This window comes from Halichoeres trimaculatus, unplaced genomic scaffold (genome assembly GCF_033239565.1).
Source record: "Halichoeres trimaculatus isolate MK-OKI-2021-1 unplaced genomic scaffold, fHalTri1.1 fHalTri1_scaffold_17, whole genome shotgun sequence".
In the NCBI taxonomy this organism is placed as follows: domain Eukaryota; kingdom Metazoa; phylum Chordata; class Actinopteri; order Labriformes; family Labridae; genus Halichoeres; species Halichoeres trimaculatus.
The window spans coordinates 10962767-11034855 of NW_027437195.1; the positions used below are offsets into that span (position 1 = coordinate 10962767).

Consider the following 72089-nt stretch of genomic DNA (forward strand, 5'->3'; position numbering starts at 1 on the left):
CGTTGCTTTGGGCTGCTTGCTTGTATTTTGTTTTCCTCCTTCCTCAGTTTTCTAAAGACAGTGATGCGAGTGGCCTTGCCCCCACTCTTTCTAATAATCAGTTCAAAGTAATAAATGTGGTATATTCAGCAGAACTGGTGTGCATTCCCCTTGTTTGACTGTAAATGCATATGTTGCGCAGTGTCTGTAGACTCTTTTCATCAGTTTGTCCTGTCCATCACAGGGTTTATAAACAACCATTTTAATGCTTTCCTTCATGTTAAGTCCATTCACCCTCAGTCCTCACTCCTAACTACACCGCTGTACCCTGCTTTTTTTATTTTTCATCTCCACTTTCAATCCTGATCACATCTTCTGCACTTCATGTCTCATCTCTGACTGCTCAGCCAACTTTACATATAATATCACAATCAGCTTCCATCATTTTCAGAATGTTAATGTTGGTGAGTTAAAATAAAATAAAAAGGAAAAAAATACGCAAGGTCCTCTTTCAGAAACTACTGGCTTTTATTTGTGGCATAATAAAGATGCTCCACAAACCGGTGTATGGGGTTTCCTCCTTTTTTGAAAGTCAAGATTTGCTGATTGTACCTTTTTACTTGTGTTGCATCTGCTGTGTATAGGATCCTACCCGACTGGATGTCTAGATGGGTAATCTGTATTTTCTTGTTGAAAATATGTTCCCTGTAGTATTTGGGCTTTAACTTGTAGAGGAGCTTTATTCTTTAGCGGTACAAAAGAAATAGTTTTTATTGTTTCTTGCCTACCTGCGCTGGAAAATATCTGCAATCCGCCATTTTCTCTCCTTGTCAGTACAGTTGTAATGCACGTCGCGGCCACAAGAGGGAGACACTGCCTCACTGCTGCACACGTTCCATCCTGTACAGAGAACGGGCTCGCTTCCTTCGGGGGTCCCAACAACAAGTAAGGCCTAACGGTTAATCTAACAATTAGTTTCGACTTTTGTGATTCAGGTGCTCATTACTGATGTCTTTTACACGACAGCTGAAAAAAATCATTTTAAGGGTTTGTAATGTCTTATATATTTTAGACATATATAATGTCTTACGTTTACGTTGGTCGTGTTCTTGTGTACTTTGCTATTTTGCTAAGAAAAAAAAACTCCTCTAGCATCAGGGGAAAGACCAAAATTACCAAATTTGAGAATAGCAAGGGCAATGAGACTTAAAACCACAATTAATTATACCAACAATTTACAAAAACATGCTTAAAAAATAATGTATAAACTTTTTTTTTTTCGATTTTTTTTTATTTTTAAAACAGGAACCGGAATGACCAAAGATGAAGACTCGTCTTGCAGCAGGTGAGTTGTCTTGATGTGTCAGTCAACATTAAAAATGGACCAAACAAAGACTATGGCAATTAATTTCAAAATAGAATAAAATAAAACCTTAAAAAAAAAGATCCATGTCATTGGTGTAAATTTTTGATAAATTTTCCCACAATGGCAGGAATTTGGGGTTCCGTTTATAAATTTCAAAAGCGTATTTTTCAGGTAGGTAGTTGTGTTTCACTGCATTTTGCGTTCAATTCGTGATTTTAATAATAATTCACAAAACATTGAATTGAAGAATGCTAGTTTTCAATATATTGTCATATTATGTCACTACGTTACATCAAATTAATACATCAACAGTTTTCTTAGCAAAATCATTATAAAAATGTTAAGCTGCAAAAATGTAGCTGCTTCCCAACATTTAAGTTAAAATTTGTGGCTTCTTTCAGTTTTTTAGAGGGGTTGAATTCCAGGTCTCGGTTAGAGAAGAAATGCGTGTTTGTGTGTGTTTCGAGAAAGGGAGGGGGGGTCAACGGCACGTGTCGTGTCTGCGTTGAGGGTGCGTGGCAAACACGCTGCCTCGAGGGAATCTCCCGTGACCCTTATCAGCGCGTCTCTGGGGACTGCCTTTCAGCCACTCCTGGGATGCAAATGAACGTCCATAAAAGAGAGGGAGACAGAGACGGCAACCGAGACGATGGAGGAGAAGAAAGGGAAATGGGACCATGGGGAGAAAGTGACGGGAAGGAGGGGGGAGGGTGACGAAGAAGAAAAGCAGAGGGGAGGAGGTCAGCACTTATATTTTAGAGCAGAGATCAAGCTTAATGCATGGAAGAGATGGAGGGACAAAATGAGTTGGCCTGCTGTGGCAAAAAGAGTTCTTCAGCATGTATGTGTGAGCATTTTGATTCATCTGCTGACTGTAATACAGGGTGTAATTATAACAAAATCAATCAATGAAAAAGTTACATTTTACTGTCTATTTCATTCTCAGTCTGACTCATTTTACAAAATATGCCAACCTTGTTTAACACTTCTTCACGACTCTTACACTTTTCATTTATTTGCTTTGTTTTCTAACACTTGTCTCTTATAATTTGCACTATATTAGATATTGTATAGTCAGAGCTTCACATTATCCGCATGGTGTCGGTGGGTTCATAATGCACGGCAAGGTCGTGGTTCTGCTTTATTTTCCCCTCATTAACATAAGGCATCCATCTCTTTCTTCCATTAGTGACGCTTCACCATGTCGCCAACCTGACCTCTATTTACATGACTAAATTAGATTTCTTCTCCCTTTTCATGCGTTTTGTTTCGCTGAGCCTGCCTCTGATAATCATAAGGGGGGAAATAGATAAAGATATGAAAACACAGTAATATGGGAAATTTGTGCTTCTTTATATTACAGATCTAGTCTTTAAATCCTACTTATTATATTTTTGGAATTAGAGTTTTCCTTTTTTTTATATATATATATATAAATCAATAGTCGTCGCATTTTTTTTCTACCATGTCTGTATTTCCCTGTGTTGTTTCACAAGCATTATTTTCTTCATATCGAACAGCAGTAGGAGAAACATTTAAGTATACATTCATGTTTGCTATTTAGGAATATGTCATCTTGATGGATGTTTTTAGCACTTGAGGGAGGGGACCCTACACACGGTCACCTGCTCTCCATCACCAGGGGTCCGGCACTGTTTACATATTGAGTGTTACCCCCTCATTTCTCCTAGTGCCCCAATTCTATTGAGAGTTTTTGAAGAGGCATAATGTGCAGACAGGGGAAGGGGCCCATACACAGTTGATGACCTCTGTCTCAACATATGTGGCACACTTGCCCTCTACACGCTCTTATTGTCTGGAGATGACACAGAATTAAAAAAAAGTGTCATCCATAGAGAGGCATGTCGGCTCAATATAGATGCAGGATAGATTCTTGAACAATGCCTCCTGCATTTGTCTTTAAACCTCCCCAGCCTAAATGTTGCTTTTTGAAAATGGTGTATTTGTTATGTGTTGCTTTGATCAATATTTCCTGTGTTGAACACATCTCGAGTTCCAGCTTAGAGAAACTACCTTATATGAAAGCAGCAGCAGACAGAGAAATAGATCAAAATGAATCTAGACAAAAATCCACGATTTCATTTTTTTTCTTTGATATTCCGCCTCCATCATCTGAGATGTAGGTCAACTCATCTCTATCGCCTACAGCGGTTTACAGCTGGGATCATTTGATGCAGCTCTGTGATTATAGGAGTTGAGATGAAGCTCATTATTTAAATGACTTGATGTGCTTTGGGCCTTTTACTTTGAAGACACTTGCTAGATAATACAAATAGAAATGTTGTCCATGGAATGACTTCTTTATTGAGACTTTTTTTTTCAGAAAATGACACAAACAAAGCCATGACATTAAAAACCACAAATAAAAACCCTGCCTTAATGTAGCTTCTAACTGTAAAATAAAGAACACTGTTATATGGATGTAATGATGAAATGTGAATAAAATAAATCAGCATGCATGAGAATGATCTAGAATGCTTTTTTATGTCACAACGTAATGCAATGTTTCTGCTTTTGGCAGCACTGTTCTCACCCTGTTTTTGCATCTTCCTCTCAGATTCAGCAAGTGTACGCTCATGCGTAAACACACAGACCTTTGAAGTGGCCCTCTGTCACCACATGGCAAATCCCCCTGGTGTGATCCCTCTGTCCATTTGGCCACAAGACCCTCACTGGTAGGCTGCCTACGGCTCTGCCTGTTCTGTCACTATTAAAACCAGTATATTTATTCAACTGGTGCCCAGTAATTATGTCTCATTTCCTTCTATATCCTCCAACATGATTCACCCTTACCTGTCCTAGAAGCTTTAGCCCATCTGTTCACCTGTCTTAGGTTGCTGCTGCTCTGTAACCTCTTTACCTAATGCTTCTTCCCCGGCTTCTGTGTGACAATTAACATCGTCTCCTGTTAATCTCATAGGATTGTGGCGAACATCCATCTGTGCAGTCGTCAGAGCAACTCTCCTGCCCTGTGGCGGCTTTACGTTGGTGTCTCAGGTGAGCGAAGACTGTGGCTTTTCTCTTGGCATTCACCGCGTGCCTTAATTGTATTGAAATTAAATCAAGGTCCACTGTGAACACAAAGAGCTCAAACCCAAACTTAGAAAATGTTCCTGCTTCCTTCATTTCCTGTTCTGCTGTGTTACTTACCCTGCGACAGCCACACTTTCCCTCCTTTGAAATCACAGCCTATAACAATTTTCAGCATAAACACTGTTTTCTTAAAGCTGCTACTTTCTGAATCTTCACTGTGAATACTATTGTTTAGTTCTATTTGCACTTTCTCCTTCCCCTCTCCTCACCTGTGATCTCTCCTCCCTGTGGGCTAAAAGGCGGCTATGCAGTCCTTTCACACGTCAAAGTACATTGCATGCTAATCCCACATACACATGCATCCTCTTTTTGCAACAAAAACATGATTTCAACACAAACAAAACAGGAAATAAAACATAAATAATACAAGCCAATGACACTGTAGGTCTTTAAAATGAAGAGCCCGGTGTGTGAATGCATGCATGCGTTTGTGAATGTTTTACAGCAACAAAATGTGAACAAAAAGAAATATTATCAGAGCAGCAGATGCAGCATTTAGGCATTCACATGTACAGATACTACAGCAGAATAAATAAAAAAGCAGCACAGAGAGAGGAGAGCACAGAGAGTGGAGTAGAGCGAATGAGCACAGCTACCTTTGTTGCACCATAAAGAGAGCAGCAGCCCAGCTACCTGACTGCTACCATTCCTGCAGACCATCTTCCCCTCAGAGCAAAACAAAGGATGACGACTAGATATTTAGGAGTACACTCTGCGATGCGTAGCTATGCCTTATCCTTGCCATAGCGCAGCCTCCGCTGGTCCTGGTTAAGAGCTTGGTACGGTTTAATCAGACCAAGCAGTTCTTCATTACAGTTGGTAAAGCTGTGTCGTTATCTCCCCCTTTCCCTCCCTCTCTCCCTCCCTCCTACTCTCCATCTCTTCTCTCTCTCTCATTCTCTGTGCACTCTGCGCATGTAACTATAGCCATGTACAGACTGTGAAACAGGATCTAAATGACAGGCGTCTGCCTCAGATAAATAACAAATAATTCAGCAAAGTTTGAATTCTAAAATCTAGAAAGGTAAAACTTAGGCAGGAATTTGGCTTCTTTGCCGCTGCGCAAGACTCTAGCATCATGAACCTGCAACTGTTACATTTAAAATTCCTCTTTTTAAACTCATAATCACTGCATTCAGCTCCCTTTTACATTTGCAAATAGAGTTCTTCACTAGCACAAGGAAAAAACAAGGTTTCTTTCAATGCAATATATCCTTCCTCTCTAAAGATGAGTAAAAAAAAAAAAAAAAAAAAAACAGCAGAGGAGCTGCAGAGTATTTCCTCCTTTTGGGTCCGCGGTCCTGGATTTGTTATTGTTGTTGCTGAAGTTGTAGCTGTGACAGTGCAGCTCCATCATGTGAAGAAGGTCCTTCTGGGGTTGGAAAGAGCAGGGGTGCACGCACACACAGAGAGGTTTGGTGGGATGGCGGACAAGAGGGGCTGAAGGGACGGGAGGCAGGCAGGTGTCACGCATGCAGTCAAAGGGGGGGAAAAAACTAAATTTACCCAGTCACCACCGTTGAAAAATCCTTTGGATCTGCTCAAGACAAAACCAAAAAGGAAAAGGAAAAAAGCCCAAGATGTAAAATATACATATATAAGCCAGGTCGGTATATATGTATAAGGATCCAAGAGGGGAGAAGGAGGAAGAGGAAGGAGATAAGGGATGGACAGACGAGGAGGAGGAACAGGCAACTGGCTCACACACAGACACACTGCGCCGAGGCGAAGGCACGGGCTTCAATTTATGCTTTCTGGTCGACACCACCCCCCACCTCACACGCAAACACACACACATGCAGACACACACTCACACACACACATAAAGCGTCCCGCCCCTATCTGCCCCTGTCCCTGTCCTGTCCTGTACTGGATGCGTGGCCCAGCTGATCAGTGCAGAGGGATTAGCCAACGGGGCCAGCTGGCAGGGATTACACAGGCAAAGTGGGGGAGGTATATGTGTGTGTGTGGCTGGGGGGGGCAATGGGAGGGGGGATGCGAGGGGTGAGGAGGGTAGTCCTAATACTGGATGGTGGGGGGGAAGGGAGGCACTGTCTTGTCCTGCACACACACACACGCACACACACATGCACACATGTTCACATACACACTTCCTGCACATATGTATCATGCACCAGCGCCTGAATCCAGAATAAAATGCTTACAAATATTTCTTCCTGAATGCACGAGCTGCAGCGGCGCAGACCGCAGCAGTAAGCATCCAGTAATGCAAGTGGTGCATCCTCTACCCGGCGAGTCACGGCGACGCACACTGCTGATTAATGTATGTAAATGTGCAGCAGGCAGTAGGGGGATGGATGGATGCAGGAGGGGGTGGAGTGGAGAGGGGAGAGAGCGCGGGAGGGAACCCCACGGGAGAGCGGGGCCAGGCTGACAATGCAAGGCTTTGACCCTTGACCCCTCTCCGCTCCATCATCCGCGGCCATCAGCTGATCCCGGGAAATGGACAGCCGCAGTAGCACTCCCCTCCCTGTCTCTTTATACCGCTCATACAAACACACACACACACACACTCACACAGTCGTCCACTAGCAGGGCCGACCTCACCTCCTTTTTTTTTCAGCCATCCTTTTCCATCACTGGCTCCCTCCAGCACTCCATCGCTCCTTCTGGTCTCATGGCTCACTTCACCACTTAGCTCATCCCGATATCCCTGCTCCTAACCTTTCTCATTATTTTGAAATGTGTCGACTTCTACATCTGTCATAACTGTGCAGGAGGAAATGCATTCTGTATGAGTAGAGTTTTAGGGGGCTTGTGTTTTGATTTATCCCCCTGAATTGAAGAATGCTTTGCTTTTGGCCTTATTTTTCCTCTTTTTTTAAGATCTGTGAGGACCTGTGTCACAGTGTCTTAATATTACATCTGCAGTCTCACATGTGAGGGTTATAGCAATGACGCTGCACAAATCAAGCCGAAACAATCAACTCAGCTAAATTCCAAATACGTTTATGGGCTTTAAAACGAGCGAAGTGATCATTTCATTCACACTGCTATACAAACAAGCTGTGGAGCTTTTATTTCTTCATGTGAAATTGCCTCTTGTCTGTCTGATCAGATGTTTAACAGGTCCTTTAAGTCATAGTGCATTTTTTTTTTAATTATTATTTTATTCTTTTTTTATTCCATGTCATTCCTTTGGCTTTGCCTGTGTGCTATGCACCAGGTACCACAGAAACACATGCCGACTTAACAGCCGCCTGTCTTTGCACAAGAAACATTTACGCACACACTTACTTCACACCTTTAGAGTTCCTATTTCTACAAAAAAAAAAAACACATATTTTTATTTCATGCAAATTTACACACTGGCATGGGATTAGATAACCCAAAATAGGACTTGTGTTACGTTTCATTGGAAGTGCTGTCGGCTTTTAGTCAGTCGGCAAATCTACAAAAATGCTCATGGTTCAGGAGGAAATTTCAGACATGTTCAAAGTTAGCATTAGCTGCATCAAGTGTTGTTTAATAAGAGGCTAAACGTCAACGTTTTTTCAGGCTGTCATCAACAGTTTGAGCTACAGTGAATGAGACAGAGCTGCGGCTCAGTCCGAAAGGAAACACCACACAAACACAAACTCCTGCATAGACATGCAAACATGCCAGCAACACGCACAATCCCACACACACACACACACACACACACACACACACACACACACACACACACACAGACAGTCACAGAGTGATTTCAGCAAAATCAAAGAGACATTTTTTCGGGCCTCGCAGGCAGAACACAGCAGCAGTGTTTTATACAAAATATATAGAATCAGACATGGTGGATGTGTGACAAATAGGACATTAGTTTGGATCTGTTCACATGAAACGCACAATAACACCGCAGCACAGCTTTTAGTGTGGAACGATGGAGAGAGCGTGGCCTTATATTTCTCAGGAATCGAACGATGGGGTTTTAAAGTAGACGTGTGTCAAGACAGTTTGAAAAGAGCCACGAAAATTTCCCTTTTGCTTTATTTTTTGGGGGGATTACGCATGTCTAAAATTTGCGTCAAATACTTTTAAGAAATTTCCCTGAGAAGAATAGAGCCTTATTATTTATGGGCATAAATTACACGCCATAAATTTCACACATTCTGTACTGTATATGTTTTTGTGTTTAGGTTTTGCATGTTTACCCTTGTGTGCGTTGGCATGAAGTGAAGAAGGAGATTTGAGGCTGCATTTTGATGTCCTGCAATCCCGTTCTCCATTTTAAAAGCTTCAAACGTGTGAGGATGGGAGCGGGGCGAACAGGCATGCAACCCCACAGTACTCACAGACAGTGAGGAAGATCACAGAGAGCAAAGCAAAGGGTTTTTTTTTTATCATGCAGAGAAACACAAGAGCATGCAGTTATACAAAGTGACAAGCTGGGAGAGACAGACAGATAGACAGGCAGAAGAGAGAGACAGGCCGACACACACAGACAGGGCTCGTCCCTAGTTTGGTAATCCGATGGAGAGATTAGCAAGCAGGCAGCATTTGGGTCGGATTATCGAGTCATTAGAAAAGACTGGTGCTCCAGAGCCTCTCTTATGTGTTAATGTGGCTTTACAGATCCTCAGTGCAGTCTGTGCAGATTGTTGAGATTGTGTGGTGAGTTTCTACTGTAGATAGTCTTTCAATATGTAAATAGGGCCACATGAACCCAATGCCCTATGGACTGATTTGTGTGTGTTGTGTGTTTGTGTGTGTGTGTGTGAATGTGTTATTTAGATTTCATATGAAACACAGTGAGCTTTGGGACTTCTGTTTTTTTTTTCTTAAATTACAGAATTTATTCCAAAAATTAATTTGTTTAAAAATAAAGGAAATTTAAAGTAGATATTTCAGTCTCTATTTCATTTATTTTGAATAAAATATTTCTAGACAGTAATTTTGTACAGTTGAAGCTTTTGTCTCTCAGTTTTAAAAATTAGTGAATTTATTAAACCTGTACTTTTTTCTTTTCCTCTCTTTTTTTTTTTTTTTTTTACAAAATCAAAAAACATACTTTTTTTCTTCAAGGCAGGCAAACTCACTTAAAAAATCTTGACTCAAAATCGTCATTTCACAACCATCAGATTTTTATTATTTTTGTTGAATACTCATTTTTGTCCTTAATAATTGTTCAGATTTTTTCCCGTTGATGAGTTATTTACAAAGAGACGAATAAAGGTCTCAAAGCATATGCACCAGCTTTATATCTGTTTAGCTGCAGAGCTATATGAGCTGTAGCATTTAGCGCTGCAGCTCTGTGGGAATACCGAGGTATATAGCTTGCGTACACTTGCAAATCATACAGCTGTGATGTTCAGTGATGACAGGATTTGAACAGGATCAGGAAGAAGCCTGAGAGCTTACGAGTGTAGCTGCCTGTGCACCAGAGCCCACATATGTAAAGTACCTCATGTGGATTTTGTGTATCTACTCTGTAAATATCAGTGGCCATCCACACACCTCAGCTGCTTTTGTGTGAGTGTGTGTGTGTGTGTGTGTGTTGAGTTGTGTCAGGGTTGCGAGTAGCTGAGCAGTTTATCGACAGCTGATCAATGCTGCTGACACACTCTGTGTCAGATGTGCTGATATGGTCCAGTGACCGCAATATCAGTTTCAATATCTCTCAAGTGGGCAGTGGAGCCCCTGATGAAAGTGTGTTGTGTGTAAGTGTGTGTTGTTAAATACTAAAATATGTACAACATCACGTGTCAGCAATTTTTTTTTTCAACTCAACACTGACCAAGCAGTTTTTGAGCGAGCCAAACCAGCTTGTAACTTTACTTCCAGGTCAACCCCACCAACACATACACACCGAAACACACACGATCTGATCTCCGTTCCCAAAAACCTTCCCTTTTGCCGCTGCCTCTGCATACACCATGCCCCAGTTCCCCACCCCCACCCTTTTTTTTGTCAAATAAATTGCTATGTGACCTACTTCCCATTTTGCACCATTTCTGTCATGTTCAGATATTACTGTTTGAACATGAGTGATATGCTTTGGGGCATACAGTATCAAAGGAAACACGGTGTTTATAATAAGGGGCAAACTGTACTGTAAAGTGTACTAAATGAAAATGTTTTTAAAATTGGGGAAACGTTACCAACAGTCTTGACAGTGTATTTTTTTTTTTTTTTCTTTCTCAGATTGTGATTTGGTTTTGTTGCAGCGTGTCGGCTTCTTTTAGTGTGTGGGCAACACGTTTGGAGCGCTTATTTATTTAAGGGCTTTTGTTTTTAAAATTGCCCTGGTATGATTTGTAATTAAAATACATGCCTCACATATTTTTCTGATTAACACATACAATAATACTCATAGCTCTCATAATAACAGGATGTCTTTGTAATGGTCATAGACTGGGGAAATAAGGTAAATCAATTTTGCAGCCTAGTTAAGCAGAAAGCACAGTGGTAATTTCCAGTAATAAGCATGGCTAATTCATTGGACCACATTGCGTTTATAACCCGGTTAAGTCTGCACTAGTTGGCATCCTCTCTTGTGTCTGGACTTAAGGTGTACATTTTTCTTCAAAAAAGCTCCTCGTCCTATAGCGCGAGGAGCCTAAACAACAAGTAGGCCGAGTAGCCACAGCAGTCATGAGAGGGAAAGTAGAATTTGTATTTTGTATTTGTTTTTCGGATGGCATTTTTTGTGTGACACTGGTCTTACAAAGATTTTGCAGATTTAATTTGTGGTGCTTTTTTTTAACTAAATCAAGCAATCAGATTTTAGTCCTACAACTACACAACAGACACAAGATGCTACCTTAAATTTCACAGATTCCTCCTTTAACGTTTCAAGATAGACTTCTCATAACATTTGAATAACCGTGTGTAAAAACGTCCCTTTCCATATCCTTGAGAAAAACTGTGATTTAGTGTCAGATCGAGCTCCCTCCTGCCTTTTTTTCGTGCAGAGATGACACCAGAGACCACACTGACCCTGATTTATTGGGATCAGAATCCACATGACAGCAATTAATTTACATCCATTAACTACATCGCTCGCTCCCTCTTTCTGGCTCTCTGCGGACATTTTGCACTCTTGCACAATCACTTTGAACATTCTCCGTTTCGCCCCTCACTCTTTCCACTTTTTCCTTCCTCAGCATGTTCTGTCGCTCTTTCCCCTTTAATCAGTCACTCTGACTCGACCAGTAGCTCCTGCATCAAGGCACTGGGATTCCATATTCCTAATCCATTTATGAGACCTTCAGCATCCCGTCTTCCTCTGTGCATTAAGGCCTGCTACATAAATGATAATGTCATCAGGTTTGTGCTACGTGTGTGTGTGTGTGTGTGTGTGTGTGTTCTTGTTCATGAGAGGTGTGTGTGTCCTTGTTTCATAAGGAACCTCTGGCTGGCGATGAGCAAACCCTATAAGTAATCATCATGTTCCACGTACTCAGACTTTTTAATAAGCGAATCGACTATCTGTGTAATAGGAACAAATTAAACAGTACTCATCAAACAGGCTGGTTGTGATTACACAAGGAATTTGACATTAAGGTTGGAAGCTCAGCATCTTGTGATCATTTCAGGGATCCTCCATGTCGTTTTCTCATTAGAGGGCTCGACTCGTGCAGGTTCTTGTGCTCAAAGGTCTTTCTCTCTGCCCCTCATGATAAGACACTTTAGTGCGTGGCCTACATCTCTCGCTGCCTCTTTACCTCACGCTTTCTGCCTGCCAAGTGCTTTTTTGCTGGCTTTTCAACTCGCAAAAGGAGACTTTGGCTGCGGGGGGAATTTGCCATTTATTTCTGGAGACAAAAAAATGAAAAGGGGCTTAAGCACTTTGTATCTTCTCTCCTTTTCTTGTCTTCATTCTCTACGCATCTTTGCTCTCCGCACCATTGTGGAGTCTCTTCATCCAACCCAGGCCTCTATGCCTTTTGCTGTGTCCTCAGGGTGAGACGAGCAGGAGAGCTCGACTGGATAAATGCACGGGGGGTTGGGTGGAGGATGAATCCTGTAGACTCTCTAAATGTATATGAATTGAAAGAAACACTCTCGAACAATCCTGGTTAAGCACAAAGGTAGCACGGACGCCATTACGCCATTGCATTAACACCGGGCTGCATGCACACTTGCTAAGTATAGCCATGAGTTACTGCACACTCAGCTGAACACATATCCAAGCGAGCATAGTGCACGTGCCTGATTGCAAATTTATTCCAAAGAGGAAGACAATGCAGAAATCCTTCGCTCACATCTCCTCACCGCCGTAGCTTGGGGACAGGTTCTAGCAGTATCTGTGTTAGGATTGGCTGAGGATGTTATGCAGGAGGAAAAGTTGCAGTTGGCAGCAGACAGAAAGACACAGCAAGGGGAGCGGGGGTTCACAATAAAGGATTTTAAACCAAAGCCTCTTTGGTAAAGAGGAGGGAGGGAGGGAGGAAAGAATGGGGCTGTGGGGGTGGTGGATAGATACAGAATGACACAAGGTCCAGATTAACCCTAATCTCAGGCCTGGTGGTTTAGGTGAGGCTGCGGGACTGGAGGAAGCTATCCCATGCCAGGTGGTCATGAGGAGGTTAAAACTGGGAGAGAGGTGGGGGGGGCACATGGAGGATGAGCATGGGACAGGGTGTTGCTAGGGAAGACAGAGAGAAAGAGGGAGAGGAGGAGAAGATCGTGGAGAATGAAGTATTTCAGTACATCGACTTTTAGCGGATAGAAATGAAACCAAAAATTCAAAATGGCCGACAGAAACAGAGAAGATGTTGAGGATCTGGGTGGAGGTGGGAGTGGGGGGCTGCACAGCTACAGAACAGCAGGCGCTGTGACGGTGGCTGCAGGGTGATTGGGTGGTTGGTGCATGGTGACAGTGGCACATGCCCTGGTGCATGGGATTATAGGGACACTCAGTAATCTGCTGTTTAGGCTGTATGTAGGGCAAGAGTGGCTTAGCCCAGCCACACTTAGCACGGGTGGAGCAGCAGAGCGAGAGGGACAGGAAGTGGACTGCTGTTATATAGCTGCACTCATCCCGCTCCAATCACCCCTGCTTTTCTGGATTTATTTCTTTACTACTTTTTTTGTTCCTCTAATGTGACATTTAAAATGAAATCTATCTGGGCTGTCCTGAAATCTTCAAATGCAACAAATGTGCAAAAGATAAACAATTCAGAATCATTGTTAATCATAACTGGACACAGGTTTTTAATAGTCAATCAGAATTGATTAAGATTTTATCCCTATGCTCAAGATTTTGTTATATATATTTTTTTGTTTCAAAACAGTTTTTAGAGCCATGTTACTTATGAAGCAGCACTTACACGTACCTTAATTTAGGGATCAAATTAATGCAAGTCTTCCACCGTGCAGCCTGGCCTGCAGTCAGTTGTGACCCATTTAGCGAGCGCTGTAGTTAACTTCTATGTAGTTTCATCCACAGATCTGTGGTGATTTGCACGCTACAAAAAACTGCAAGTTGTGATGCATGACAGTCTGATTGGCTGTGTCTGTGTGCTTTAATTGTAGGTGGTAGCTCAGGCTCAGAAAAAACAGGAGTTTTTTGTTTGTTTGTTTGTTTTCTGACTCATCAGCTGAGCTGTCTTAGGATGTTCAAGCAATATCTGTCATTCAAAGGTAAAGTGGTGTCATTTTTTTCCATCAGGGCGGCAGGAAGATGCTGCAGTGGCTTAACTACGGTGTGCCAAAAGGAACAAAATAACATGCAGTTTTTAAAAAAGTATGAATACATTTCAGACCTTTACTGTGTCAATGTTAATGCATTAATGCTAACAGCCCCAAGTTTAACGTCATTCAAATTAGCTATTCAGTTAGCAAGTTCGACCCAAAAATAACAATTTGTCATTTAAAGACATTTTTCCTAAAAATAAACTGAATTCCTACAAGTAGGCAGTGTTGGGAATAACAACGTTTAAAAAATGGTGTTACTAACGCCATTACTTTTTCCAGTAGCAGGTAATCTAATTAATTACTATTAATGTTATAACGTCATTATCGTTACCAGAAGTGAAATGTGGCACGACACTATTTGTCCGATCTGGCTCACTCAGCCAAGCACAAAAAGGAGCTGCTGATAAAATGTTGGGAAAAGCGGGCAGACACACAAGCAAACATGACTATAATCATGTTGACACGTTTTTTAGAAAAGAGCTGATTTTCAAGTGAAGTTTTCAGCAACAAATATCACACAGCCACCTGTGTGCGTCTCTGTGTAACCTGCAGTGGGAGAGAAACTCCTGCACCTGCAGCATCTGTGGATCAAACCAACTAGAGGGAGAGGGGTGGATTTTTTAGAGGTTTGAATGTAAGGCACAGGTAGCCGACTTGTTGTGACTTATATATTAGAGATAATGGGACCATTCTTAAGAATAAGGGGGCATCAGGAGAAATGACAAGTTGGGAATGGATCAAAAGGCAAGGGGAAAAAGCAGGAGAATCCCTCCTAAATGAGGAGTGTTGGCATGTCTATCCCACCTAGCTCGCTCAGCCAGATACAGGACAGAAGCTGCAAATTTGATATGCGCAAGTCCGGAGCGGTCTGTCAGGTTAAAACTGACGTTTTCAGGATGAAAGCACAGGCACTACTTGGCAAGAACATACACGTGAATATTATTGAGCAAAACCTGCTCAAAATGTGATTTTTTTTTTTTTTCAAAATTGAAAGTTTTCTTAAAAAGTAACACAATAACTCACTTTTCCTATTAACTGTTAACTATTACTAATTACTTTTTTGAAGTAATTTGCCCAAAACTGCAAGTAAGTAGCCACTCCTCTGAGTATTTTTCAACAAAAAGACAGCAATTATATATTAAATATTATCCTTATCTACAAGATTTCTATTTTTGTTTTCTTAAAGTACGCTCCTGATAGTGATTATGTTTGTGGAGCTTAAATGTTGAGTCATTTATGGACCGGATTAATCTGAGAATATGCCAACAATGGCCTCATCTGGAGGCTGCTTAAAGTCACTTCCATCTCCATTTGTTGATTCTCAGTGGGTTTTTTAGAGTATAACAACATGATACGTTTGAGTTTTGGACAGTTGAGCCCCTTTTGCACCAAGCAGTCCAGTTTGGATCAGTACAGTTTGGTATGGATTGGATCAGTGAAGCCTGATCCTGTTTGAGTATCCGCTTGAGGCTAGCTCCGGAAGTACTAGGAGTCACATACACACCAAGCCAAAAAAAGCTGTTTTCAAAGCAGAAATTAACCTATTTACAACCTGGTTCAAAAAACGTCTCCTGTCTGAATCACAAATTTTTTTGAACTCGGACGTTCAGAGAATATTAAGATTCCAAGATCGCCTAATTAGAGGCAAAGCTCAGGATCACGTGACAGACAGGTGCCCTATAGCTGTACGCAAAGCCCTTGCCACTACCAATATGTCCGTGATTGCTAATATGCTTCATTTTCCGTTTCAGAAACAGACGAGTGACATCGGGGAGACTACGTCCATGTTTCATACAGTCTATGGTTTCCACGGCCAACTGTGCCCCCCTGGCACAGTGTACCCCACTAACAAGACCAACGAAGAAGAAAAACGCGTCACAGTAAACAAAGAGCACCGTTGAAAGAGATCCAACAATTTGTGATTGGCATGTGGCTCTTTGTTACAAAGCTCTGTTTCAGAGATGGCGCTGTTACACGGTAAGTGACGATTCTTTTGACCTATCAACAGGGTTTCTAGTGCCACCTTCTGGGGTCAGATTGGTATGTCTGGCACCCCAATGTAATGATCCTCAAAAATGGGACCATAGACGTTGGTAATTTGGGGACCTGTCCCGGGGTTAGTCAGTGGAAACACCACAAAATGTGGGCAGTACCAAGACAAACCAAACTAAACCACTTGATGGAAACAGGGCTTTAGTGTGACAGAAAGTGAAAAGAGCCTTCTCTGGACATATTTTTTAAGGATTGTTTGACCGCTTTGCTGATAAATTAGGAAAACAATCTGCAAACCAACAGAAAAGGAAGAAAGGAAGTTGTAAATACTTTTGCTGTGCATCATAACAACTGTTACTGTCTTTGCTCTACATTTCTTGCAGCATGAGACTGACCTGGTCCAACTCACTGAGGCCTGTGCAGAGCGTGGATTTATCTCTGTACATCCTAGAGTCTTCAACTTAGCTATCTTGTCTTTTTGCCATTCAAACACATCTCAGCCTCCTATCCCCTTTTTTCCAATAAGCCAGATGATTTATGTCAAGTGAAGTCAAGCATGGGCCAGGATATGAATCAAAATTTGTCAAGCTGGCTTTTCCCACTCACGTCTATGAAATGATTCTGCTTAGTTTTGAATATGAATCCCGGGAGAGTGCCACGTTGCTTTCAACCAAATGTAGCTTCAGCCGAGCAATCAAAGCCTTTGTTTTTCACACCATCCCACAATCCCACCTGCTTGGGCGAAACGACGGAGGGCCCTTTGAAAACAACGAGGCGGCATGATTTATTATTCTAATTAGGCAAAGTGAGACTTTAGCAAAGCCACAATTACACTAAATGGCCAAAACAGTTTTCTGGTTGGCTGACTCCTGTTCCGTTCAGATGTTAATCAACGGTAGCAATTGAGCCAAGGTGCAAACTGCTTGTGAGTCACTGTATTGCCTGGTAATATCTCCCACAAACATACAAACAATCAAACAAACACTAGAGTCCTGTATTGAATTTAAAAGACATTTTGGCTGATTAAATGAAAGTGTAAAAACATGTAAACACACAGCTTGAATCCCAACAACCTCTCAGTATAACAGGGTTTGATGTGCAGTGATACTCAGGGAAAAAAAAAAGAAAAAATCTGCTGCCGTTTTTTAATTCCAGGTCATTTCATAATCTCTTTGATACTCACTCACATCTGCACATCTCTTCGCTCTCACTCACAATCAAACATCTGCAAGCTGGCACACTCACTAAATCCTCTGCTACAACACACAAGCATCACAATCCAAGCATATTCAGTCACCCAACACGTGCAAATCACACATGTGCACATTAGAGAGCATGCACACATATGCACCCAGGCAAAAACACTTATGCATGCAAGTGTACACACAGATGCACACTTTGACTCAAACTGCTGCTGCACTCAACCAATGATCTGGTTTCATTCACCGTAAATGAAAAGCAATTCTTCCCTCCTTCAGAGACTCAGAAAGAAAACACTTCATTTATTGATCAGTTGTGAAAGAATGCACATATCCACAAATGCAGGAAGCGAACACAATGTGGGCTTTCTCTGTGCATGCATGTACTGTATATGGCGCCAGCGCTGAGCTTCTCATCACCTTTTTGTCCCTCCTCCCCTCTCTTCCTCCTACATCCCCACACACCAACAAAACACCCCAATCATCCTGCATCAACAGGCATGTGAACCCACTGTTCAGTTCATCTCTTCCTTTTCCTCTCTCCCTCTCTCCCCTCTCTCTGCCCGCTCTATTTTCACCTGCGTGCTTCCACTCTCCTAGCTTTCGGGTAATTACCTGGCATTTGCATTGCAAAGTCCCCTGTGCCGCCCTCAGCTCCTCCGCAGGTGATTGAGCTTCATTTCCCCGGCAGATAAGAGAGAGAAAAGAGGAAGAGAGGAAGAGGAGGATTGCAGCAGGGTGTGATGCTATTCTGGCTTGCAGGATGTAGGAACAATGCCCTGGATTCTTTGTTACCGCTAAATTGGCTGGTTCAGAGCAAGCACAAGAAAAGTTCCCACATGTAAATAACTATCCCTGTTACAATCACACTTCAGGTGTGGCTGTGACAAAAAGTAAGAACGCAGCAAAATGGTTCCTGAGAGTGACCCGATGAACAGACAATGCTGTCACATTGTGTGTGTGTGTGTGTATCCTGGACCACTAGGTCAGCTTGATTTCACTCTACTACTCTACAGCTGTGTTTTAGTCAATGGGACAGGTGGGTGCTTTAATTTGTTGATGCTGATCAATTTTTCTTTTTTTTTTCTTTTTTTTTCTAAACTTTTTGGTCCATTGACTTTTCACCTACAACAGAATGTGCAGTTATTGATGCTGGAAACACTTTCGCTCTGCCCAGGTGATTGATGTGAGCCCCACTTGATGACATTTGCATCGCAATTTGCAACTTTCTGGGGGTTTTTGTTTTTGCCCTCATGTCATTGTAAAATCAACTTACAACTTCCAGGGATAATTTTACAATGTTTGATCCAAGGGTCAGAACTGAGATTGGAAAAATGGAAGTTTAAAATTTGCTGCTCAGTTTACTTGGAAGGAGCCACAGAAAGAGCTTAGGATACATAAATGTGTCTCCCTGAGTGTTTTTAAGGTGCTGTTGTACAATCTTGAAAAAACGGACATATGGCTGCAGGTGTTATGGATTTGAAATGCTTTGTGGATGTGTAGTTAGCACTGTCTGTATCAGAAACTTTGTAAATTGTGGCTATCTTGACCTGGATAATCTTGTAAAAGAGTTGTTTAACCTCAACAAGCTTTATTTTCATGGCTATAAATGGTGATTATTATTGGATAGTTTGTTTTAAAAATGGACCATACACATTGATCTTTCTTTCAGTTTCTATAGTCTTAAATCCATCCCTTGGTCAGTATTGAGTGAGCCACAGAAACATCATTACCATGAATGCAGAGCTTAACTCGCGTCGCAGGTTATTAACAATGGACTCTTGAAGTTATAAGGCATCAGGATTAACCCAGAACACGTCTGTAAAATGAACCACAAAGGAAGACCTTCCCATCCATACATCCACACTTCAGCCTGATGTAGCAGAAGCACCTCCCACTAAATGAGAGCGGGTAATTGGGGCGAGCTCATTTGCATGCAGCACGGTGTGGATATTTATTTAAATTTAATTTCGTTCCCGCACGCGGCGCACTGTAGGCTTTTGTGCCAAAGTCATATTAACCCCTTGATTAGTTAATATGCAGTGCACGACGTTGCCCACGCACGATGAATATTCATACTGATGGCGTTTTCGCCGTCGTCTCTCCTCCTCTTCCCTCCCTCCTCCCTCCTTCCGTCGCGCCGGCCCCGCTGTGAAACGTAACGACGTGGTGCTATGGAGGTATCCCGGAAGAAAGTATCACTTTTCCAGGTGTTCTCACAAACACAAACACTACACACCGTTTGGTTTCTGCTCCTGTCTGTGTCGCTCGCTGCTGCTGCTGCTGCTGCTGCTGACTCAATGGCAGATAAATACAAGCTCCCAACCAAAGACCGCGCTCTGAAAGGAAGAGAGGAGAAAATGGTCGTGGCAGGTAAATTACACACCGTGACAGGCTGCATCCACAGCTCAGGGATGGGTGACACTTTGTAAACTGTTCACGTGCTTAAGTTACGTGCTTGAGACGCACGTAAGTGACCTTCAGTCAGTTTAAAGAAGAAAAATAATCAAAGAAAATGCCTCCTGTTGCTATATTGAACAATTAATTGTTGTATCAGGTGATTTACTCCAAGATTTATTTATTTTTATAAAATTAATTAAATGCAATAAAAGTAACATTTAAATGAAAGCCATGTAGAAAATTTGCATCTGACATGTTTGGTATTAAGAAATGTTGAGTTAGAGCAACCCTTCCCTTTTTATGACTGTAGCATGAGTCAGAATTTGTGCAAGAATTTGGAAACACAGTAACACTGCTTTACTCTGCAGAAAAGACGAAAAAGCAGCAATCTTTGTATTCTGGTGTTTGCAGTTATGCAGTTATAATTAGATATAACTGGGTGTCCTTTCATGAGAAAAAATGTTGATCATTAAGTAATGATGGAGAAATTTTCCCACCAGAGGATTTGTTGCTTTCAAGTTATATCTTGCCTGTTGCTTTGAAATGTCATCAAAACAAACTTTTATTTGGCAAGGTAGTAAGTACACCTTTATGTCTTTGTGCACTACGTGGTGATTATTGGTAGAGATTATGCGGCCTTGTCATGGGAAGAAGTTAAGATCTCATACCGTAAATTACGACTGATTCAGGTTGTAGCTTGTCTGTCATTTTTTTAACGATGGGAGAAAAATGACACAATGTGCACATTTTTTTTACGATGTAGTGAATGATTACCTTGGCATGAATTGAACTCTGTGGTATTAATTTCATAGATAAAAAGATAAACAGACGGGGCTTTTTTTGGAAGACTGGCAAATTACCATCACCGCCCTTGCCAGTATTTACTTTTTCATTCAAGTCTTGACCAACAGAATCTGTCAAGCAGATTTGACCTCAGAAAAGAAGTCAGTCAGAAGTACTTTAACTGTTTAACATGCTCTGTGTCTTGTAGATTTAAGTTTTGTTCATGGTTTCATGTTATAATTGAATTCTTAAGTGGCAGTAAAAGTTTGACGGGATGTGTAGTGCCATTGTTGGGAACAGCTTATTGTATGGAATCTGCACCAATTCTGATGATGCTTTCAACAGTTTTAGCTTGTGCACTAGAATTGTGTTTCAGGTACTTTCGTTACTTTCGTAACAGTTTTGGTGCCTTTGATATTTCAACTTACATGACCTCTGTCCACATCAGAATTAAATGCCTCTTTCTGCCTTCTGTTGTCAAACATTGAGTGGGCTCCAAGTGGAAACCCGTCGAACCCGCTCTTCTTATCTTGGCCATTATAATTCTTTGATTAGATATTTATCATAACATTCTTTGGTGACAGAGTCTGTAACCACGAGTCAGTGACCGAGACGACACATTGAAATTTGAACCTGGTCCCTGTCTTCGTGCTCTCAGAGTAAGATCCCACAAAGTGCAATGTAGGAGCAGGGTGTGAGTGCATATGAGGAAGTGGTGCCGCAGCGTCCAGGGGCCCATCTGGGCATTATGCGCATGAAGGCTCCGCCCCGTCGTAAGTTCCTGCTCCGTCTGTCGGAGCAGCTCGGAGACACCGCATGGCAGAAATCTGTTCCACCCCTTTCACCGTGGGGTGCAGCTTAGGTGGGGACAGGGTTGTTCTTGTGTGTGCATGTGTGTGTTTGAATATTGGTGTTTGTCGCTGCGGGCTGGTAAGCATGAGTAATTCAAGGACTGTCTCCACATATTCCCTGTGCAGTCCCAGCCTTGCGTGTGTGTGTGTGTGTGAGTACACACATTTTCCTTCTCCCTGCAATAGAGATCACTAAGTCTGAAAGTTGCATCTTAAAAGAAGCTTCCAGTTCCTTGTTCTGGTGTCCCGGTGTCCTGCGTCCCCTCCCTAGCTTCAGTCTGTATAATGTAACTGTGACCTTGGCGAGAATGATCCAGTGGCAGATTGCTACATGGTAGGGGCACAGTGGCTATTATTTTGAGTCAGTGCAGTATAGACTGCCAATATTTCTTCCAAACAGGATGGGGGAGGTCAGCTGACCAAAATCAATCTCTGTTACATGCTTCACTATAACTCTTCAAAGCAGGTTCACAGCGAAGATATATTTCTGGTATTATTTCTCTGTTGTTTTCCCATCTCTGCCGTCCTAGATGCCCTTGATTTTTTTTTCACTTTTTGCAAATGGTTCAGGGGGGTGAAAAAGAATGAGCAACTAAATGAGAAGACATGCAAATGATGTATGAAGGGGTAGATAAATAAAGGGATTTGCTGTTAGGAAGCACTGTTTTTCACTGATAGAGACTGGTGCTTCAGTGCAGATACATCTTTTTTTCCTGCTCAAGTTTTGCTTGGTATCCTTCAGGTAGTTTGGTCTTAGTGCCACAGTAAGTCATGGGAACTGGAGACCTGTTCACACATGCACTGCAACCTTGAACATTTCTCAACATTGTTCTTGTAGGGTAGTTGTGTGAACAAAAGCATCTCCCCTTGGCCTATAGCATCAATTCTCTGCCAAGACCTGGTACAAAAAGTCAGGATGAACTAACGTGTGGATAAACCAGGTAAAAGTCTGGAGAACACACTGCATGAAAGCAGACAGGGTGATGACTTTCACTTTAATGCTCTCCTCAGATGACCCTAGTCTGTAAACTACTGTTGTGCTTGTGTTGCATAAAAGATATTATAGATTTTGTGGCGATATTAACACAAAAAGTGTCCATTAGAAAGAGACTCCTCCTTGTCCTACGTGCATTACTCTGAACTAAATTGACCGCAGCACTCTTAGCTGTGAGCATGAGTTTGACCCTGATACTCTACACTAGTGTGGTGCATGAAGAGATGGGAAAGTTTTCAAAAATAGAGGTGCATCACAATAAATTAGTGTATTGTGGAAAAGTAAATTTATTAAGTTAAATTCAAAAAGTGACACTCATATTATTCACAGATTTAAAACACTGAGGGTAAAATGTTTCAAGAATTGATTTCCTTTAATCGTGATGATTATGGCTTAAATAGGAAGAGTGGAGAGGAACAGATTCTGAGTTGTTAGAAGTCCAACTGATGTTTTAAAATGACGTGTGATTAGCTGGTGTGGGTCTCCCATGTTTTTCTGAAGTTTGGAGTCAACTCTGTCTTTCAACAGGAAATTTTAGAGCACTTCTTGTGTCCTTCCGCTAACTTTATGTAGATGTTGATTTAATTTGGACTTGGCTCCTGCCCACACTGCCAGAGGGACCAAAGACTGGTTAAAGGACCATGGTGTTACTGTGCTTGACTGGCCAGCAAACTAATTTGTTTAGACCAAGATGAGAGACATCAGACACAGTAATGCAAACAAGCTGAAGGCCGCCATCAAAGCAGCCGGAGCTTTCAGAACACCTCAGCAGTGCCATCAGCTGATCGCCTCCATGCCGTCCTGCATTTATGTAGTAATTCATGCAGAAGGAACTATGAATATGAGTGCATTTAAAGCCAGGCATAATATTTTAAATAATCTGATTCAGCTGTATCTCAAACTGCTAGATCGCTGAGTTCAAAAGTTTGATACCTACGAATCATGTTCTCAAACTATAACACCCAATGCACTGATGCGCCTTCACTGCTCAAACTGTAAGAATATACCACACGTCAGACTCTGTATCGTTCTTCAGTGGTGTTTGGGAGCTGGACTCTAGAATCTGGAACTGTAAATGTGAAAAAGAGGTTGGAGAAGAAGAAGGGGAACCCAGAAGTCGGAGACGCACACCGAAGGCGCTCGACAAAAACAAACGCGCTGCCTGCCTTGGCAATTTGTGCCATTCTGTGCGGAAAGACGACAAGAACAAAAAGAAGATGTGTATGGACAAGGACATGGCTGGGTAGGAGTTGGCAATATGGCTTCTCAATTTTTCAGCAAGAACTGGAGGTAAGCAGCTACAGCTAACAGCTAAATTGCATTTGGCATTTTTTTGTATCTATTTTGACGCCACTTCAGAGATCGCCCATGCTCTGTTCTCTCGCGGCACTGCTTTTAGTGTGCAGTGCCTTCAAGAGGAGCGACCAAGATTAAGAACATGTTTGATTTTCTTGCGATCAACAGATTTGTGATTTGGGACACGTCGTGAGGTATTACTCCCTTCTCATTACCCCACGTATACTACACAAAGCACGACATGTGATTGTGCCAAAATTCGGCCCGATCCATAAATTAGAGGCAAGAGTGGCAAATCATCTCAGAACAAGCCAACTATCTCACAGTGTATGCCTGGCTTAAGTGAAGATACTTTTAAGAAAGCTAAAAATTTTTATTAAATCCTTTCTTCTCGGTGTCTTGCTAAGTTTGTGTAATATTGACTCTGGGTTTTCACTAACTTTGAGCCATAATTGTTACAAGTGAAAGAAAAATGCTTGAAATGTTTCCCTCTGTGTGAACTGAATCTATATAATGGATGCTTTTGACTTTTTTTATTTGAACTACGGAGGTAAATTAACTTTTCCACGATATTCTTATTTATTGAGATGTACCTGTATATGGGGCCAGAATGTTGGAAAATGATAAAGGAAATGCATTAAAAGGAGCTTACGCATGCGAGGACTCAATGAATATTTACTTCAACTGTCTCCAAAACCAAAAGCGCACAAGGTCTACCCCACCCGCTTCTTTCCTCATCCATGTTTGGGTAAAGATATACTGCCAGGCCTCAACAGGATGTGCCTCCATCTTGCTGGATGGAGAATGTGCAGCCAGAGCCAATGTAGGTAGCCTTCCCCATAGCAACTGTTTCCGTTGCTAGGATACAGTATGTATGGAATTCATGGACGCTTCAAAGTTCCTCCCATCAGAGTCCAGACAGTTTTCCCAGCCTAGCCAGAGGCGACGTTAGATAGATTTATAAAGTCACGTTACCAAGTTGGGCTAATTGTTACTCACCTCTTCCTGTTCCTAAAACTCTACCATCACCCTCCAGTCTTGCCTCTTTCCTCCCCTCCCCTCTGTTGCCCCACTCCTTCCTCCCCTACCCATCCTCCCATACAGCAGAGGGTAGTTGGCACCATTATAAAGCGTCAGCCTCCTCCGACGACTCGTGCCTGACTCTCTGCCAACCTGTGTGAAGCTAGAAAGAGGAAAAGGGAGGGAAGAGGAAGATAGAGAGAATGGATTTTTTTGGGAAGGAAATAAACAGAGCAGCCTGGAAATCAACCTTTTCTGTTTCCAGTCTTGGCATCCAGGGATGGTACCTCTCCTGTTCCTCTGCGTGAGGGGGCAGCAGCGCTTGGACTGCAGTTTTACGGGTGAGAAACACGGGACCACAGCTAGAAACGAAGGGTAACAAAGATCAAATACCCACTCAAAACGAGTACAGCTTGATCGCTTAGCAACAGATTGTTGTACCCTTGAATGATAGTAGCCACGATTCAAGCAAGGTGGCAGGGCGCCGGGTCTGGTGTTTTGGTTCTGGTCCAGCCGCCTACAACCATCAAGCTAAAAGCAACAAAAGGTGACCAAAGTTTTCCGCCTCAGCCCCGCTGTACTGTACTGTTCTTTTCAGATATCCTCAAAAACCAAGGTGCACAAAAGAAATTACGCCCATATCTCATCCAAGTTGGTAAAGAATCCTTTTCATGAATCCATCCCCCATATTCAGCCTGTTTTCTTCTTTGTGAGCTCAGTCGGTCACCCGCCCTGCTTGTGTTTTTGCCGTCCTCTGTTCTGTCTTTTGCAGGCGTAGTGAGGCAGAGTAGTGAGAGTATTCAGCCACTTCTTTCTCTCTGCCTGTGTGTGTGTTAAGGTGGGGTAATTCTGGCAGAATGGGGTGTGGGCGCTGGGCTGGCAGGGGGATAGGAGGTGGGGGGTAAGGCACAGTGAAAGGAGCGAGCCTGGCACTACCTGGACCTCTGCCAGCTGCTCCATGGGAGAAATACCCACAGCAGAGGTTGGTGTGAGAGCAATTGTGCAGCTGATTGAGTGCTTGTGTGCGTGCAGGCACGTGCTTGTGTGAGAGGAGCGAGGGATGATGGGAAGGCGGTGTGAGGAGGACGGTAACAAGTAAAGATGGAGGGTGGGGAGGGTTGGCTCACACTTGGTTTCTCTGGACACTGAAGTGTCGTTGTGTTCTTGGCCATCTTCATTTTTACCTCTCTTCTTTTGTTTGTTTATTTGTTTGCATGTTTGTTTTCCCCGTGTCCTCTCTTGGATGAAGTGCCTGGTCGCTTTATATAGAGCCCAAAGGCATGGCGGTCTGAAAGCCAAAAGAATCCTTCACTGCCTTTCTGCTCTCCCTCATCTGTTGCTTCTCACTGGCTATTTACTGCTTTTATTGTTTTGGCAGGCTGATCTCTCCTCCTCCCACTCCTCCTCCTCTATCACACACTTGTCTCCCTTTCCCTCTCTCAATTTCTCTCCCTCATTTGGCAACTTCACTGCTTTTTATCTCTCTGGCCAGAGAGGCAGGACAAGAGGGTTAGAGTGAGCAGATGATGGAGATGGAACAAAACTCACAGAAGAAGAAGAAGGAAGATTTCCTCTCTCTCTCCTGCCACCTTAAGTCACCTCTGTAGAATACTTATCCAGTGCAGTCACTGACACAGATCCACTCTGATTGCAGCTGACTGTGCCGCTGAACATGACCTGGCAGAGCCAAACAACCTGCTGCTAAAAGACAGAACTGTCGCACAACAGGAGGGCAGGAAGGGACTGCCTTAAGGCAGCTGGGCCTCTGTGACATTTTATGGGTCCTTTAATGCTTCTGCAATCTGCGAGTGCAACCTCAGAAGTTTGTCTCATATCAGAAAGTGCCCTTGAGGTGGCAAAGCAAGACAGGCGGTATCAGGTCAAGTGCCTCTTTTGCTTCTTGTGGAGATGCAAGTACAGGTTTTTCCTGTCCAATGCCCGTTGAGATACTGAAAGTGCAGTACCAGCCAATGCTGAGAACCACTGAGCACCAATGCGTAAAGAAAATAATACAAGGTTAATAGAAATCACTAATACCATACGTTTTTCAAGATTTCATATGAAGCTTTCCTGTAAAAATTTGTTGTTGTATTTTTTTAATTTATCTATTTATTTATTTACTTATTTAACTTGAGACCACTTGCTAGTTTTGGTAAGTAATTATTGATATCTAATCAGGAACTATTGATGAGCATTTTCTAACTCTTGGTCTCAGTGATAAATATCAGTTCAGGTATCCAATACTATAACTGCTTCCTGATTCTAATACGGATATTAAATGCATTTAAACCTACCCAATTTTGATACTGACATTAAATTACCAATGCAGATATCCAGTACCAATAGCAGTATCCAGTTCTGATACTGGTACAGGTATCCAAATCAGATGCTTGTATTTCATACCCATATTGTACCACAAATACCTCAATACTGGTGTCCAACACCGATACTTTACCCTATACTAATACTGCTATCCAGTACAGATACTGGTAAGTGATACTCAAACTGGTATCCAGTATTGATAAGGGGAATCTGTGGCCCTATGATATCATTGTTGTCTCGATCAAAAAGTTGGGGGTTTGTATCACATGCCGAAGTGTCCAAGACCCTCAGCTGAGTGTTATTGTGTAAGAATGAGAATAGCTAATACTGACTGTACAGACTCAGTCACACTGGCCACCCATACCATGGTGTACTTGGGTGTGGTTGGCCCCTGCAGCACCATTCCAGTGCTAGCTAGTTCAGCCTGCGGTCACACTCCTCCAATACAAACCAGCCTTAAGGCACGTGCATGGCCCGTATATGGCATCATAACGCATCAGTTTACAAGAAGCATGGTGTCATCAGAGTCAGCACAATGGAGAACACAGAGAAAACTGCTACATTTTTAGTTACTTTTGGGACTATGTTCAATTGTTTTGGTCTGACACAGCCCTCTAACAACGCAACTTTTATTTAAAATGCTTGATGAGAGGAGCGGTCACATGCCTGAAGTGTATTGTACTGAAGCACACCCCCTCAAAAAGTGCCAAAGCCAAGGAACTGTACCATGCCTAAGCAAGGTAAACTTGCAGGCGCACTGGCCGAACGGACTGGACTTTAGGGTTGAACTATGCTTCGGTATGGTATGGATGACCAGTGTGACCATGCCTTAAGTGGCAAACAGCGACAGTAGTGGTGGGAGCTAGTGACATAAACTAATATAAGCATACAGTGACCTGTTCACTGCATTCTAAGCTGATACACCACTGAGCAAGTTTATCAGGCAGATTGGAGCCACTTTTGACTTTGGATCATTGTGTGACATTCGACACAAGTCTCCAGGTACATGCAGAAAAATTTGCTCCCTTTTTGAGTTTCACAGCCCTTTGCATGAATAGGCACTGTGACATTGAGTGGTCAGAAACAACAGACAAGCACCATAAAAGTACCATCTGATACTTGTATTGATATCCATTGCTGGCACAAGTATCTTATTGTGATACTAGTATCCCATACCAATATTGGTACCTTATACTGGTACTTGTATTGTTTTTTTTAACTATAGCTGATCCTAGTATTAGTACTTTCATACCAATGCTGGTGCAAAGAGTGATACTGAAGCCAGTATTGATGTCAGTGCAGCCATAGACTCTTTGCTGGTACAGATCCAGGCAAAGAGCTTTTCCTATAAAATCCTTTTATACTTCAAAAAGTTGCGACTAAATTAACCAACAGTCAGTTCCTGCTTTGAATTTTTTCACACATTTAGGTCAGTGACACACCTTACACCCCTTTTAATGAGCGACCAATCACACATTAAACTTAGAGCAAGCATCCATTAATGGTATGTGCCTAAGCCCTTAGTGTACCCTGTGGCCTGTTTATCTGTAGACTAATATTAGTGGTTGCAGTACAAACCAGCCTTGCTTAGTGGAGATTTGCACGCTAAGTCACCTCAGTCTTCTTAAACCCTAATCCTCCTCACACATCTGTGGGGAGACACACACACACACACACACACACTTCCTTTTTAGCACTCTAATTCCACGCAGCACAGTTGGCAGTAGAGTGCCATCCACACCCCCCACTTCCTCCCCTCCTCCCGTCACCTCTCAGTACTCCAGTTTGTTTTACTTATGAGGTATTTTTACCAAGTAGAAGATTAGGCTTGCTCGTGAGGTTATACAAGTGTGCGCCCCTGAAGTGTCTTCAATTGATCGCATTGTGGACACCCAGTGGTGCCAGGCCTCTCTTTTTTAACACACACATGCGCAGACATGCAATAGGGTAAAAAGAGATTAGAAAATAACTGCATGATTGTGTTTAATTGTGGGTATTGAGAAGAGGACAGCAGGGATTGAATGGCGGTCAAAGCCGTGTAATCTCTTAAATGTCTTCCAGAGATGAAGCCTCCACCTCTGATCCGCTGGTCCGGGTCAAGCTTGTGACGATGCACAGAACTATGAGGCCACTAATGGACCTCTTTGAATGTAATTTGTACTGTTTGAATGCAGTGTTATGATCTTATTTTAACATTTGCACACTGTTCCCTCTCACAGATAAGCATGCAGTCAATGGGAATCCCACTGTGGAGCCTTTTCCAGACGGCACGCAGACCATCATGTTTGGTGAGACTGCACAGTTGCACGTTTTTATAATCAGATTCAGCCCAATATGGAATTTGGTTAACAGTTTGTGGTTGTTGGCACATTTTGGTGAAGTGTTGGCCTCTCTCTGGATGGTAAAATAACACAGAAGCACTAATATGGCATGCATGTGTGTGTGTGTGTGTGTGTGGGTTGTTTTGGGTGTATGTGTTTGCCTGTTTCTGCTGAGTGCAGGTATGGGCTGTTTCTGGGGAGTAGAGAAACTCTTCTGGCGGCTTCCAGGAGTCTTCTCCACACAGGTGGGCTACGCCGGAGGCTTCACACCCAACCCCAGTTACGAAGAGGTCTGCACAGGTAACTCACTCTGCACCAAACTCCTCCGCACTTTGATTCTTTGATTTATATTACCTGACTGTGGCCGTCCCTGTGCGGAGGTGAAGTGGGCTGGCAGGACATTTCTCTGTCAGATCAGTCAGGGTTCAAGAGACCAAAATAAAAGAGCAAAGGAAAGAAGAAAAAGATACAGATTTTTTTGGAAAGGGTGTTTTAAGTACAGCGCTCTCATCCTCTTGCTGCTTCCCTTCATCTGCAGTCAACTACTCAGAATGCACTGCTCCAGATGGGCTGCACCCCCCATCCCCGCCCCCCACATGACCTACTTGTAAGGATTGGGCTCTGTACTGTGCTGTACTGCGGCTTTTTTTTTTTTTTTTTTTTTGCAAACACAGGTTACTGTGTATGGAGCGCCACATATCTGCTGATGATTTGGCGAACCCAATGTTGCCAATACAAGCTTGACTTTGTTGCAAATGCTATTAAAGCCCTATAAAAAATTGCCAATGTTTCTACATCCAAAATAGTTTTTTCATGTTTGCTGCATCAAATATATTCATGTAGGGCACTGATGCATAATTCCACTGAAGCCCTCTAGTTCTGTCTTGTACTCTTCTCTCGGGTTTGAGAGTCGTGAGTTGTTAGTTTTTTTGGCTCCTTTTTTTGGAGGGAGCATCATTACAGGCAGGCGTGGAGTCTAGGTGCAGACACAGCACAGGGGACATGGAGAGGAGGGGAAAAGGGGTTTTGGTTTGGTTGGCAGACTTTCTGAGCAGAGCCCTTAAAGGGATTTTATGTTTTCTATGCATCTCCAAGTCTCTCTTTCTGTCAGCTTCCCAGCAACAAGATGGTCAGCTATAAGAGGAGGATGGAGTTGGAGACAGATGACAGAAAATGAAAGATTGAAAGCTGCAGCAAGGGAGGGGGAAACAGCTAAAATAAACTTTTTCGAAGAGAAAGAAAATTGTAGGGGGGAAAAAAAAGTGTGAGAAAGAACGGTTGCCTGTCCATCGGCTGAGAGAGTGCAGGAGTCGCTCCAATGGCCATGACGGAGCAGAACACTGCGACGGCATGAGACCGAGGAGCTGTCAACACAGCCAGGGCAGGACAGACAGCTGGACGGACAGACAGGCAGACGGACAGGAAGAAGAGGATGATTGAACTGTCAGCAGAGCCAGGAAGGGATGGAAGGACAGGCAGATAGGTGAATGGGCTGACAGACAGAATGGCAGAGGTTGAGGTGCAGTCAAATTAGATGGGGGACGACAGATGACACTGGTAGCAGAGAGATTGATAGAGATGTTATCATTTGGCATATTTTAGCCTGACTAATTTACAGCGTAGAACAATTTGTGGTAGGGATGGGAATTGAAAACCTGTTCCTGTTGAGAATCAATAAGAAATGTTTCAATCCATCAAAATCATTAGCCTTTGTGCTAATTTTCTTATCAATTCTTTACATTAAGCCGGAGCTACCAGACCTTTCATCGATCGTCTGCCGCAGCTATTTTAGCTTAGCAGTTAAATAGCAGTTTCCCAAGAAAACTCTGATTTACGATTTTTAGCTTCAAGTTTTACTAAAAAATTGAACACACAAAGAAATGTACATTACTCTCTTATAGTGCTGCACGATTATCGCAATCGCAATCGCAATGTCAGCACTTGCAATTATGTAATCACAAAAGAGGTGCGATTGTGCAATTATTTTAAAAAAGTGTAAAAAAATGTGCGTATTTGTGTGAGTGATGTGTGTGTGTGTGTCTGTGTGTGTGTGTGTGTGTGTGTGTGTGTGTGTGTGTGTGTGTGTGTGTGTGTGAACTGAGTAAGAGAGCGAGGGTGAGATGACTAATCAGTCACTGTTTCAACTGGTCATGTGACTACCTGCCCCCCTGGTACGGCAGTTTAATCAGACAAGATGGAGCACAAAGAAGTAAGTGATGAGCTCAAGGCTAAAAGAAACTCTACCTCTGTTATTTGGTGTTATTTTGGTTACCGGTTGAATGACACAGCAAAAAGATGTGATTTTCAAAACGTGCAAAGCAAAAGTGGCATAAATGTGCTATTTTGAATACAAACAAAACAGTACTGTTGTGCTGTACATTGTTGTTTGTATACAGTAAGTTTGGATATTTTGAGAATTATTACACAGTTAAAATCCTTGGTAATCCATCTCTGCTTTTTTCTTGATTTTTCTCCATGATAACCAAGCAAGTCTGTAGACTCATGACACAACTTTTTTTATTAAATCACAAGCACAATCGCAATATTGTCCACCTTATCTCTAATTGCACCTTTTCCCCAAATCGTGCAGCACTGCTCTCTTACAACACCGGATTCCCATTCAATACACTCAAGAGGGTATAAATCTCCTTATTTACCAAAAACGATATAAACAAAAAAGCGCTAGCTTGATGCTAATGTATATTAGAAATTGCATTGATATGCTAGCAGTTAGCATAGAGTTACCTTCAGGCTCATGGCTGGCTTCATGACTAAGGCAAGGCTCCAAACATCTCGTAGCTTAGCTATAACTACTTCGAGACACTAGATGGCCTACTTCAGTAAATGACATATTACAAAACGGTATATCAACGTCTCATGACATGCAAATTTTACTTGGTGTTATTTATTACATGCAGAGATATCCAGGCCCTCAATGAAATGTCGACACCGAATATTTGTAAAACTACTTTTTGTACAGGGAAAGTTCACATGAGGAATTGATGAGGGAATTCATAAAGAATCGGATCAATAAGCAGAATAGATAAAAGCGTTGTGGTGCGTTAACTGTACAGAATCGAGAGCTGAGGGTCCTTTTGTGCTGTTGCTCTTGACAGTTTCATGGGACCCATAATCCTCATACCCAGGTGGTCTAAAGTTGTCAGCTTCGGATCCACTCATAGTTGTTCTTCAAAGGATGCCTATCAATGCTTTCTGGACTGCATGATTTAGAAGGCCTCCAGCCTTTTAAGAGAGTGTATCATAACCATACTACTTCTGCCAGAGACTGTTATGACCGCCACAACAGAAATAAAAAATAAATTAAACAAATGAAATAAAAATTCCTAACACAACAACTGCCAGTGCCATTTCCCTGATAAGACCATCTCCAAATGAAGTCAGATTTCACCATATCCACCAGCAGAAAACAGTTAAACATAAAAACAATAAATAAAGGCTTGCCTGTTTTTTGGGAGGTTAAATAATTCCTCCTGCACAAGTGTCCTTCAGCAAAACAAATTCTGGTTGCTCTAGTGATGCTGGTGTACATCACGTTGAAGCCTTTCACCCCCTTCAACTTGTACAAGCGTGCAAATTCATGCAGGTTCACTTTTCTTTGAAATCTCTGTTTGTTATCTGCTTTCTGCCGTCCTTGTTGACTTGTTTTGGCGTGACTGTTAGCCTTCATCCTAACACTGCTGGCTGTGACCAGAGCCAAATGTTTGTGTAAGATGAGATTTTAGGATATGGGATGCCCTGCCTTCTGTCTTGGTGTTATCCTTGCCAAACTTAGATGGGAAAAATTGGTGGACAGTCATCAGGTGATTCAGCCCACCTGATTTTTTTGGCCGTATAAGCTGGCTTTTGCGCATTAAGCAACTCCACAGCACACTCCATCCAACTATGTTTTTAAAATTATGCTTGGTTCAGCTTTACAAAGTTCATTTTTACAATGTACTTTATTACCTCTGCTAAGGAGGTTATGTTTAGGAGAGTTTGTCTGTGAACAACATAACTCAAAAAGTAATGAAAAGATCTTAATGGAATTTTCAGGAAATGTTCAAAATGGGATAAGGAAAAAGTGATTAAATTTTGGAGGTGATCCAGATCACCATCTGGATCCAAGACTTTTTTAAAGGATTCTTTATCATTGTGAGATAGGGCTGTTTTCACCATATGTGTATATAATTCCACGATAAATGGTCGGGTTGCTTTGCAAAACAATACAAGACACGGTCACTATAATTTCTGACAGATGTAAAAGTACGATCCAGATCCTGGCAATTTTCTGGATACTAAGATCTGGAATATGAAATATGTACTGGGTCATCATAATTTTAACACTATCAGGAAACAAATTATGGTACAAACCTGCAACTAACACCAAATTGTATCAGACAGTCTGCTGAAAGGGAGTATAACATTAAAGTAGGACTAAAGTGTTGGTGACAATCACAATATGCTTGGAGGAGGTCTGCTCTCTGAGGGCTTTTCTAGTTAATACTGCCGTCTTGCCATTTTTAAAAGGTATGTAAAAATTTAAAAACAAAATTTGGAGTATACATTGTCAGAATCATGAAAATTTTTTGTGCTGCACTGCTTCAAGTATTTCTCATGTATATCAAGCCAAGTGAAGTCTTCCATGTTCATTTGGCTTGACTGGAATCGCTGGGCTTCACTCAGAGACAGGAAGTGGACTTTCGTCCAGATGCATGAATTTGGCAGCCCTTCTCCTATTGTGTGCATTGCACCTGATGCATCATCTACATGTCTGTATAAACAGAATCTCTGTTTCGGGGAAGACAATCGCTGCTGTTTATACCATTTCAAAATAGCAACACCTCTGTGTTTGAATTCAGCAAAAGAAAATATCTGCAATGAGGCATGTGAGTACACACACACTCTGCTGTGAATGTGTGCGCACGGACTTCCATGTGAGACCTAAAGCATGCCCGACTTTGAGAATGCCTGCAGGCAGCATGTTGAAGCTTTGGGGTCCTGGCAGCTGCAGACAGTAGCAGGTGTCTGTGTGCTTTTGGCAACTTTCACCATAAGCTCCATCCTTTACTGTCCTCTCCCTCTCCCTCTTGCTCTCACACACATTCTCCCATTGTGCCACAAGCAATAACACAGCTCCATGTGGATTCAACCTGAGTGTCTCCCACCCCTGGCACATGAACTCAATGACACATACAACCATCTCACAAGGATGCTATTCATAATTCCTGTTTTCTCTCCATCTTAGCTTCTTGCATTTTTTCCACATTTTGGCTTGACATGCAGGCATTGTGAATTTTAGTCAGCTGTTTCGTCAAATAATTTTTTGTATGGATTTTGAGGAACTCTGAAGCTGAAATGTCACACGACTACCATCTTTCATCCATGCAATTTTGTTTCTTTTTAGGTCTGACTGGTCACACTGAGGTAGTGCGGGTGGTCTTCTCCCCAGAGGTCATCAGCCTTAAGGAGCTGCTGCAAAAATTCTGGGAGAATCACGACCCTACTCAAGGTTAGACTCCAAAATGCACAAACACATGAACCCACACAGAACCCAAAAGTTGCCCTTAAATAAGACCCGTCCCGAGGGGCACAGGGTGTATTAGAGCAGAAGGATGATGCCCAGACGTGTGCCTGTGCCTGTGTGTGTGTGTGAGTTGTAGTAGTGTGTGGGGGGTTAGGTCTCATGGGTGTAAGTCAACGCCAGACAGTGTTAATGTGTCTGAGATCCAGCCATCCATGGAGAAACACACCAGTGTGGTGCATGTTGGAGCCCTAAAACTCTCTTCCTGTTGGAGCATGTGCACAGCATGTTCGCCATCAAATGTTGACCAGGGTTCTGTCATTCACTCTACACACAGGCTTCTGAATGACACAGACATGATCATGAGTTTAGTTTGGGTTTGATGAAGTGTAGTTTCACGATGCAAACTTTACTTTCGGGGTGTCACATTTCCCTGAAAATAATTCAGCAGAGTTTAACTGCACTTACGTTTTTTCCTCCCTCTTATACACGACATACGTCCAACTTCACAGCATTTGAATCCTGCTGCCGTACCTCTCCTCTTCCCCACCCAGCAAGAACCCATCCCCCATAACTCATCACTCCATCTCCTCCAGTCTCTTTTGCTCTCTTGTTCTCTGTGCTCACTGGAGGAGGTGATGTAAGAACATTAATGCACCGGGAGGGCACAAGGAGGCTGTGTGTGTGTGTGTGTGTGTGTGCACGTGTGTGTGTATGTGTGTGTGTGTGTGTGTGTGTGTGTGTGTGTGTGCTTGGGGAGAAAGGACAAGCAAAGAGGTACTCTGCTCACTCATATTGGATAGAGGGAGGGGGGCATGACAAGTTGGGAAGAGATGGATCAAAGATTCATAGGCTTGGACTTCAATCTTAAAACAGTCCCAACAGTCCCAAGAATACACACACACGCACTCACACACACTCAGTGACACCACTTCTTTCACCTCCTCTGCATCCATCTCACCTGTTTTCACATATTTTGACCTAAATATCAACCGTGGTTGTGTGTGTACCAACAAAATCCTGCAAGATTCCTACCCTAGCGTACGGATCGACTTTATATTTCAGGTGCAGAGTCGAACAAAAGCGTCTCTACCGAGGTTCATCCAAGAACCATCGGATGTGACTCTTCTCCTGTTCGCCGTAGCCGAGGGCAGAGACACGTCTTACTACGGGCAAAGGCACAAGCAGAGTCGAGCCGACACGCCACGGGGCAAAGGCACTGAGGCCAAAGGAGTAGTCATGCATTTCCCCTGACTTACCGCCTTGTCTCACCTCATGTTTTATTAATAGCATGCAGCTCATTGACTATGCACTCCGCTACTTGTTTTTTTATTCCTTCTTTTTTTTTTGTCACTGTTAAAACCAGGCAACATATACAGAAATAACCACAATCCCAAACATACGTTTCCCTTTGCTTCCTTGCATGTGACTCGGCTGTGAATCCCTGCGTCTCCCTCCTCCGATCCTCACTTCATGTGTAGCTGAAATTCCTCTGATTTGACAAATGTGGCGTGGAGTGGTGGAAAGGGGCCCGTTGGCTGTGCCTTCACGCATGCTTAAGCTCCAATTTATTCTGTCCACCTTAGAGCTGGGCTTAAAAGAGAATGGAGAAATTAAGTAAGTTTTCTCTCTTTTCCCTTTTAGCTGTGCAGAGTCACCAGAGATCATCGTATATGGAGACGAGCCCAGGAACATTAGGAATTCTGTTTCCTCCTGACACGATACACACTGAGCACAGCCTGGTTTATATACATATGCACTTTATGTTGGAGTGCATGTGGAGCTATCATGTACAGATGCATATTCAGTTTCATGCAATACTTCCTTTTGATACGTGTTTGTGTGTGTGTATCTGCAAGTGTGCATGCACATATGTGTGTGTGTTTTGAGATCTGTGCCTCTCTGCTCTGCCTCAGTTCAAAAGGGTTTAGTCCCGACAACGTGATGTCGGGCTGCGTCAGCTCCACCAATCCTAGCCTGGATAGCAACATTAGCAGCCAATCAGAAACTCCCAGCAGCCTTTGCTGTGTGCCCTCTTTCCATATTCAGCAACACTAGTCTCAATCTGCTGGCTTCCCTGGGATGTTGCATAAAGACCCCCCATTCAACACGCTCCCAAATTATAAGTTTCTTACATCTGTGGTGAAGTAACTCTTTGGTACCCTACCTCCACATGTGTGTGTGTAAGTGTGTGTGTGTAGAAACACTCCAGCACATGAACTTAGCAGCCATAGTGGCATCTGCATGTCAGAGGGCGACAGCAGCTCTGTTTCATCATCAGGGGTTGAAAATGCAATTCACTGTTTTTCGGGGTGACCGCTGTTGATTTGTTAACACATCTCGCTGTTCTTTCACACACTGCAGATCAATTGCGCACACATTTCCATACACAAGCATACTGCTCACCTCACATTATGCACAAGTGCTCATTATGCCTACTCATAGGCTATTTTACTCCATTTGTGCGTACATGCAGATGAGCCGAACACACACGCGTACCATGCATGGAGAGAGTGCACACAGCTGCACCAATGGCACGCCAATGGTTTTCTGGTTACTTCCTTTTTATAGAACATAGGCCCGTCTCTTCCCCTGCATCTCTTGTGGCAAATACCTGTAAACCCATCCATCTTTTTTCTCAAAGTTGTGTTACCCTACAACCCTTTACGCTTCTCGACCAATTTGAGCAAACGTCAACTACTTTTTTGTGATTCCTCCTGTCACCTTTCTCTTTCATCCTTTGCCCCCAGAATCTGCGTTTCCACAACCTTTCCAAGTTTCCTTGTCTCCTCCTATTTAACCCGCCTCTCAACTTCAGCTGTCTCACCTGCAACCCCCACCACTGTACGCTTTGCAGCGAGCGAAGCGACAGAGAAAGCAAGCTAGCTAACAGCCCGGAGCCTGTCAGCACATCCGCAGAGCAGCACAGTGAGTCGACCGCTCCCTGAGGCCATCCGCTCATCACACAAACACACTCGCATCCACTCACTCCACTTTTATCTCTTAGTCACTCTCTCCCTTCCCTGCTCCTCATCCTCCCCACCCTACCCCCATCTCCCTTTCTCCCCTATCTTCCCTGTCTTCCCTTCTTCCTTCCCCCACCCTCCGCCGCCCTTCATCTTTAACAACCAAGGCTTTTCCCCTCCTCTTTGTTTCCACCATCTCTCTTCCTCTCCCCTTCCCTTGTTTCCTGAATCCTTTCTCTTTTGAGGCCATGCAGTTTCCACCGTGTGGGCTGCTGATGCTGCGTCAGTGAACAAGCATCACATGCATACACAGATAGACACAACTGACACAACTCAAGATGGCCGAGGCAGCTGTCCTCATTTGATAGCGTTTGTACGTCCATGTATGCCCTCATAAGACGTGTAGGTGTTCATGTTGATGGGTCACACTGTAAAAAAGGTTTTTTTACAAGTCTTTAAATCAGGAAAAGCCATCAGATGGTGAGTTTCTGTTCAGCTGGTTTTTAAACTCTGTTTTGGAGCTACACTGGAAATATTATTGGCCCAAATAACGTCGCGTTAAATATCTGCTTATCTCACAAACACACATGCATAATAAACAGAGGGTCAGATCAGCAGACAGACATAAATCAATCTGTCTTCCATCTGCCTAGTCATGCTGATAGAAGTTATTTTCTTCAATCAAATTAAGCATGAATATTCCTTTATATAATATCCCCACCCCAGCTGGCTGCGACACACGCCAATTCCCTGTTGGGGTCCCCTCAGGTCCCCCCATGTCACCACATCCCTCAATTTAGGGATGCTAAAGCCAAACCCCACAGGAGGAGACCTTGACCTCTGACCTGTGACCTCTTCAACCCCCCACACTTCTGACTCACCCCTTCTCCCTCCTCTGGTTGGCTGAGTAAGGCTTGCTCATTACCAGGTGTCACTTATTACACCCGTACGCACTCTGACGGCCCTAATTTATGGAGATTGCGGCACGTGTGCTCGCAGTGGGGGTTGAGTTATGTGTGTCAGCTGGATAACATTCAAGTTTTCCATTATATAACTTATAAGTGTTATTTTGCAAGTCTGTTAGCTTTTGTCAGGCACAATTCTCAGCTTTCTGTTTTAGCGCTTTTGAGCTCTTGTTCCGCCTTGCAAGGAAACAGATTCACGAGCAAAAAGAGGAAAGTGAATGACACAGAATCGGAGAAATAGAAGAAAATAGTGAGGCTTTGTATGTGTGTGAGCAAAATCAAAGTTGGTTTAAACATCACAAAATGGAAAATTTAGAGGTCTTGGAACAAGGTTTTTAAGAATCCAAGTTTTTTTTTCTTTTTTTTTTTTTTCTTTTTATTTATTTTAAATATAACAGAGAGAAAACACAGAAATTCACATGAAACCTTAACACATGAAGAGTTCATTTCAGACTATCAGCTTTCCTTTGAGCATTGGAAAGCTCAATTTACACCACAAAAAAGAAGAAAAAACACATATTTATGGAGTTTTGCACTGAAAGAAGATGGAGATCAATTGAAAATTCAGTACTTTCCTGTATTCATATTCAGGGAGCAGCTCAATGTGGTTGCAAAATTTGAAAAATCAGATCATATTTGTGTTGTCTTCAATTTAAAATCATGATATAATATTATACAGAAAAATCTTGGGCAATAGGTGGATGTAGTTTACATTCAAAATTTTTTAAATATATTTGCTGTGATTGGGTCTACTGCTGACGTTTAAACTGAAAAGGCTTGAAATACAGGGAAATTTCAACGCTTCTCATCCGGAGTGACTTAAGTACAACCGTAGAACAAGCTCTTCTTGTTCGGTTCAGACACAGCTAAAAATAAACACAGTAAGGGCCAGAATCCGGGTGATCTGACAACATGCCCAGAACCATGAAGTGATCATGTTAGAGAGCACTGCTCCTGTAGAGAAAATAAAACTGAAGCTTAGCAGAGATAAAGCAGATTTTTTTAAAGAGACAATGATAGTCACTGCAGTTTTCTTCTCCATGTACACCTTACAGTCATACACACTCACACACACGTGCACAACACTGTTGCCAAGGCGCACACAGTTCTGCTGTTGATTTAAGGTTGCCTCCGTATGTGTACTGTCACCATCTGACAGCCAGCGCAGCATCACTTGGTGGTTTTTGCTCTGTATGTTTGCATATGTCACACACTCTCTCCCCTTAGTGCATGTAATCTGTGTATGTGTGTTCATATATGTGTGATGCACGTGCAAGGAGAGTGTATGTGTGTGTGTGTGTGTGTGTGTGTGTGTGTGTTTCTGTCCGCTAGGGATGCTCTCACCATCCCAGCTCCGTACTCTGCCTCTGTCTCCAGCGCGTCAGGAGCGGCTTACATAAGAACAGGGCAAAAATAGCAGCTGAGAGGGGAGAGGAGGAGAGAGAGCTCTGCTGGCACGCACACAGTCGTAACAGGACCGCGGGGCTCGGCACAATCCAGAGTACTATCACGCACACACACACACACACACACACACACACACACACACACACACACACACACACACTCAGAGGAAAGACCGCAGTTATCAGCCATTATAGTTTTTATTTGTTCGTACTTATTTCTGACGAATAAAATAGGGAAATAACTCCTGAATGTCAGACTCCATCGGCATAAAAAACACCAGAACTCCAGACACCAAAAGAGTGAGCAGGTATGAAGTCTTGATGCATACGCAGTTCATGAGGAAGGATAAAGGGATAAAGTCACAGAAAAGAAACTAAATTAAATGCTCTCTCAGTCTAATTGGTACACAGTGCCAAAAGCTATAATCCCAAATTCACTTTCTTTCCCTCCGCTGAGAAAGATGCAAAAAGTCACCAATTATGAAGAGCGAAAAAGTTCCTAATTGTGGACACCAACAATAGCTTGACTTTTGAAATGTTTACTCTTTTCTCTGTGTAATTATAAATCTTCTTCTGTTTTTGACCTCATCTGCAGTCTTTTCTCGTTGTGCATCTATTCTGAGAGCTGAACGCCCTCCTGAAATACAGAGGAGGCTGGAAAAGAAAGAGAGTAAGGAAGGACAGAGGTGAGGCTAATCTCAGCTCTTACAGTCATTAATGGATGTGGGATTGTCGTTTAAAAACAAATCCAGAGAGCAATAAGACAAGAGGAGGCTACTTGTTTGAGTGAGGAGTGAGGAGGGAGGAGAAGGGCATGCTTCAGTTTTGGTGTCCCAGCCTGTGATTTTAACTTTTTATTTTCATATCCTCCCTCTTATTCTGAGTTTTCCACAGCAGCAAAATTTCCCTCCTACTGTTACGTACTTTTTGTGTAACACTGAAATGACAAATACAAGGGGTAAGAAAAAGAAAGGAATTACTAAGAGAGGAATTCAGAGACTGCCAATGACACAAGGTGACTGTGCATGGTTTGCAGAAAGAACAAATGAAGGTGAAGTCTGAAGCAGGAGAACTAGCAGGCTTTTATCCCCAACAGCCAGCAGGGACAAGCTGAGTGGTGCCGTTTTTATTTTTTATTTATTTTTTTTTTGCGTGCGGGGATAAACACTGGAAGAGATTTAACAGACTTGCAGGAAATCTCAACGGGTTTGAACACAACTAGCAGGAAGAAAAAAAAACGCATGTATGTTTGTGTGCACAGGTTTGCAGAGAGTAGCTGGTCCCTCTGAGACTTGACAAACCGAACCACACCTCCCACTTTGTGCGATTGGGCTTGCATTTCATGTTGAAGAGACATCTGTAAAATTTTCTGACTGAAGAGGGGAGCAATTAATTAATATTTTTGGCTTTGTGGGCGTAGGTCAGCGACCCTGAAGAGGCGGCGTGTGTATGTGTGTATGCGTTTCAGACCGGTAGCCCCTCCCCTTCTGTCCACCCCCCATTACCCTCTGCTTTCAGAGGCAAGGCTCTCATGCATAATGCAGAGAGAACGGGGAGGCTCTCATTAATAATTACTGCTGCCTTTGATGGATGGAGAAAATAACGAAGGGGGCTGTTAAAAATGGAGAGAGTAGGAGAGAGACGGCGGAGGCGGGAGGGAGGGGATCGAAGTTTTTTATTTTTTGGGGGGGTGGTATTTGTTGCTGTTGTAGTTCTTTGAGGACCAAAAGCTTGAGGGATGGGTTTGGACTTACTATAGTCAAAAGCTGGGCTGGGGTTTGGCTGATGTTCATTTTTTTGATCTGGGAGTAACAACTCTTCAGATGGTGAAAGGATCTCTGAAGATGTGATGAATCCTAATTTTCTTTGTGTTGGAAGCAGCTACTTCCACTCAAGGGCTCTCGTTGACTTTCTTTTTATGTTTTCTATAATTAAGCTTTCATTTTTTGATTAAGAAAAAGCTTTGTCATCTTCACTCATTTTATGAGATATTAAATGTCTACCTTCTCCTGAAGGCAAAGAATAAATACTTCCTGCTGCTATTATGCTGCTTTTATCAAATTAAAGCAAACAGACCAGAAGATGTGTGATCATAGGATGCTGGAGGTTTTTACCCATATGAACTTGCACATGTATAACCAACGCATGTGTGTGTGTCTGTGCATGTGTGTGTTTGGAATTGTCAGGCCCTCAGGGGTCAGCAAGGAAGGTCAGAGGCGACAGCAAAACCACAAGACCCCCTGACAGCCATCCAATCACAGTAAAGGCTCCGCGAGGCAGCCAATGGCAGAGCGGCTTTGTGGCCTTTGAGGAAGGGGCCACCATTAGCCTCGTCACTGAACAACAGCGCTGGGGGCAAGATGGCCGACATCCAACGCTGCAGAGATGTAGAGGGCGAGGGTAGAGATGGATGCAGAGACAGGAAGGCAGATGAGATGGAGAGTTAAATGACAAAGATTTAGGCTGGTCAGTGACTTAGATCCAGACCATCAACAACTTTGGGATGGACTGTGGTGACACTGAATATACATGTGTATTGTGTCACTAGATGGTTGACATTTTCAGTTTTAAAATGTCTCTACAACTTTATGATGGGTTACCAGGACAGTCATCACCAAAGCATGTGAGCGGCAAGAGTTTATTAGTCCGCTCCTTGCTGCCCGAGGTGCCCACCTCTGCCTGTCCCTGCTTAAAGTCCCACCATGTTGCTCCGCCCATTACCGCTCAGCGCTCAACAGAGATGGCATCTCTGTTCCACTCTTTCTCCGCGCATATTTGCATACATATCTTATTTATCTTTAATTGAAGCGTTAGACCCCAAATAGGTGAGAGGTAATTGAATATTTGTACTTAAATACTGTGCTTAAATAGATTTTGGCATGCATCAGACTCCTGTTGTGAGCAGAAAGCAAAAATTAAGGTGCCCTCCTCCTCCCCATTTATAAAAAAAAAATCCTGCTTTTCACTCTTTTAAAAATTCTATTCTATTCTATTTATTTTTATTTATTTATTACAAGCTTGCTGAAGACCCAACATGCAAAAAAACAAAACCATGACATTTATAAATTTATTTTTCTAACTAATGGAAACTCAACCAGCTTTTTCCATTCTACAGTCTAGAATCTAAACCAAAACATTTAAAAAAAAATAAAAGAGTTATCACTTTTCATAAACTTCACCCAGCCTTGTCCGTCCTTTGCCTTGCATCCTAGCCTCTGACCTTTGGTAGACTCTGGTTAGATCAAATGACTGTGTGGAGCCTTGTTTGGCCATTAGCATGAGCGTAAATCTTGTTTTTATTGTAGGCAAAGATCTGTTCATCATCAGAGGAGGGAATGGGAGTGGAGACTGTGAAAGAGTTCAGTTTGTTCTCTAATAGGAAGATACCCAGCCTCCTTATGTCCAGTAGTCTAATAAAGGCTGCCTGAAAGGAAATATATAAAAGAATGAACAACTGGATTAAATAGACATTGTAAGGGACACGCTCTGTACTAAACAGACTCATAAGCATGTATTCTGTTCAACAGGGTAATCTCCACAGTCTGCTATTTCTAGAATCATATTTGAACAACTCAAGCATTTAATATTGTTGATGAAATTTTCAGTGAAGCAAATTCTCCCAGGCGTTCAGTGTGCACCGGAGAGCGGGCGATGTCTGCTTGTCTGCTCTGATTTGAATGAAGACCAGATGAATACTTACAGCCATTTTATCTGAACAGACTGTGTCACAGATAGGTTGTGACACACCATGATGTAAGGTAGCATCTAATCTAAGGAGAACAAGATATGCAGATCACTGACAGGAGGATGCCAGTGTATTGTGGTCTCAGCTGTATGTATTTATTCAAAAGCAGTTTCTTCCTCAGCGTCAACAGAAAAGTCAGGTATTAGGTTGTGAAACAAACAGGATGTTGTTGGACAATATTCAGAGCTTGGATGGGCAACAGACCTTGGAGGCAGTTACGCTTATACTCCCAATTTGGAACTGTAGACCAACCTGACCAGATCTGATTGGTTCAAAGTGTTTATTATTGTTGTTTCATGGGTCGTTTTTCCAAATTTTCACAGATAGATACAGACTGCTATCTCAAAAAATATTGCTGCATCAGAGGCTCTGTTAAACCTTCTGAAAACTGCACTGATCAAAACTTGATATTTATAGTTTATCAAACAACTATGCATTGTAAAGATGAATTCTAAGCTTTTTTGTTGTCTTTTTTTAAAGTTCTTTTAATATGAGCCACGTTCACCTGACAAGTAAAATAAGTCTTTCATGATATTTAAAAGACAGAAATTACGTCTGAATTGATAAAAATAAGAAGCCAAACAATACATTGTTTAGCCTGTTGGCAGATCTTTTTACCCTACATGCAATTCAGGCCTTTCCATATACTTTGTCTTTCCATATGTTGATGAAAGACATTTTTCTGGGCTTGTGGCTCATATTAAGTTTAACAAGACTTTTTTCTTTTATATTTTTTTGTCATGAGACAAACACTTAGATTCAGTTTTTGCAGGGTCTGTACTCAGTGTTGTAGTCCTCCAGTCAAGGACTCAAACTCATGTCTGACTGTAGACCAGATTGTCAAGAGTCCTGACTGAACTGTGGCTCACAGTTCACACTATTGACTGCATTTTGACTTGTTGGATGGACTTATTTATTTGTAGGCTGCTATTTTTTTTTAACTAATATATTATTCAGTTTGAAGCAAGGCTGGAAGCTGCATGCACACTTTGTGCTGCCTTGTCCACCAACAGGTACTACCTGGATGCCTTGTATGGTGCAAAAAAATTATGAGTTGTGTTATCGACAATTTTTCATTTTGCAAACAAGAGCAAAGCAAGATGTTTAAAGCATGGAAGAACCTTCAAGACATAGACTGAGACAGACTCAGACTCTAATAGATGTCTGTCTAGCATGTACACAGGAAAGTTTCTTTTTTCTTTTACCAGGTTTGCCCCATTGAGATTAAAAATCTCAAATCTCAAACCAACAATCCTCAGATCTCATTCTTAAAGGAGACATGGGCCTTTATGCACATCAGCCATCAGCTGTGAAAAGAGACTGTTTGTACTATCAGTTAGCAGTATGCCAGGTTAGAGCTACAGCTAATCATTAAATTTAATGGAGGTAGACCCCACCATTTCAGGTGCTAACAGCAGGATTACCAAACCTGTTGGCCTGTTTCAAAGATGGTGGACATTGTGCTCATATAGCACTGTTTAAGACCAAATATGCAGATAGAACAGATATTAAAGGATTGAATGAATCCTTTGGAAGCTTATGACGATGTCAAGATATACAGCAAATTTAGTTTTAGGAGACACACCATTTCTCATGTTTATCACTGTTTATGTAGAGTATTTGTTGAATAGGGCTTTTCCAGGAAGTTCCCCGTACTTATGATATTCTGCACCTGCCTCACTCCCATGGTGCAATTGGGTTAGTGGACAATTTTTGGCAGTCGTGCATGAGGCTAATGGTACAGCCAAATGGGCCATTCCATAACGGTATGTTATGACTAATAGACCTGTTTGTGTAATGACTGAACAAGCATAAGGGAAACACACATGACACATGGGAATCAGATTACAGTTTTCAAGACCTGAGATTTTCAGTCTGAGGTTAACGAAAAAGTAACTCGTGTAACCAGGTAAACTAAAAGCAATGACGACACCATCTGCTAGCTGCACGATAATAGTGTTTTTTTCCAACTTTAGGGGACTTGACTTGACTCAGACTCAAGGTTTTCTGACTCGACTGCCTCCGTGTGTTATAAAAAGGCCTGTTTGGCAGTGGTAGATCCTCTGTCATTATTACGTGACTCTTTTAGCTTCTTTACCAATTCTTCCAATACCCTGGCTTTAACATATTTTCATTTTAACCTTTAGGTTCTTTGCCATCATTCCTGTTCCCTTGTTTCTAGTTGCACTGTAAGAAAACACAGAATGGTGAGCATTTTCAGCAAAAGAGAAAAATCACCCTCAAGAGCTGGTGGAGACCAAAATGGAGCCAAATTGAACATAAAGGGCTCAAAATTTTCTGTGTAACATAAATTGCAAATGTCTTTACACAGTTATGTATTCTTTTTTAGTGTAAATAACTGGCTGTTTGATTAAAGAGGGAGATTCACTCCATAAAGTGATGGAGGTGTTATAAACACTGCTTCTTTGAGTGATGCTTTGAAAAACATTGATGATTGGCAGAAGAATGACCAGAAACACTGCAAACAGAACTGTTTAGATGACGTCAAAACAAGCATTCTGCCATCCCCATCTTTCTATTTATCTCCGTTTTGATCCCTGATTATTGTTTTTAGTCTCTTGTTGTCTGTTGCTCAGATAAATTAAGCCACTGTCGCCATCTGCGATCTGGAATGCACAGCTATAAAAGTCTGAAGAGGAGCACACAGATACCATGTGTGCTTCTCACCCAAGCCAACAACTGAAGGCCAGGGATGAAGATTTAGTCAGATAGGTGAGGGGAGGAATGGTACATTTTTAGTAAAGAGGAGAAACAAAGGCTGAGTGGGTGACAGAGTAAGACATAAAGATTAAGAGAAGCCTGACATGTAGCGGTCCATGGATGCCAGAGCCGCTCAGTGTTGTAGCTTCTGAAAAGCTTCAAATGATGGCAGTTGTTTGGCCTCCTCATCAAGGTACACCAGGCCTGGGCCTCTTCCAAACACACTGATGTAAAGCTGATGAAAATTTCGACAGTGCCACACGGATGACAAAGAAGAAGGAGAGAAGGAAATGCGCCCACCTACACGAGCACATACACCTACACACCGCAGGCCTCCCTAATGAAAGCCCAAATCTGCTGTGATCTCCGAATTCATTTGGTTCATGAATTCAAGATGCAGGATGATGACATAATTGTGAAAACCTTTTACATGCAAATTGCATTGTGTCTGTGGTGATTGTGGTACTTGTGTCTGTTTGTGGGGTGTCTCATTTCCACTCTTTGTGTGTTTGATACAGGTATGAAGCAGCACGCTGACCAAGGCACTCAGTATCGTTCTGTCATTTACGCATCCAACCCCGCTCAGCGTGAGCTCGCACTGAAGACCAAAGCAGCCTTTCAGGAGGTATACACACAAACACACACATCAGGAGGTTATATTATGCCTTTATTCAAGCATGCTGTTAGATATAACTCCACCATGTGTGAGGTAAGAAAGTCACAGCAGAGCAGCCTTTGAAGAAGTGCTTGTAATTTTTTTTTCACTGCTCACTCTGGAAGTGTTACGTAAGACAAACTGGCACAACAAAACATAATTTTGTTATCAATTCCAGCAACTTTTTTTGGCCGTTAAGCAAAGCTGAGCTGTGGTTTGGAGTTGTCCCAGGTATTTAAATAACAATCCAAAGCCAGTCTCCGGGGTGGTGACCCCTGAAAGTTTGATGCTGTTTAGTTAAGAAAAACCACCTCTGTGATGCAATCGGTGACTCTCTAGGGGTGAATGGGTCAACAAAACTCATTTCTAAAGCTGTCAATGGCACACGTGCCGTCCTTTTGTTCCTCCTTCCATCCATCTGTCCCTCTGTCCATCCATTAGTCCATCTATCCGTTAGTCTCCTCGGTCCGTTGGCCTCCCCTCTTTCAAAATGGTATTCATGGAGAAGCTAGCAGGAGGTAGAGGGGAGCAAATTATCACTGTCATGGTTACTTAGGGACCCCAGAGGTCAGCAGTCATGGTCCACAGGGGCTTCCAGGTTGCTGTGGCAACAACCTCCCAACCTTGGCCTTGGGCTGGGGTCAGAGTTCAGAGAGGAGTGGCAGCTGGGACCAGGAAGGTAGATGATAGGGGGGAGGAGAGGCAAGCAAGGAGAAAGAGGAGGGCAATCAGATCAGAGGAGCATGACTGACAGGCCCATCAACTGACGGTGACCCCATCACACACCCACAATCACACAAAAACACCACCTAGGTTCAAACGATGTGCACCGTCAGAGCTGCTGTCACAACCTCCCCGTCAGATCAGGACTGGTGTTTAAACAAAGTTGTGTGAATATAAATTCACATTGGCAAACATCTTTCATAGAGTTTTCAGGTCCAGGCAGATCTAGCTAATAAAGTAATCACACCTCTCTGAAAATCAGCTGTAATTTGATAATTTGATACAAAGATATTAGATATATTGGTTGTGACTGATAAGAAGAAGACAGTTAATGGACTTTGCAATCAGGTTTTCAACCAAAAGGGACAAAATAAAGCTCTGAAAACAAGTTGGTTAACTCTTCAAAGAGATTTTTTGTCAAAAGAACATTAAAAAGCTTTGCTGTATGGTTTTGTGAGCCTTAGGCCTGGACCACATGCATATGGATATATTCCTTAACACACATTTTTCTGTCCAATTGGGCCTCTCAACCACACCAACACGGTGATTTCATCCACATAAATTGAGATTTTTGAAAACAGATAAAAAAGTGAAGAAATACAAAAATATCTGTTAAACAGCGCTGATGTTGACACAGTGACCCCAAGCGCCTTGCAACAAGTCACTGTAGCAATGGTTGCCAACAACAACAATGGCCGAAATTTACTGTGCTATTACTGTGTTTCTTTTTGCCCTCATTACAGCTCTACAAATGAATGTAATGTTGTTGATCATGATGTTGTGGATGTTCATGGAGTAACAAGTCCACCTCATCGTCCGTCAGCACAAACGACTCAATTTTATTTGTTTTTTTCACTGCTCCTTACTCCATTGACTGTTTCTTCTTCCTGTTTTTGACTGCGCATGCTCGTAACGTTCTTCTTCTGTTTTTCACATTTTGCTATTTTGAGGCGATCACTTTCAGTTTTACCTTTCGTATGGACAGAGATATTTCTGTGGTGTGGACATAGATTTTTATTTTTAAATGAGGACAACGATATCCAGTCAAAAAAATATCCATATACGTGTGGTCCAGGCCCTAAAGATGCATCGATATCAGCTTCAGTCCATTTTCCTGAAAACTTCCTAATGGACATATGTAAGAAAACCCAAACCCTAGGCTTTAAATGTTAACAGTTGAAGTAAAAGTGGAAGCAAAAAAAAGTGTATATAAGTGTAAATTAATTTGATGCTTATAAATAAATGTATCTGCTCGGAAATGAAGATGTAGGACTTATATTTAGGTTAAAAAAAATGGAAATTGATTTATATATTTTCCAAATAATATAAAAACAGAAATCTTCAGCAAAACCCTGAAAGTGTTGCAATTTGAGGAAATTATTATTTGGAATTTAAAAACCTGTCATTTAATATGTCCTCTGATGGGATTAAAGTGTAGCTTAACGTGTTTTAAAAACAACACGGTATACATGTCATGGCATGCCTGAGAGACATGTAACCACTGTGCCATAATTGCACCAAGATGAAGAAGTGCAAAAACAGCCGAGGGTTACAGCGTGTTTTTTTTCCTGTCACCTCTGTGCCAAGAAAGAGCTGAGAGCCTCGGCGCAGTTTACAGTAGACACCCATAAAAACACATACCCATTTACCAACATCCACAGGAGGAACAGCACTCATTCTCTTCCCTCCTCCACCCCTCCGACTTCGCTGCTGACACCACCGATCTGTCAACCACTTCACTGGCACCCCGGTTTCATCTGAGGGCCACTGGGACACATATCTTCTCAAAGCAGCTGACACGCGCTGAACCAAAATGGCAGCTTCCTGCCCTGAAATGGTTGCCTTTTCCGCATTGATGCTGAGTCTCAAGAACGCCAGACTCGAAAATGGTATCTCAACAGAGGAAGGGCTCGCTGTGTGTGTGTGTCCGTCTGTGTGCGGTTGTGTGTTGGAGAGAGTGCGTTTTTCATCCTAAAAGGCCAACACTCTATATCGGGAGAAGTGGGTGCATGTTCGCCAAAGTGACACGTGAGAGTGGGTGGAGGCGATCTAAGACGATCAGAGATAAGACAGGCATCACAAAATCCAGATTCCACCCCACTGCCAGCACATGACTCACACACACACACACACACACTCTCTCATGTACGTACACACACACACACACACACAGACATACATACATTTGGCACATACACGCCCAGCCCAATGAATAATTAACCCATACGAAGAGTCTCTTCTGCAGGGCTTTCAGTTTCTTAACTTCAGCATTGGGGGTGAGGCGGGGAGGGGAGGGGGTGAGACAGAAAAGCTTGTTTAAGCGCGAGAGCAGAGAGGGGGAGGAGTGAGCAGGGGGAGAGGGGAGAAGGGGGTTCTCTATAATGAAATTTGAAATTTGCAGAACATCAAAGGCTTCTGTAGCCAAGCCGCTGTGGCAGCAGAGCAGAGAGGAGGAGTGCATCTCTTTCTCTCCCTCTGTCTCCCTCCTCTTCTCTCCTCTTCTCTCTCCTTCTCTCCATCCCTCCCTCCCTCCCTGCTCAAAATTTGTCTCCCCAGAGCTGGGTGAGGGGGGTGAGAGCGAAGGGATGGGAAGAGTTGATTAGGAGGAGAGTTCAGGGTGGCAGTGGAGGATGGGTTAGAGATGGGTTAGGGTTTGAAGAGAAAAAATGGAAGAACGGGGGTTCTATATATATAAATGAGCGCGCGCATGTGTGTGTGTGTGTGTGTGACAGAGTGTGTGTGTGTGTGTGTGTGTGTGCATGTATGAACAATAGGTTTTATCAAGCCAGCCTGGAATATTGCGAGTGTACGCGCTTGCATGTGTGTGGGGCCTTGGAGGGGTGAGTGTGCCCTCTGATAAGGCATCCTAACTTAATGAGCTTGAAAGGGGGAAGGGGGGTGCACAGGGGTTCAGATGATGGTTGGAAAAAAGAGGAGGGGGATTGTTTGGGGCTATAAGTCTCGAGGAGAAGCTCAAGGGTTGTTAAAAAAAGGCGAAGCATGACGCACAAACTCGCACTCTCGTTTTGGAAAGTCTTCAAAAGTCAGATTTTTTATACTCAGTCTTATACACGACAGCCTTATAATAATTTTCATTTCTCATCCAGCTACAAGACGGTGTAGGCTGAAATATAACAGACAAGCGGTACATTTTTCATAAATAACCAATTTTAATCACCGGAAAGCAAACATCAACCCCTCAGCGAGGTGTCGACGATCTCAAAAAGCAGTTTAAATGTTTAAAGGTGATCACTTCCGTCGAGAACACCAGGATCATCCTCTGCCTTTTCCATCCTCACCTCTTCAGCTACTTGTTGTCTGCCCTGGAAAGAAAACAACAACAAAAACCAAAGTACAAAGCGTAAAAGCCTGCATCGCCTCATAGCGAGACAGAAGTGTGTGCATCCTCTCCTCTCCTCTCCAAAATGTAGGAGTGTTGACTTCCCCGCTCACAAAATGTAGGAGCGCTCGCTGAAGATTAGAGCCCAGCTAAAATGGATGCCTGACCCCGCGCTGAGAAACAGAGATCAACAGAGCAGGGCAGGGGGTAATAAAAAAAATTCGTAGTCCTCTGTGTGTGGACGGACACACGGAGGGGGCACATTCTTGAGCACACACTCAGATATTTTATGGTTTTAAATGTTTTTTAAAGGAATCCCAAAGACAGAAGAAGCAGCTTTTGTTTCCCATTTCTGTTGTATTTTTGTTCCCCCACCTTTTTTCACTCTCTTGACAGTCTCGCGTGTCTGTGCGCTACCTCTCTGTCTCTTCCTCTCCCCGTCTGCCTTCCTCCTTCGTCCTCCTCTCCATCACTCCCGCTCTGCCGCGCTCTCCCCGAGGTCATCGAGGGCAAGCATGGCGCGGAGGACTCGTCGATAAGTATCATGTCAGGCTATTTCATGTGTTCTCAGCCAGAGTTACGGTCTGTCTGGAAGCGGCACTGTACCACAGAGCAGCTCTGCTTTCTGCAGCACTCAGAGCGTATTTACATTTTGAAGATGTTGAAGAGCGGTTTTTAAAGCTTTTGTGTTCGACTGTGCACCGGCAGTGAACATTACATTAGTTTTACATATTAAAATGAGATCAGGAGTTTGTAATATTGTACAAACCATTTGATGGATTTACATTTTCACATTACAGCAGCAGGAATATTTAGACTTTCAGGGGTTTGGTACATTTAGGCACATATTTAACTTCACTTTATTCAAGCAAAGAATTAGTTTTATTCTTAATTTTATTTTGATTTTAACATCATAATTTGGAAAGACATTAAGAAAGACATTACCATCCTATGTATTTTTGTAGATCATGTGATTAAATTAAATATGCAGCTGTATTATGGATTGAAATACACAATAAATCAAGCAATTAATTCATTATTGTGAATAATGAATAATAAACTTCCATGATCTAAAAATGGAGCACTTTGACAGACGTCTTTTCTCACTTTCTGTTTTTGTTTTGGGTTTTTAAAGTATACAGAGTAAAAATTATTTATACATCCATTCAAATAGAATTAGGAAAATGAGATTTCAGTCTTGTTTAGCAATACTCTAAAATCAAGCATCACAGTCTCTACATTAAAAATCCAAACCCTTCCTCCACCTCCACTGAATTATTAGATTTACACTGTAAATCTTGTAAAACAGGCCGCGTAACTTCTGTATTTAATTATGCTAATGCCTAAAAAGCAAATTTGAATTGAGATCAAGACAGAGATGAGGGCATTAATAAAACAACAGCGCAGTGTAGACAGTGGCGTGGTTCATCGTGGTGACCACACACCAGCACCAGGAGTGGACGGAGGGATGATTACATAAATCACAGAATTGAGGTCATATCCCTCTTCAAATGTCTTCGCCATGAGTCATCGGGTGTCACCAACTCTAAGTCAACGCACATCTCTGCCCCACCACTCCGCAGCCATGGGCCTTCACTGTGAGAGAAAAAAAAACGCAGCGAAAGACAAGACAGTGGGGTTAGGAGAAGAGAAGAGGGTACATTCTCCTCCTCCTCCTCCTCCTCCACCTCCACCTCCACCTCCGCCCTCTCTCAGGGTGTCACGTCCTATTTGTGTCCTGAGGCCGTCTCTCTGGCCATGGCGATGGCAAGAGGGGCTCTCTCTCGCGCTTGGCTGGAGAGCAGGGAGGAATTGGTAGCACGAAGCGGTGCTCTGTGCTCACATGGGAGAGACGGGGAGAAAGAGAAGGAGTCAGGGAGGTAGAGAGATGCACCCGTTCAGCCATGTCTCTGACAGGGGAGTCTTTCCGACAGGCGTGAAGAAAGGAAGGGCTGACTGGGCTGAGTGAGCTCAGCCCTTAACACACACACGCACACACACGCACACATTTTCATTGCTTGAAAGGACATTGCACTGACGAACATTCTCTTGTATTAACTTTACATTAGTCATGATAAGAACATGCGTAACCCTAACGCTCATAATGATCCTAACTGAACTATGAGTCTCAAACGTAGCATCGTGTTAGTTTGCTCTGAAATGACCCGTTTGTCGTCAGATTAAATCACAGTGCGGCTGTCTGATTGGATTTTCCTCCCCGCTGTTTCACCAAAGCAGAACTGTACCCTACCAGGTTCAATACCCATGACCCCACGAGTCAGTCCTCTCACACGTTTACACATATTTTCATCATGGCTGGGATGAAGTCGTTTCCCTCCCTCAGAGGAACCAGCGTCTAACATCAGCTTGTTGACATCCTGATTTCTAGTTTGCTCTTCCCTTCTGAAATGTATCATCCTCCATCATCTGTTTTTACCTTCCCTCCATCGCTGCTGCAGTGAGCCAGAGAGTGCTAGCGTGAAGCCACATAAGGTTATACACAGTGGCGTGACGCCATGCATTCTGATTTATAGATCTAAAATGGCCGCCGTGTTGTGACTGCTGTACAGGGCTGGATGGAGAGCGAGGGACTTGTGCGGTGGAGGGGGGGGCGCATGTTTGCCCAGAATAGCAGACCTTTTCTTGGACATGTTGTTCAGTGCACATGAAGCATCCTCTGCCCTGAAGCGTTAGCTACCACAGTGGTTTGGTGATGATGAGTGATTAATTAGGCCATGATGTCCACAGCTCCACGCTTGTGTCGGCTGGTTTACCACAGTGCTGCTGGATGTAGGAAGGGGGAAAAGACGGGCTCTTCCGTGTCAGAGTACAGGCTTATTTGAAAGGTAAATATTTCCACGCGTGTTGAGGTTGGCGTTTAGCGTTGAGAGCTGTTTGGTTTGTGGATGTTTGGTCGTTCCTGCAGGGAGATTAGAGCCCTCACATTGTAGCAGCAGCCACTGAGGACTTAGAGGTCAGCTGCTGCCTCAGCCTCTCTGTGGGGCGCGGAGCTTTGATTTACTGACTCCACTGCATCACCTCCAGCACACACACACACACACACACACACACACACACACACACACACACACACACACACACACACACACACACATACACACATACACACATGCACACACACACACACACACAGCTGGTACCACACTGCCTCCATGTGGACAAAATTATAATCTACCTTCCTGCCCTTCAGTGACATGAGATTATTATATTTATACAGCCTTGTTTCTGAAGATGATCTCAAATTATCTTTCTTTAACAAAAGAATTGTGCTGTTCAAAATGTATTTCCATGCTCCTACTGGTTTAAATTAAGACACCTTTAAAAGCAAATCTTTCTTTTTAAACTTGTAAAACTGTCAAGTTTAAACGGGCAGTTGCATGAAAATTTATTCCAAACAATTTAAATGCAAAGTGATTTGATACAGTCGTTTATCTACAAGTCAGAAACTTTGTGCTCTCAGCTTTTGAGACTGAAATAACTTTTTCATGCAATTTTAGGGTCCAATTAAAAACAGATCTTAATTAAAATTGAGCAACTCTATAATTTAAGCCTGAAACTGGCTCACCAGTTGTTCTTGGAAGTGCAAAGCAATTCACTTTTATAACCATGGCTACCAGCAGAATTGAAATATAAGTGGTAGTTTTTACTGAAAAAGAAACATGATAGATTCAGATGACTCCATAGAAAATCAATGCGGGTGATTGAATGTTTCAACAGTGTAAGTTATCACTGTCATCAACATACCTACCAACATTAGACCCTGATAAAGCAAGAGAGCCACTTGCATGCTTGTTGCTGCCAAGTTGTGTTGCCAGGTCTGACATCACTGTAACAACGTATCCTACACACAACATATCCTATGAATCAGAATCAGAATTGCCTTAATTCGCTAAGTCTTAAGAGTATTTCACTCCGGTTGACCCCACTCTGTCTGTACAATTATTATAAATACACATAAATATTACAAAAATTGAAAAAACTAGAGCTTAAGTAGTAAGAAAAAAAATAAAAATTAAGATAATTATGATAATAACAAGTTTTGTACAGAAAAGAATTGAAAAATATATACACATTAGTTAAAATAAAATAAAAAAAATAAAATAAAATAGTGCACTGAAAGGGTGTCAAAGAGCTTTGCAATTTGCAAAAGAAAAAATGAACACGAAGAGTTTTTAATTGATATCAACATGATAAATCGGAGGATACCCTGGAGAAATTACAAATTGGGAGTACAGTGGAAGAACGTATAAAAAAAAAGTTTTAATCATTCTGGTCTGGATTTTAGCAAGGACGTGCCACAACTGCACTTAAGGCTCAAGTAGATCTTCTTTAACTCTGTGACACCAAACCTATCATATTTGATACATGACTTTCAAAGGCCTTGTCTCATCAACATGATAAATAGTTTCCTTAAAGACCTGCAAAAAATTTATTTTAGCCTCTTGAGGATTATCATTCCACTACAGGCTGCTGAAGTTGTGTTATGGCCCTTTTCAAAATGGCTGCTCTCATGAAATCATCCTCACCTTTTTTCAGGAAAATCATCGCTAACTTTCAAGGTCAGGTGCAGAAATAATCACATCTAAATTGTAACTTAATTTTTTAAGATAAGTATTTTTGCATTAAAACAAAGCTCATTTACATAAAACAAAATAATTTGGCTATTTTTTGTGGATTTTGTTAAATGAGCAAATAAACATCTGTTCCCCTCAAAAAATGAATTTTCTGTCTATTCTATAATGATGATGGGTCAGGGTTTTGTGGGATTAAACTTAATCAAACATTTCTTTCTGTCTAAATCATACAGTGTTTATAGTGTTGAATTGAATTGTTGGTGTTTATGTTTGTAAAATTTCTGTCAGTCTGTTTATATGTATAGTCACATTTAAACTGAGTAGACCTCAGGAAGAATAGCTGCCGTTAGACAAAGGCTAGTGGGCATCTAAATACACTTAACTAAAAGTTGAAAATAGCATGAACATCACTCTGTGAGTGAGCGTAAATGATAACTGGGCAGAGGCAGTGTATTTGGGGAAAAACAGCGCCAGAACAACATGAAAATACAACCCTGATTTTGTCATACCTCCCTTATGTTAGCTTAGCAGCCTACCTACGGTTAAGCTAGCTGACACCGACTTAAATTTAAGGACTGGGAAAAAAAGTCAGCATAATAAGGGTTTGTTACATCTCATGCAATACCTTTAACATAATGTAAACAAAGACTTTCTTTGAACGTGTGCCTGCTAACAAGCTAACAAGCTAACAATCTGCATTGAAAACATCAAGTTTGAAGTTATTTGAATTAAAGCTAACCAAAGCTCTTGAGGGAGAGGAAACTATAAACTGTGTTTGTTGATAAAGCACTTTGGCCCCGTTAGAACAGTTAAAGAGAAAGGACATACCTAGAAGCTGATATCAAGCCAGGATTGACTGTATTTAGCTTCTGTTTCATGGCACTTGTTGAACTTTGCCAATTGACGCCCCCAGAAGGCACAGCTCTCCATGCTGCACATTGTTTTCAGGTGTTCTGAGCTACATGCGAGCTACTTGTTGCCCACAGACAGTCCCAGAGCTCGACGAACTTGTTGTTTTGTCAGCTCTCAGGAGCACTGATCTAGAGAGGACTGAGTGCTTGTATTATTAGACAGAGAAAACCACTCAGCGCAGCGTGTATTTGATATATTTGTCAAAGGTGTTTAGCGTGTGTGTGTGTGTGTGTGTGTGTGTGTGTGTGTGTGTGTGTGTGTGTGTGTGTGTGTTTGCTTGAACGTGTGTGCTTTTTTTCCCTGTGTCTTTGAAGCCTTTTCTCAAGGTGTTTTAAAAGTGTTAGTATGAAAGTGTCTTAAGGAGTTCTCAAAGAGAGCGGATACCCTTTGATGCTTTGTCCCACAGAGAGAGCCACAGAGGCAAGCTGCACTACAAAAAAGGAAGAGATGCTCCTTTCTTCTGTCACTCAGTCACCCTGCTTTCACGTCGACGAGCAGAAACTCTTTACAGTATTAGTGAGAGGTATCGAAAGTTCACATCCAATACACTGCAGAATAAAACAACCATTTAAGAGGTGTGCTCGCTTTGAGGAAGTTACAGGAGGAGAAAGAAGTGCTGAATGTATGTCATGACTGAACTGGTGGGAACTGGATCTGAGGATAATGTGTTTAAATATCTCTTGCATTATTATGAAGAGGAAATCAGCTGAATTGCTGTGATTGTAGAGATTGTTCTTCAGAAACTGTTATGTGACTGTTCTGGGTTGTGTTTGTGTTTCGTTTCCAGGAGCTCACTAAAAATGGCTACGGCCCCATCACTACAGAGATCCTGGAGGGGCAGCAGTTTTACTACGCAGAGGACTACCACCAGCAGTACCTGAAGAAGGTACCCAAAGGCTACTGTGGCCTCAAAGGCACTGGCGTCACTTGTCCCAGGCCTCCTGCAAAGCAGGAACTCTAAGGGAAAGGTGGGGAGACATTTTAAAGCTTGGATCTGATTTTACCAGGCCTTAATTTTAATATTCAATCAATCACAATTAATTAACTGCACTGTTTAACATATGATTTACCAGTGCATGTATTTAAAATAAAAAAAGATAAAGATATTAATCAACTACATTATAAAACCTGTTTGCACTGAAATAAATTTCCTAAAATCAAAGAAAATTCTTTGAGCTCAGAACAAAACTTAAATTATCAAAAACATTAGCTTGGACAGTTAGCCAAGATCATTTTTAATATTGTGTCAGTTTCTATGGGGATGCAGTGGCATCAAGCCTCCACAGTGGGGCGGTGTTTCTCAAAGAAAACCAATGCAACCCTGCTGTGTTAGTGCACTTCACCTCATTTGGTGAGAAATTTTGAGACCTGGAAGCAATATGGATCTTTGTCCTCCAGATTTGGTAGATTGCAAGAATATAAACCAGCAGATGTATTATCTTTTATGAAATATTTTTATATCCCAACTGATGCTGCACAGCTAATGAACTCAGAAAAATGTTCTTCATGATCAGTAACCGACAAACACTGTGATTTTAGCTTAAATCGATGCAGTTTGATTGTATTCCAGAGGGAATAGTGTTGTTTTCCTCTGCTGCCTTCATTCCGTTACTCACCTGTCTTTGAAAACATTAAAATCAATTTTAAATCTTCTTTGTTTGTTTTTAATATATTTTGTACTTGGATGTAAATTTGCTTTTAATTATATGTCTGTTTGCACACCCACAGACTTCTCTCAAAGATAAGCCTCTGTTGCTGCCCCTTACAGCAAAAAGGGAAACACCATACTACTGCGGGACAGCAGGAATGACTCACTGTGACACACAGACACCCTTTCTAACCACTCATTTATAACAGAATGACACATTAGAGGCACTCATGTATGCAATATGATACACATTTTCTATGAATCCACTCCAGACTGCTCATAGCTGCTGCTGTAAATCATCAAACTTCATATCACAGTAACTCCAAAATGTGCTGCGTGCTCAGGATTATCATTAATGAACACATCAGTGTGAAAGTCTGTGTAAAGTCAAAATCACTCATCTCTCAGCTCCAAAATACGGAGATGATATCAAGAAAAAGCTTTTTGGTCGACCGCAGTTGTGTGATTCACCCCGCTCTCGTTTTCCCCCTCCCTCTCTCCTATCTCTCTCTGTCTGTGTGTGTGTGTGTCACATCCTGACACCTGTGTGTAGGTGTGGACCAGGGCACAGGTGCAGGTGCAACCTCTCAGGGCCTATTTTAGTATTGGGGCAGATATTTTTGCATGTGTCTGCATGCAGCAGCCGAGCGTGTGTGCATGTGTGTGTGTGTGTGAAGCTGTGGCTTGCTTGATTGAACCACGCAGAGAGGTATGTGGTTGGGCCAGCTAGCTGTTCTCCAGTGCCTGCCTTTATTTTTGCATGCTGTTGTGTTTTGTAAAAAAATAAAAATAAACTGTGCGGGAGGAGATAACCTTTTAATAAAGAGATCTTCATCTCATTCTGAAGAGAGGATGTCTTCAAAAGCCTTAATCGCATCATGAAATCAGGTCTTCCGCCATCTGCAATGCTGTCTAGCTTCAATAATAGATGTGTCAGTGAACCAGAGCATGTTTCTGCTTCATTCTGCAGAGACAAACCTATGAATCCTTTAAGTGTAGAAAAAGATGCAGGTTTGGTGCATTAAACCGCCAGGTTTAATGCAGACATATTCAAATGACTGACATTTAGAAGTAGCTGTGTGCGTACATGCATGCGTGACTGAGTGTTTTCAGTGTCTTCCTTTGTAATGGATTAAAATGGGGCATGGAAATGCATGGTACTCTCATATATGCATCCATACACAAACACAGTGAGGCAGGGCAGGACAGGAACCAGGCTGTGTGTGCCCTTCAGACAGAGCCTATTGTCTGCAGATGGGCCTTTAATAGCCCCACAGCTGTCCACAAAGAGCATACCGCTCCAGCTCACTGCCATGCCTCTCTCTGGCCTTTACTCAGTCACCCTGAAGAGAGAAGGACACTCAGACACCCTGTGGATATTCACATATCTTCTACTAATGTACTCTCTTTTGGTAGGATCCTTCAGTGTCGTGCTCCTTCCTACCATGTCAGACTCTTTACACTTCAACACTTATAGAAATCCACTTTTGAAGAACAGATCTGCAAGTGGGCAACACGGTGTGAGGCGCTGCTTGTTTATCATCTGCACCCTTACCCACACATCCCAACCACCACCTCTACCTCCGTCCTGTACCGCCGCCTAATGCAAAGGCAGCGCCCACGCAAAAGAAACAAACACACCAAAAAGACACCTTGCAGAGATGTGCACCCACACAGATTTTTTTTGCACTCTGATATGCTTTCTTTTTTGTCCTCCTTTCACAGCTTTTCATTTATCCTCCCCCCTGACAGCCTTATTAGATCTCACCAGATCCCTCTCTCTATATATACACACACACACACAGCCCTGTGTGTGTATATACATCTTTGATGACTGCATTGTTTGAGTTCTTGTTTAAGTGCATGCTGTTAAATAATTTGTCTCTCCAGACTCCCAACTCGGCATTGTTTGGCGTGCCTCGAAAATAGAACAACAGCAGAGTGGTGTGTTCTGGTGCCATGCTACCAGCTGGAGAATTGTTGTGCCATCTTGTCTTGCTCCTCACATAATTACTTTTCTAGATTGTGGAGGTAGCAGGCACACAATTGTTGCTCGATGTGTGTGTGGGTGTACATATCTCCTGACACCAGATGGGAAACAAAATGCTGTTTTCTATATGCCCTGTGCATTCCTCTCAGAGTTGTGTGTAGGTTTTTTTTTTTTTTTTTTGCAGATGCCAGATGTGTTTGCATCCCCTCCCTTGCTCTCCCTTCCCCTCCCTCTGGTTCCTGCATGGGCGCAGGGTCTCAATCAGAGCATCAGGGCTCCAGGAACCGGAGCACAGCAGTCTCTCTGTGCTGCCCAGAGAAGTGCAGCCTTGTCTGGGTCGGTGCATCTGCAGCCCGAGGGCGAGCTGGGGGAAGTGGGTGAACCCTGGTGCCCCTGCATGCTGGTTTCACTCAAGGTCTTCATAGACGGCACAGCCTGACCCCTGAACTCTGGAAAAGAAAACCCGGCTCATTATTATACAGTTAATGTGCGCAGGCAGGTTTACAACACATTGAACCTCTTTTTTAAAGATGAACTCAGACAGGTTAGTTTGATGCAACAGTACCCTCATTGAAAACACAAAAAGACAAGCTCACACATGTAGTCGAGCATTCTCACCCTTGGAGAGAATGTCACGAGCTTGTTCCTTCTTTCCTTTGGGAGTAGCGATGGGTTAAGGGTGGGTGGGGGGTGTAGGGCAGCACGTGCTACAGGGCCCGGTTGGCTCGCTAACTGGCCCACTGGCTTTCTGGCTGACGGCCCACACTGTGACACTCTCTGCACCTGGGAGCCTGTGTGTTGTCAGCCATGCTAGCTATAGCTGGAGCTAGCACCACATGACACACAGGAAACACAGAAATAACTGCTGAGTGTCTTCAGCGCGGTAACCACTGACTGGGGGTGTGCTGCTGACAGAACGAGGCTGAGGAGAGGGGTTAAAAGAGAGGAAAAGACAAAGGAGCACTGGTTGGGTTGGAAGAGAGTTATGGTGTGAGGGAGGAAGAACAGAAAACTGGAAAAGAAAGTGAAACACAAAGATGCTAATTCGCCTGCACCTGTGCTGTCTGGAGGAGAGGAAGATTCCACTAGCCTTGATGTAGAGACACAACAAAGTTCGTTTTCATAATCACTTATGAAATACATCTTCTTGTTTTTTATCATCGAGCCACTTCAGAAATGATTGTGCAACAATAAAACATTGACATTTCGCAGCTGAGGCACACATGTGACGGTTAGATTTCCAGAACAGCTCTTTCATGTGTTTATTTTCGGGCTTTGTTTGCTCCGTCCAGCTGCACCTTGAGTCATCTGAGCCGCACCTCGCACAGGTGTGAGTGGATTTCTGACGCTACCTTCAAGCCCTCGATAAGAGCTCGGCACAGGAAAGTGTTGTGCAACATTTGGGTTTTTTAAGCCGTGATGTGCTGTTGTGTCACCATTAGCGAGAAGCAGGACAGAATCAGGACAAACACACACACAACACAAGCAAAATGTGTTTCCTGTTTTTTCCACCAATAAAATATATCTCCACCTGCACAGGCTGAAAATTAAATCTTGTTAGGTTGTGTTGAGTTTCAGGGTAAAGGGGAACACACCATGGTGATGTGATGACAGTATTGTCTGCGCCTGACTGAATTTGTTTCCCGTCTATGCTAAAGATGTGAAGGAAATGAGTCGATAGAAGGAGAGACAGAGATCAGGGGGAGAGATGGTGCTGGTGGCTGCACCAGGAGGAAGCTGGGTCTGATGCTTCTCCATGCAGCTGCTCCCAAACACCCACACTCTTCCTGTTGGAGTGTGTGTGGTTGCTTTTTGTGTTTAAATCTACTGTCTTACTTCCACACAAGGAAAGAGGCACCTGCATTGTACAACGTGTACACTCCATTATTTTTGATTTGGTGGTGGCTCAGCTCTTTGTTTAGCATTTTGGAAGAGAACAATCAATAGATGGGTAATCCTGCACTCTAAACGTAATAATTTCATTGCTACCAAACAAGAAACTATCTTTAAGAATTTGTGGTGGAGCTTTGTGTCCTCTTTATAAGATGCCATCTAGAACTGCTGAAGTAGGTTTCCCCACCTGTCTTAGGCCCATGCTGCTGTCAAAGGAAACTCTGGCCTCAAAAAACATCCGCTGGTGGAAAGGCTGGCCTGTCAGTCAGTGAATGGAAAAGTTTGAGGTGAGAGTGTGGCCACACTAAGGTGTCAGCATAGTGTGTGATCTTGTACCGGTAACTGAGTGTGTGTTGAAGTGCGTGGATGTGGTCTTTCGAAGTTTCCATCACAATGAAGTGCAAAAGGATTGTTCACAAGCCACACTGCTGTTCTAACTGACTTGTGGTTGCACAATTTGTGCCATATCAAGATGACCTCTGGCATGCTCATCTCTGACAGACAGACACTAAAGTTGAGGCTCTAAAGATTAAAATATGTTGGCCTCAATTTGAAATGCAATATGTTGCTTGTTCTAGTCCTTTTTTTGTGGAAAAATACAGCGCTTGGATCATAAAAAAACTGTTAACTAAATGTCAAAATCTCAAAACAATGCATAATAAACTTAGAATTAACTTCTAATATTAAGCTTGCATGTTGCCTTAGTAATTTAATAATATGAGCTAATAACAAGCCAAAGCCAGTTTAAATTTGATTTATTGAATCAGTGATGTAATTCTTAAGTCAACACATTAAATCCAAACTCCTCTCTGGCTGAAGCACAAATGTTTATTTAACAGTCTGATAAACAGAAAGTCAACAAGTCACCCTGATCTCATTTCTCATTATATAATGCCGTAAGCATGTGTATCAGCAAATGCAGACCGTTGCCAGCACGTTGGCTGTTGCAGTGTTTCCCAACAAACTGAGATGTGGAGCTGGATTGGGATGCTGTGTTGACTGGAGGCTGCTGCTTAGTGTGAGCGCTGCTGGTGCTGGGCACTGAGGCAGGATACAGTACATCTGCTCTGCACTCCATAATGATGGGGCAACAGCACGTGTTCAGCAACCAAAACTGGGTGATAGACTTTTCCATTACAGTGGTGCCAGTTAAACTTGATTGCTATTATTGGGGAAAATTTAGGGTTTAGGGAAAATTACAGAAGAGGATTTCCATTTTACAAAGGACTTCAAATGTAAAATAAATGAATATTTATGCTTTTCTTCACTTCACTACTCAATTCATTGCTTGAAAATGGTTGAACTGAGAGCAAACCTGAAAGATCAACAGATTTTGTACCTGTGTAGTCGCAGTTTGAAGAATTTATGAGGCATGTTAGGAGAGAACAGACAAAAAAATGGTGAGAACAGGGAGTCTGGGAAATAGTTTAGTATATCACAGTGTAGTGTAGTCTAATGTGTTATAAAATGGCAGAGTAGTTTAATGTAGAGTACGATTAAGTATTATGGCATAGAATAATTTAATAAAGCTTTGCATCTCTTAGCATTACATGTCATAGCATTGCATAGTTTAGTATAGTATAGTAAAGTATAGTGTAGTGTAGTATAGTATAGTATAATATAGTATAGTGTAGTTTAGCATAGTATAGCATAGTATAGCATAGTATAGTATAGTATAGTATAGTATAGTATAGTATAGTATAGTATAGTATAGTATAGTATAGTACAGTATAGTATAGCAGTGGTTCTCAAGTGTGGGTACATGTATCCATGGGGGTACACGAGGACCTTACAGGGGGTACGCAAGGTTCAAAAATGTACATAAAAATGTCAAAAAACCAAGCAAAATTCCTTTAACACCATTTATTCAATCAATGTTTGAATCAAGTATGAATTTAATTTCATTAACTAAGTATTAAATCCAATGCACGCTGATAGTACAGTGCTGCGTCTTACTCCTTTCTTTTCCGACAAAAGCTGCTTTGCGCTTGTTAGGGGCCACTTGGCAGAAAAAAAACCATATAGGTGGTACATCATGGAAAAAAGTTTAAGAACCACTGTAGTATAGTATAGTATAGTATAGTATAGTATAGTATAGTATAGTATAGTATAGTATAGTATAGTATAGTATAGTATGGTATAGTATAGTATAGTATAGTATAGTAGGGTATAGTATAGTAGGCTATAGTAGGGTATAGCGGAGTATAGTATTGTACTCCAGTATACTCCACAATACTATACTGTAGTGGAGTATGCTGGAGTATAGTATTGTGGAGTATATTGGAGTATAGTGCAGTCAGGTAAAGTATAGTAAAGAATAGTGTAGTGTAGTGTAATTTAAAATAGTAGTCTTATTTAAAATAGTATAGTTTTATTTAAAATAGTATAGTGTAGTGTAATACAGTATAGAATGGCAAAGTTAAGTGGAGAATAGTTAATGTTGTAGTCTAGTTGTAACAGGGTTACATTATTATATTATTCCATCATTCATTTGCTACCGCTCATCTTCCTCAGTCAGCTGAAAACTGAAATTTAATCTCATTCTTACCAGTGACTTTGCCAAGTCAGCGTGGTGACCCAGTCAAGTTAATGAGAGGGCAGAACCAGAACACCTGATTGTGCTTTAAAGTAAACGCCTTAGTTCCTGAAAGAAGCCTTTTCTTGTATTTTTACAGCTTTCAGGCTGAGAGCTGATGCTGCCAGTCGGTGCTTTCAGTACTAAGTGCTTGTATGGTGAAAGTAAAATACTGAGTGTTTGGTACTTTCTGCCACTCACTGAATGTGACTTTGTGTTCCCGTGTTGTCATGGTCACGTGCACACAGTCGGCAACACTTGCAACCTAACTGTTGTCGTATTAATGTTTTTGCTGAAATACAAACTTAAATATGAAGGTGACTGATAATACCAGTGTGTATTCGCTGATAATCCACTGCAACTCTATCTTTGACATCTTCCTCATCACTCCAACCTCTAATGACAAAATCTTCTTCCTCCCCCTCTTCCTCTTCTTACCTTCTACTTTTACCCACTCCTCTTTGACTTTCTCACTCACTTCTTTGTCAGTCACACTCTTCTCTTCCTTCTACTCTTTGGGCCGTGTTAGATGAGTACAAGACAGGGGAGAGTGTGAGCTGCGGTGAGCCACAGACCAAAATAACTGGAACTTTTTTTTTTTGTAAAAACACATGTGCATCCACCCACACATAAAGTCACACATGTGTGCACAGTCACACACATACACACACACACAGCGACTGACAGACAGACAGAAAGAGGTCCCTTTTCACTGGATGATCCCTGGAGAGGGGTGTAGTTGGATATATTTGGTGCTGACATCCAGAGCTGGAAATGGACCAGTAGTGAGGGGAGTGAAACAGGCGGTGAGGAGATGCTGGTTATTAGTTAAAAAATGTTCAGCTGTCTGGAGTTAAAACTAGAGCATGAAGTTAAAAAATAATTGTTCATCTTTTCCACTTTTACTCCAATCAGCCAGAGACACTTCTCTCCGTCTCAGTCTCACTTTCCTTCTCTCTCTGTGGTGACAGATCCTGCAGCCTCCCTGTCAAGCTGGCATAGTGGCATCATTCTAAAACTGGTATTAGGCATTTCCTGCTGCGTCCGTTGGCGGGTGTAAGGGTGTGTGTGTGCATGTGTTTATATATATGTGTGTGTGAGTGTGCGTGTGTGTGTGTCGGGGCGGAACGCACCTGGTCCGCGCAGCTGTGGGGATCCTAGCAGGGGGGAGACAGAGAAAGAGAGAGATAGAGGAAGGAGAGAAAAAGAGAGGGATGGGAGGAGACGAAAAGGGGGCCCTGTGTGCTGTTCTGGGGACCCAGCGAGTTCAAATGGAAAAAGAATGAGTAAAAGAGGGACACGGTTCCTAGGCACAGTAGTTTTGCAAACACAAGGCCTAAATGGATTAAAAGTTGTGAGAACTGCCCTTTAAAATCTGCCTTTTACAAATCATTTTTTGTACGAGAACATTTTTCTGCTTCAGCTTCATGGTATGTATATCAGTGTGCCCTGCTCTTTATCGAAAGGATGCACAGGTTTTCCAAACATTCAACTAAATCAGCCTTGTGTATAATAAATATCTTGTAAAATATGAATATCTATCTCTCACCCCGTGCTTTCAGCTCAATTCATCAGCTGGCTGCAGGAGTGGAAAAGTTGTGTTGTTGTTAAAATGTAACTGGTTGATAGATAATGTTTGCAGAGTCTTCCATGCCAGAAGCCCCGGACGCATCCCTGGAAATTGTGTCAGTCCAGACTTGGATGCAGTTCCTCTGTTTCTCTGCAGAGGGAGCAAGGAATCTGGGAACAGCAGGACAGGAGAGGTTTTTACAGATTTATGTGTAAGGTTAAAAAAAAGGAAGAAAAAAAAAGAAATAGGTCATTGATGGAAGGAAACCGTGTAGCAACCCACAGGACAAGTGAACAAACGTGTTTATCAGGGTCTTTCATTTAAAGTGAACAGAGGTCCCTCAGGATGTATCAAGAGCACAGATGTGATCTCACACACACACACATAGTCAATTTCACAGCTGGATGACCGAGAAGCGGTCAGCACTGAGAGGGTCAAATGACCAGGTCAAAGGTCAAGCCACAACAAACTGCAGTAGAGTAAGGGAGGGCACAAGGGCATCAAACACACACACAAAAACACACTTCTCCTCACATACACATTTATTAGAGTCATTAACAACACTGTTGCTACTTTTGAGCCTTTGTTCCAGATGGATGAAGAAGGTTGTCTGTCTTCATTTTTGGTAAGACCCTCTCTCTCTCTGTCTCCCTAACACACACAAACACACACACACACACATACACACACACACACACACACACACACACACACACACACACACACACACACACACACACACACACACACACACACACACACACACAAGTGACTTTCTATCAATATACCAAACAAATTGTGGTCATTTGATTAGAAGCCAAGCAGGAAAACTTGGATTAACATCACCTGAATGTATTTGCGCCCAAAAATAAATTCACATTCTGATTTCATTTAAAATCAAACAATTGTTTATTGACAGTAAGAAGTATGATTTTATAAAAGTTATAAAGTCTACTTTTTAAAGTATTTTTGTAATGGAGTTTCTCTGATTTTCTCCATAATAACTAACTTGAAGTTTTTTCAAATACAGCAGACCTTTGGCAAACTTTATTTTTAAAAAGTAAACCTTTGTGAGATTAGATTAAAAATATGTATATAAAAGGTAAAAAAAAAAAAAAAAAAAAAAAAGACATGCGCTATCATTTGAGTTTTTGTGCTCATCTTTGCATTAAGGTGTAGTGAGTGTTAGCTAACGGTGGCTAATGTTTGCTATCATTTGCATACTTTAGCTTGTCTACTATATCAGTTGCCATGTTTTCCTTGGATTTATACCAGCCATTAGTTACATTTTTTTAAGAGAAGGTTACACAGTCTGTGAACAATAAGTGTGTGAGTTTTTGTTAAAAAATTTCAAAATAAAAGCATTGCTTTGAATTGTTTTTTTTTCCCACAGAAAATCCAGAGGAGCTGCTTCTTCGTGATGTCAGGTCAAAGCTGGTGATGTAACAAATCTAAAATGTCCCGGAAGTGCTGTGCTGGTAAGTGCTCTTATTACAGAAATGTAGATTTGGCAGTTATTTTAAAATTTCTGTCAGTACCTGGTGTGACTTTGTGTGGTTGTGTGTGGGCAGAGTGAACTTAGTTAGTTGATAGTGTCGATTTTATGTGGCTCTAAAGATAATGTGAACACTTGTGAGTCTGATATGGAAGAAAAAAATGAAGGAGGGAAGGCTCCATAAGGACAGATTCGACCTGCAAAGCATGAATTATGTGGGTCAAGATTTTTTCCTTTATTTTCTCCACATACATATTTTTCCTCCTCCTCTTCTTCTTCTCCTTCTTCTTCTTCTTCTTCTTCTTCTTCTTCTTCTTCTTCTTCTTTTTCTTTTTCTTCTACCACTGTTACTATAATTATTTTTTTATTTTTTTTTATTTTTTTTTTTTTTTAGCATGTTACAGACATGTCCACTCCAGTCCACTTTATGCACATAAGCATTCAACATAAGACAGATGAACTTAATTTAACTTCGTACATTTTATAGGTGATAAGCTTTTTAAACCCTGGATGCCTGTAATGTTTCTGGGGAGGAGAAAAAAAGTTTGAAGAAAAAAATTGAATTTTTTTTATGCCCTTAGAGTGAAAACACTTGAGGAAAAACCTTAGCGCAGGGTGATGTGCACAGACACCTTTGCATTTAGGAGTACATAACTTCTGAACAGCTGTCCACAGCAGTGACCACTCTGCTCCAGAGGGTTGTGGTCTGTTGGACCTTATTTTGGCCTCTGTTTTCAGAAGTCATTTTTATCCTTCACATGGATTTATTTACACCATTCAAGGTTTTTTTTCTGCATCTTTGTAAATAAGGGAATTAAATCTTCAAGCTTTCTGTCTGTATCAACACCATGCTGTGCACCTTTCTTTGATTTCAAAAACCGACGTATGCACAGTTTCAGTATTTTCGAAACAGCAGACGGTTTAGCAGCATGCCTTTCTTGCACTGAAATCAATAACCCTTGAAACCACTACATTTATCTTTCTACTTATCTTACAGCTTCCTTGTTGTTCCGTTTGTTATTTTTACGCCAAATTGCCGTAAACACACTCACACATTCATGATCTTATCAGGAAATGGAGATAAACTAGGTAACGTGCATGGCAAACGATGCACGTTAGTGACCCCTGGGTACAATTAGCCCCAGCATGCAGCCTTATTTCACAACGTGACCCCTGCTGCCACTTGGGCACACTCACACTGAGAAGACGCAGTGGCTATCTTAACTGGCTATCTGTGTCCACAGGTGATCAATGTGCGCTTTGATGGAGAGCAGCAGCGATCAGGCAGAGGGAGGGGGCTAGAAAGTGAATACAGAGGGTGAGTTGAAGAAGAGATGCAGTAAAAAGGTGAGGAGGGTGACTTTACGTCCACTCTGATGGATGGATGTTCACATTCACACAGAGGGTAGATGACCCTTGACCCCTGCTGTAAGGCTTTGTGAAAAGAACAGATTTGACATTTTGTTTTGAAACTTAGAGAAAGATGAGGAAAGTGTAGTTAATTAAGAAAGGCACCTAATAGCTAGAACAAAGAGGCACCAGGGAAAATCCATCCCATTTTTCTCATGAAATGTGAAAATAGATCAGAATCCGATACAAGGAATTTGTCTTGGTGTGTTGGTGCTAACAATTAACATGAAGAGAATAAAAACGCAGATAGAATAAAGAAAAAGTTAAGGTATAAAATAAACAAAAATTTATATAGAAACAATAAAAAATGAAATAATATAATATAATATAAAGTAAAATAATAAAAAAATATTGAAATATTTACAGAAAAATGAAAAAATAATTATATTGAGAAACAGAGGATACGAGATGCAACTGGAGGTACCTAAACTGGAGATATCATTGAGTGCAAATTTAAAAATAATAATAATAAAAAAGAAATGAATTTAAAAAAAAAAAAAAAAAAAACAGAGGCTAGTGGAAAACTTCTAATATCTCATGGAAAGTTTTGGTGCCATATTCAAACTACAGAAAAATAGTGATACGGTGTTATGTAATGGTGTTTTACATGTCCTTGTTTTGAGGTAACATCTGCATGGCTGTCAACTTTAGCTTGTGTTTACCAAGAGCACAAATAAAGACTCGTGTGGTTGATGTGGGTATAGAATTTGGTGAAAGCAGGAAATGGTGTGCTGAAACTGTCAAAGAAATCCAACCAAACACTAAAATTATCAGGTAAAAATACATGATATAACAAGAGAAACAAGGAAGAGGGGAGAGGGGGTATGGAGAAGCCCTCTGCCCTCTGTCTCCAGACAGTCTACTACAACATCTGGAGCTCACATCAGGCCTCCTCAGAGACTGGCTCTAATGAAGAAAGGGATACGAAAGAAGACAGAGCGTGGTACAAAAAAATAAATAAGATAAAAGATGTTGAAAAAAGTTGGGGGATGAGGCGAGGTTAACAATTGAGGTGAAAATGATTTAAATAAATAAATAAAATTATGCATGAGAAAATTCACCAGCCTTTAAAAATCTGATTACTTCTGAGGGGACTCTCCCAGTATGATGTAAATGCAAGACGGAGCTACGCAGTGAACTGTTTGTGCTCATGCATCTGTGTTTGTGGTAAAAGTGTGTGTGTGTTTTGCTGATGATTTTCCACTGATCAGCTTCGATGCATAGTGCAGAGAGCATGAGCACTGTTTAGCTTCTGTGGCGAAACGCTGTGTGTGGCAGGAAACAGAACAACCTGTGATCTCTGCAGAAACACTAATGGAAAACTCAGATAGAAAACACTGGGTGTGTGCGCATTCGAATGCGTGTGTACGGGCTGTGGTTGTCAGAAGTTCTAATTATTTCATTACAAAGACTGATGATGTGAGAGATGTTTCCAGACTGAGGACTAAAAGTGGCAAACATCTGCTTTTGCGGCAATTAAGTTGAGAACCACAGACTTTCCTTTACAGATAACAAGTGAAACTTCCCTTAGAGCAGAAATGTGTAAACACAACAGACAAGACAAACCTTAACCTTTTCACAACCAATGAAAACGGAAAAGACTTCTTTGAGGTAAGTTTGATTCGACTACAAACCTTAAATTAGATAAAATTATCTCTGCTGCTTGAGCTTTGGGGTTTTATCCATTACTTTGGTTTCTTCTGGGGAAAAAAAAGGAAGAAAAAAAGAAAGAAAAAGAAATTGAAACACCTCTGATAAAATTACTCTTGAAAATATTTTTTTTTTTCAGAACTTGTAGCAGATAGAAAGGACATAAAGCAGTTTAACTTGTGCTAAAAGGTATTAAAATGACCAGACCTTTACAGCTAACAATTATAAAGCTCCTGGGAGGAGTTTTTCATTTCCAATGAAACAGACCGAAATGAACACTGATATCTTTATATGCTCTGAAACAGCATGTGAGAACATAAATGACTTGGTTTATGCTTTGTATTCAGTTATTTAACTTGTCTGTCACCCTTGCTGTTCGTAGGTGTCAGGTGTCAGATAACAGAAAGCAGCCATTTGAACATATCCTCACCAAAGATAAACGGTAAACCGTTTTGATAGAGTGCTTTTCTAATCTTGAGATCATCAGAATCACACCATTTTCAGCCATGCACTGCTAGTGCCTTTCAGAATGAATCAAACTTATTTCCCATATTCATACACCGCTAGCTGTGGGGGGAAATTTGGGCAGGACCACCCACTGTCTAACTGAAAGACAAGTCATCCACTTAAGTTGCACAGAAGACATGTATATTTAAAAAATGATCTAAAGTTTTGGCAACAAATGGGAGGAAGGAAGGAAGAGATTAATTTAAAAAATGAAAATGAAAAACCATGTTGAAAGTTCCGACTCAACCTAACTTTGGGTCAACCCAAACACAGGAAAAGAGGTGAAGCTGAAGCAGCTATGCTATGGGTCTGTTTACATGACAAGGATTTAAGGGTAAGACGCAAAAGTTTTGTTGCGTTTCAGCCTCGCGTTTACATGGAAACTGCATTTTAACTGACCTACAACGCAAACTTTTGAAAACTGCCTCCAGAGTGGGATTTTTCTGAAACACTGCCGACATTGTTGCCATGTAAACAGTAAACCAGCGTTTTCAGTGGAAACAATGACATCACACTCAGC

At 42.0% G+C, this 72089-nt stretch overlaps 1 protein-coding gene and 1 long non-coding RNA gene across 4 annotated transcripts; one reads left to right on the plus strand and one right to left on the minus strand.

The window, feature by feature from the left end:
• Positions 1-397: 397 nt before the first annotated feature.
• On the minus strand, positions 398-5288 carry LOC141806321 (uncharacterized). The gene is made up of 2 exons (XR_012599773.1): positions 5056-5288; positions 398-1937 (listed from the first exon to the last, which is right to left on the minus strand). It is a non-coding gene; the product is annotated as an uncharacterized LOC141806321 (long non-coding RNA).
• A 14148-nt stretch (positions 5289-19436) lies between these two features.
• Positions 19437-58444, plus strand: msrab (methionine sulfoxide reductase Ab). Of its 3 annotated transcripts, none has more exons than XM_074692169.1 (6): positions 19437-19668; positions 29181-29249; positions 29463-29582; positions 34687-34791; positions 47125-47231; positions 57619-58444. In XM_074692169.1, the coding sequence occupies exons 1-6, from the start codon at positions 19470-19472 to the stop codon at positions 57790-57792; spliced, it is 774 nt and encodes a 257-aa protein (XP_074548270.1). In that variant the 5' UTR covers positions 19437-19469; the 3' UTR covers positions 57793-58444. The 3 variants fall into 3 exon arrangements, with proteins under 3 accessions (XP_074548270.1, XP_074548272.1, XP_074548273.1); XM_074692172.1 differs by lacking the exon at positions 19437-19668 and adding an exon at positions 24759-24980; XM_074692171.1 differs by lacking the exons at positions 47125-47231; positions 57619-58444 and adding an exon at positions 35869-37547.
• The last annotated feature ends 13645 nt before the right edge of the window (positions 58445-72089 follow it).

What these genes read in the sequence shown, in the direction of transcription:
- msrab (XM_074692169.1), top strand. Translation starts at nt 19,470, where the DNA reads ATGGAGGTATCCCGGAAGAAAGTATCACTTTTCCAGGTGTTCTCACAA. An exon ending in CACGCAGACCATCATGTTTG is followed by an intron (nt 29,250 to 29,462) that starts GTGAGACTGCAC and finishes TGCTGAGTGCAG; the next exon opens with GTATGGGCTGTTTCTGGGGA. An exon ending in TTACGAAGAGGTCTGCACAG is followed by an intron (nt 29,583 to 34,686) that starts GTAACTCACTCT and finishes GTTTCTTTTTAG; the next exon opens with GTCTGACTGGTCACACTGAG.